Source organism: Vanellus vanellus, assembly GCF_965231255.1.
Source record: "Vanellus vanellus genome assembly, chromosome: 3".
Taxonomy (NCBI): domain Eukaryota; kingdom Metazoa; phylum Chordata; class Aves; order Charadriiformes; family Charadriidae; genus Vanellus; species Vanellus vanellus.
In genome coordinates, this window is record NC_138907.1 from 7,397,711 (window position 1) to 7,469,799 (window position 72,089).

Here is a 72,089-nt window from a genome sequence, read left to right on the forward strand (position 1 = left end):
AGAGAGGAGAAAAAAAGGCCTGGGTGGCTCTCTGCTGTGGTGGAGGCCTGTCAGGTCCGTTCATTTTAGAGATGAGCATGTCAAGAAAGAGACAGAAAAAAATCCTCAAGGCACCAGGAATGCACTAAGTATAATTGAAAATGCTCTAGACCACTTCTGTAAAGCAACAGTAGGGCCATCTGCATACCTCAAATTTTCAATATTAGCAAGGCATCTTTAAATCATCACATCATCTAGTTCCGTTTTTCTTAATTAACTGTTCTAAATAGTACAAAATACCTGCTCCCAGATCAACTTTTAGGGTCTGAAGATCATTTTCTAAGCCTGGTAAAAAATAACTGGTGTGCATTTCTAACAGGTTGACAAATAAGAACGAAAGAGAGCTGCAGACATCACAAAAAAGGTATTAGCTATCGTAGTACCCCATTTCCCAGATTAGTGCCCGGGGCACTTAATGTTACAGTAATAAGCAGGCTGATAGATGGTAGCATGTGACAGAAAAGCCTAGCAGCACTTCTTGTCCTGTGGAGGCCTCAGTAACTATGCTGCCTTTTTGCTTCTTGGAGTTTGGGGTCTCCTCCCAGTCCCAACTCACCTTACCCAGCCTCAGCTTTCTGCTCTCCTCATATTCCCCAAATGCTCCAAGGGAAAACACCCTGCCAAGAGAGGGAGATACAAGGAAAGACTCACTTCAGCCCCATTCAGGACAAGGGTCTCTGTGTGCTGGAGTGGACAGAGAAGGCATTACATGCAGTGGGGCACCCAGAACACAAAGGGACAAATGGGGAAAGAGCAGGAAAACAGAAACACAGATGAAGATGGAGATAGAGCTAGCTCCTGGCTACATAAGCATGCTCAGCTACAAGGATCCCAGTGCTTCCCTCTCCTTTGACTGGTTCATAGAGGCCAGAAGAAGTTACCCATCAGTGAGCCTATAAAACAGAACATCCCACAGGATATATGGCTTCTCTGTATTAACTGCTTCTCCAGCAGTACAATTATCCAGTCTTGATTTCAAATATTGCCCATGGTGGAGAATGTGACAATATATGGTTTTTAGCTGAACAGTCAAATCCAATAAATTTTTTATTGCGAATGCAACCATTTATCTGCAAAGTTATTAAACTGCTACTTAGATTGACGAGCAGCTCTGCTGCTGCCCTGCTGTGATTTTTCCCGCGGTTACTCCTATTCCTTTATGGAGTAACACTTGCTTTCCTCTTTAACATTCATATTTGTAACAGCTCTGTCCTTTCCCAGTCAGGATCCCATTATATTTCTGCTCCTTCCTTGCCCCCAGAAAGCCTTTTCTTGCCCTTAGGAGATTACGCACAAAGCTTTTAAAAGATTCCCTAGCCTGGCAGGTGAAGAGATAAGACACTGATCCAATGGCCAGGACATACTCTGTGATGCTGGAGATTAGACTTTCAAGCAAAGAATGTGGGACTCCAGAGCTGTTTACAGATTTCAGTTTCTTTAGCTTCTTTTTGTGGTCTAGCCTCTTTCTGTGGTGACATTTCCAAGAAATGCGTTGTACTGTCAGCTGTTCTCCAGACAAAGTGTTCTTCCATTCATGCCTGCAGCCAGTATCTATTTCTCAGAACAATCTACTTTCTGGATAAAGTCAGAGACCCTTCAAAGTTTAACCACGCTTTCCACTATTGTCAGACATGGTAGGGCAAACCCTGGATTTAGGAGTCACTTGTATCTTAACCAAGCAATGATCCACTGTACCAATAACGCTGCAGATGGGGACAAGAGAATAAGAAAGAGAAGAATATAACTAGGGGAAGCGGGGGGGGGGGGGGGGGAAGCCAGGCAGACTAAAATAAGAGAAAGGACAGGATGGACTTTTTGATTAATTCTCTTTCTTGGTGGTCTTTCCTTATCAGCATGCCAATGACAATTAACTAGACTTAAAAAGTAAACTTCAATACTCAAGTTTTTGGCAGTAGCATCTTAAAAGTGCCCTGAAGTGTTAGGTTATAAAACATTCTCACTCCTGGTATCCAGTCTGTGTCCCTTTAGAAGACAGACCCTCTGTTCAATATTTGCATTTTAAAATGCAAAGGGTATGCAGAGATGAACCCTTACTCCTAAATCTCATGAAGAGTTTTGAGTAGTTTAACTCCCATTTCTTTCACTGAGAAGAAAACCTATAGTGGTTGGTGGGCATGGGCCCTAAAGGACAGCTTTGCAAACCACTGCTGCAAGCTGAGAAAGAGAAGCAGGCAGCACGCCCCAAGCTCACACTCCAGTGTTTGCCTTTACCTTCAACTTTTCTGCTGGCTACTTCCTTCAAGTGCCAATCTTTCTGGCCCCAGATCTCTTAACAAGAAAGGCAGGCCAATGAGAAAGCAAAGCCACCTTAGCTGCTTAATAACCCTAAGTCTGACTGATTCTTGAGTCAAGCTCTCTGTGCTGCCAGCTGCAGGCAAAAATAGGGAGGGGAAAGACCTGGCTGCAGGGTATCCTCCTCTTCCTCCTCTGTCCTGCTGCCCTACACAGGGAGAACAAACCCTGGGGAGGGAAGCAGAGGGGTGGCGTTCACATGCAGGCCTACAACTTGCCATAACATCTAAGGGTAGCACAGAGACACCACAACACTGTTTTTTGCAGGCAATACATATTCTTTGTGTATTCAGCTATGCTACCTTTAAGGGTTGCAACATGTTAATGCACTGCTAGAGAAGGGAGAAATTAAGAACCAGGCAGAGTTTAGCCACTCTAAAGTCTTATAGATGCATATATAGACACCAAGACACCAGGATGGCAGTCTTTGTGAGAACTGCAGGGGCTGTTCCCCTGTAGTTAGTGTTTCAGAGACAAATAGCTGAGCAAAACATTACCGACTGCTATCTACTCACTGCGGTATTTGAGACATGCACTCGCTCTGCAGCACTTCCATTGAAAATAAAGGCAAACTAGTGTTTGCGATATCACAATGTAGAGCCCAGACTTTTTTCTTTTAGCTAGAAAGCCTGAAAAAGGCACTCTTTTTCAAGTGTGTTAGAAATAGGAGCCTATTTTAGAAGACACATGAAGTTATCAGTGCAAATTAATAGCGCCAGATGGGGGGTTAAATTACTGCCTCACAGCTGAAGACATGAGACAGAATGAAAGTGGTAGACTATAAAAAGGGCATCACCAGAAGTGATGAGATCCCACTGCGAGGTGGGATTTGTGAACACTGTGCTCGTGCTTGTAAGCAGTTGCTCAGATGAATGGTTTTATGGGCCAGAGCGAGGGAGAGAAAGGAAAAAAGTTACAGCCATTTTGAAGATCGTATCTCAATTTACTGCTTTGCTCAGGACAAGCTGTCCAGCAGCACAAACTACAATTAAATATCATAGAGCTCTGTCTCCTGGGACAGGAGAGCTTGCCAGGGCAGGGGAGCTCGCCAGAGCAGGGGAGCTCGCCAGAGCAGTCAAATAAATATGGCTGTTGAGCTGGGATGGCACTAACAGAGTTGGCTTCCAGAGCAACAGGGAGTTTGTCAGAAAAATTTCAGGTTTAAGGATGTTGTTACTGAAAAATGACAGTTCTTACACTAAGAAAGCAATTCTTTAATAGAGGCATTTCTCAAAACACTTCAGTTAGGTTTCACTTGGGTAGGAAAAATGTTTCTTCCTATCTCATCCTCACTTTCAGTGGGCAAAGAAAGAGAAAAAAACACTTTTGCTACTTACAAATAGGGCAATGAAAAAAATCACAGAGTTTTCAGAGTTGGAAGGGACCTCTAGAGATCATCTAGTCCAACTCCCCTGCTAAAGCAGGATTGCCTAGAGCACATTACTCAGGACTGCATCCAGGTGGGTCTTGAAAATCTCCAGAGAAGGGGACTCCATAACCTCCCTGGGCAGCCTGTGCCACTGCTCTGTCACCCTCACCGTAAAGAAGCTTCTCTGTGTATTTGAACGGAACTTCCTGTGTACTAACTTGTGCCCATTACCCCTCGTCCTGTCACTGGGAACCATTGAAAAGAGTCAGGCTCCATTCTCCTTCAACCCACCCTTTAGATACTTGTATGCCATAATAAGGTCTCCCCTCAGCCTTCTCTTCTCCAGGCTAAAGAGTCCCAGCTCTCTCAGCCTTTCAGGAATGAGGAAGGCTTATAGAAAAATGTTCAAATATCAAGTCCTCAGCAAAAATGAGATATTCCAAAAAAACAAGAACATTTTTGCAAGTCTTTTAGACCAGCACTTGGACATGGGATATCCTGATGCAGAAAGGCCTATGGGTATATACCAGAAACACTCGTGCAGACTATTAGCAACAAGGTGGCTGAGAACCTGCCAGAGGTAGCCCTTCTTCAGCTGATATACCATGCTGGTAATAAGACATCCTACAGAGCTGAAATAACCTGAACAATAGATACAAGAAAATGTAGTTGTTTCAGTGGCAGGATGCTTCCCATTTCAACTGAGTATTTGGTCCCAGATGCTTACCTGGGGTAAATCAGTACAGCACCACTGCAATCAGGAGAGCAAACCTGATCCGCACCATGTGGAGATCCTAACAACAACTGACTTAAAAACACACTTTAAGAGGAAGAAGAAGGTCTTTTTGGCGGTAATTAAGCACTTTTTAACTCTCTGGACACAATAACAAAGAAGCCTATTCAGAAAGCAAACATCTTAAGTGCAAACACTTTAATAATGTATAACTTCTGCAATACGCAGAAGACAAGCTGTGGAGCTGCTCCTCCTTTCCAAGGGAAATGCAGCGTGCAACTGGAGCGCACAGTGCAGGATGGCGGCTCGGGAAGCACTGAGCGCCATTCCTCACATGCCCTAAGAAAACAGGGGCTGCACTTGTGGTCTTCTGCACGCCACAAAGAACCAACAGCAGAATCCCTGCCTAAATCTCAAAGTCAATAATAATTTAATTCACTGATTGAGAAATTGGGCAGAACGTTACGTATATACAAACATACAGTGGTTTATACAAGGCAGGAACATAACCTATTCTATAAAACCCTTAATCAGTTGAGTGTAATAGGAATTTTGCTATGAATAGTCATATGGCTAAAGGAGAACTTGTCCAAGCCCTCTCTCCAGCATAGCAAAGCTGAACTGACTCATCTCTACTGAATCAGTTCTTTAAGTCCAAAGCAGGGAAAAGGCTGAGAAAAGTGTCTCATCAGCACCTCAGTAATCACAGAGCTGAGATACTCTCAAGGTATGACTCAGTTGAAGAAGCAAGAGAACAATTTGCAGCAGATCAATTATATAGTGAAATCCCCACCATTTTTCTGTGTTTGGGGAATGCTCATGACAAATTTTGCTTTTTCTTGACTTTCTCTTCATCTGAAATTATTTGATGAATCTTCTCTGAGAAAATAATTTCTAGATCCTAAGACTCTTCATCACACACATTTGAAGCTCCACCTGTGCTGCATTCCTTCCATTTTGTACAGAGGGCATTCTGCTCCCTTACTGAGAGTGCAAGGGCTACAGGCGTGGGTAGAGCAAAAAGCTGGTGTTTCAAATCCAGAATTTGCTCTCTATGAATATTCTTAATTAGACATTTCAAAAAGTGATGCTTTGGCAAGCATTAGTGATATGAATCTTAACAGAGGCATGTGAAATAATATTAATTTGAGGCACCAGGAGGATGCTATTAAAAATGCAGAATTGCAGCTGGATGTGCGTTGTTCACATTTCCTCAGCTGAGCTATCATGTTCACCTCTGCAGAAATAGCAACTCTCACTCGCAACAGTCACAAGAGATGCAGCCCCCAGAGAATCACATTGAGCAAAGAAGAATATCTAGGACAGTGATTTAGCTTGTCTGGATTATAACTTTCCTCATGGATGCTTTAATATTGTTAAAAGGCCTCCTAAAGGAAGATGACGGGCTATTCAGATCTGCCATGAGTAAAACAGAGGAATAAATGGCAATTGCGGGAAGGCTAATATAGTATGATACACTTACATGAAAAATTCTAAGCAAGATGCTGGGAATGCTGGAACAAGAACATTCAACCTGAATTTTAGAAAATCCCTTTCTCTGCTGCCATATGTTGTAATACGGGGAAAAGCCATGAAACTGGCTTTGAACCAGTGAGGTGGAAAAAGGTTTTGTTGCCCGGGTGACAGTCACATTTTCATGAACTCATGCCCAATGGTCACTCGGAGATGGGACATAGCAAACAAGCTGCATGAGATCAAAAAAGTATCCATCTCAAGCCAGGGGTGGATTACTTTGACCTGAGATAGGGACATTTGCTCCACTATTTAAAATTTCTTAACAGAACTGCCAGGACCTGTCTCTCTTCATAGAAAGAGAAGACACGTGCATGTGGACTTGTAAGGATCAGCAGTAATCTGGCATTCTTTGAGCAAATTATACACACTGCAGGACTGCAAAATACAGATGGACCAAAGGGAAATGTCCAGATGTAACTGCAGATGTCATAGGAAATTAAGCCATTCACTTGTGCTTGTGATTCAAAAAGTTCCATTTCTGGGTCAGACAGCAGCTTAGCTGGCCATTACTGCAAACATCTCTGACTTTTCTTGAAGTTTTCTGCCTAGAACTCAGAAAAAAAGCGAAGGACACATACCATTTTTATGGGAAGCACGTTGTAAAGCCACATGAAGAATTAACTTTGTAGGGGTTAACAATGAACTAAAGAAATAAGGTGTTAGAGGATGAGGTTCTCTAGTACTCAGTAAAAAAAGATAAATTGAAGAAAAGAGTTGCAACTACTTGTTGTCACTGTGAAAACCCATATTGCCAGTTTCACATATGTAAAAACATAAACATTTGTTCTAGTAGATACAAATATTATTGTTTGTGATTAATTAGATTTTTGAGTAAGCTATCTGTAAAGTTCATTCATCTATACTATCACTCTGTCCTGTTGATTTGTATCTTGGTATAGGTGTTAACTATGGGTCACTGAGAGACAAATTGTTTGCTTAATAAATCAGACCAGCAAAGAATATAGAACCTTTGCTTAATCAATGTTTTTGAAATTAATTTATTTGAAAATTCAACCACCTGACTCTGTATAAATGTCTCCATTACTGCTTAAACTACTTAATATTTCTCACACCAGGACATTTCAATTATATGGTAAAATCTGAAAGCTCAGAATGTGAAATATTGAGGGAAATTCAGTATTTTAAATAAGAACATTATCCATTTTCTACCTATTCCAATACAAAAGAGAACAGCACTTCCCTCCAGAAGTAACATAACCTGTTGCATTTATTTTAGCAGCTGGTACAAGCATGGGTACAGAATGTATGATAACGTAGTCAGATCCCTACGCAGTGAAAACAGACCTTTGATTTGCTAGCGGAAAGGAAGGAATCATTTTTCTCAAAGCTTTGAAAAGGATAAAAGTAATTTTTAGAAATAAATATTTGCACTTTTTTCATTTTCTGCAAATCTTCCATTTACTTAAGAAATGAAGAGTTTTAATCTTCTTGGAAAGCTTTTTGATCATTATTTGATTAGTTTTTAAAATCAGTATATTGCACAACTCTAACAAAATGATAGACTTTTTCCTGTTTCTTTCCTTAGTTCCATCTATCTATGTGTCTGGCATCAGTCTGGTTTAACTCGTGTCAAAAAGTCTATACTGATGAACAACATTTGTACTGTTGTTTAGTTCAAAACTGCCTAAAGCATTTAAACTGATTATAAACTTCAGAGCCAAGAAACACTATTCTACAATCAGAATTGGAGAGAGAAAGGGACAAAGTTTTGTTGCTCGTGCTTTGGAGATGTTAAAAAAGCTTTTCATAACTTTGGCGACCAAGATGTGGTGAAAGTGGGAAATGTTTACATCTCATTTTTGGATGAGATGAAGCAGATAAAGACTGATCGGGCTTCCCATGGCTGAGCCATTTCTGGATATGACGCATCAGATGTCTGGGATAATATGGAAGCTGTGGTTGGCAGCCTCTAATGCAGGTTCCTGTCTCTTCTGGAAAGAGCATTAAGCATAAAATGTGTGGCCTTGAAACTTATATTATGTGGAATAGCAAATTCTGTGCCATATTTCAGAAAGAAGCATCTTTTTAAAAAAAACAAGTATCTGGAGAAATAATATTTTAATACTGGTATCCTACTGAATTCTGTACTTCACTTGTATCACAGCCTACACTTGAAATTGATCCCTTATGGTGCCTTCTGGGCGCCTGCTCAAGTCTTAGGCATTCATGGAACAAAAGCACCCACCACAACAGCTGGAAACGCTTAACACTGTTCTCCTTTCCCTGGCTTTCCACACGCCCCGTGCCTCTTCTGCTTGTGGGCCTTGGGGTGTCTCAAAAGAAAACAAGCTAATAGGCACTGCTATTCCTGGATGGGGCCACCAAAGGTCTGAGACTATGTATCAGTCAGGGAAGATTGCCAAGACACTTGCTTGGAGGTGATTTTGGGGATGCCTGAAAGGCTTATATTTTGTGATCTCCTTCTGACTAGCTTTTGAATTGATCATGGTTAGAGATTGCCCTTACCCTGACAGTGGATAGCTACTGAGGGACCTCTGCGAGCAGCTGTTCACACCAGGAACTTCTGGGGATTTGCCCATAGACCGTTAGTGGGTGGCTTATACCGCTCCTTAGCGGTTACGGTCTCTATGTCTGGAAGAGCTAAGGCAGTAAATCCTAGTGATCAGACCTCTACTCCAAGGTAGGGGGAAGGGGAGAGTATACTTAATGACTCATTGCTTTTCCTCTTAAATGGAAGTGACATGACACTGGTTTTGGATTTTGTTCCCGACTTGGTAACTTCCTGGTCAGGGGCCTCTAAAAGCTCTGCTAGTAATTTCATGTGCTGACTCAGGTAGCAGGCTGTTTTGACAGACCATCTTCATGTCTTACCATTACTACATCTGCTAACCAAGGGCAAGTGTTAATCAGCAGTGGAACGAAAGAGCCTTCTCAGCAGCCCAAACGTGGCACATGCCTTACCTAGTTAAGCTTCGCTGGCTCAATGACATTAATTTGCTCCTGACCTAATGCTCCCCGTGCTGCAGTTCAATATGTTTATTAATTCTAGGAACGAGCCTTCACATGAATTTTGTTGTTGCACTGAGACACAACGAGGTGAAGATATGTGGCTTCTACTCTGTTCTCCATATCTGAGCCATAAAACTTAGTGTTTGCTGCACCTGTATTATTTGTGAGCTTGTATTAGTGCTGAGCTTAAAGCCTATTGAAACGTCCTGGAAACACAATAGCCTCATTATGCTCTGGGGTAGATTTTTAATTCTTGCTCCTGTTTTAAGTCAGAGGAGGTTTGAAGCAGCAAGGCTTGCCAAAGAACTAGGATTCCTATGTCACAAGAATTTTCACTAACCTGGCTCAGACACATAAAATAAGTTGGAGAAGTTTCCCAGTGGATGACCACTTCTGACATTAATCACCTTCTAACTGAGGACTGATGGGCAGGTCTATTGTTTTCCATCTCAGGTAATTTTATACATTCCTCAGACAAAGATGGCACAGGTTATTATGGAGACAGCTGACTGGACTGAGTGGACTCATATTGTGATGCACCATAGGAATTGCCACGTTTCAGTAGCACAGAATTTTCTTTTACCAAAGGGGAATATTACTTGATATTGATAAAGAGGGAAAATACATGCTTTCAAAGAACAATTATTAAATATGAATGAGTATTGATTTTTTTCATTATGAATAAACATCTATAGTTTTATGAGCTAAAATTTGCTATCACTGGGTTCATAAGGAAGACTTCATTGCTTCAGTAGAAGTGAGATGAACTCCTCTGAGAAAAACTATGCAGGAGTTTCTCATCTTAGCCTGACAGGGAGAAGGATCTTTATAGCGTTGTTTCATTAAAAAGAGAGTAACCTGTTCCAGGCTCTTGGGCCAAGTCCTCAGAAGATATATACTGATTTTAAATCCTTCCCTCAATGAATCCAGCTATGGTTTAGTTCACCCAGCCCAAGGCACTTCGCTGTTTTCCAGCAGCGAAGAAAGAGACATGCAGAGCCCTTCCTCACAAGCTGGCTTTGCTTTCTTAAATACAGAATTAATCTAAAATTAATTTTCCACATTTGCCAGTTTCAGCCACAGCTACGGTTGTTTCCGTATGCCAGGCCAAACTTTTAAATCATGGCCTGTATTTTTGGGTTGCCTGAAATTGAGGTTGAAGCTAAGTTTGCTTCACAGACTGCTGCCAACTGTCTACCGGGCATTGATGATGGTTCATGTTTGTCCAGGGTCTGTCTGAAGTTTCAGAGAGTGATTATCCTCAACGTCTAATGAAACCTGAGAAAATAATTAGTCTTTTTTGTGATTCTGCTATCCTGCATTACTTAACCTGGATTCTAGGCAGCCTCATGACAAGGAATGGAGAATGTAGGAAAAAGGGAAGAAAATAAATAATTTGTCAGCTTGTCATTGTGCCTCCCTTCACCCGGCATTTGAACAAAAGCAGGACAGAGCACAACGCCTCACTAACAGCTGCACGGCTTTGTCCGTCCGAGGGGAAGGGGGCTGCTGAGCCTGACCCCTCTCCTTGCCCCATGGATGCACGCTTGGGGCTTTCCCTGCCCAGCGAGGCTGTCTGGTTCCTGCAGGGCCGGATCCCGCAGCAGACCGCGCATGCTGCAGTAGCTGAGAGCAAATCCCCGAGACAGAGGACTTCATTGCATCAAATATTAAAATGGACACTGCATTATGCTCCCCCTGCTTTACTCCTGGCTGGAATTTAACACCCAGGACACCTCCATCTCACCCTCTTCACTGCAACCTTGGAAGCAGCACTTGCAGCAGTCACTCACTGCAGAGACTGCAGTGCCCTCTGGTTTGCAGGAACCAGGGGATGTACCTGAGGGCAGGGAGGTGACTCCTTGGGAAAGAAGGATTTGTGGGTCTGGCTGGGAGTGGTGGGAGAGGAGGAAAGGCATCCCACTGCTGATGGGGCTGCTTCAGAGCAGAAGAGCCCCTTGAGGACAGGCAGTTGCTGCAGAAAACATGAAGCCTCAGGACAGGTTTGCAGTACCTCCCTCTGAGGAGCAGGGTGCTCCTTTTTCTCTGGCAGCCACCCAGGTCCAAAGTGTGATAAATTCCCATAATGGATTCTTTTTCTTTAAAAATAGAACATGCTCCTCCCACAACCTCCTTAAATAAATCTCTTGCCACTATTCTCTTCAGCTCAAGGTCACCTGGAAGTGCAGCTTTTTCACTGGTGCGTGGGTATTTCACCACGTGAGGGAGGAGACCAGAGAGTCTGAGGGCTGTGACCACAGACGCGCTGCTGTTTTTGCCTATCGCGCACGCTGTATCTGGGCTAAGCCTGAGGCATTTCAGACAACAGTTTGGCTGTCAGTCACAGGGCTCCGTGTTTACAAGGGCTGAAATACAGTTACAAAGCTCTCTTAAGCCATTAACCAATTTAAGTGACATAAATATTCCTTTTTTCATCAACAATGGTTGTTTTGGTTTTTTTTTTTCATTTGCTTCAACAAGGGGCTTTTAGTCTACCAGATGGGTCCAGGCTATGTGTCCTTGAGATGTGCTCTTTAGATGCAATTTCAACTCTTAAGCGGGTAACTTCATTTAAATCTGTGGTTTTCAATTTACCCTTGGGTTAAGTGTGAAGGCAGCAGCTGCACCACAAGATCTCTTACACTGCATGGATTTTCTGCCCTTTGTGTCATTGGGGTTTCATGAAGGAAGCAGTCATCTCCCTCTTTTTATAAACTTATTGAGAAATAAGTGTCAGCACCGTGAAAGCAGTTCAGTTTGAAATATCTAAACTGAGCAGTGTTGCTTACAGAAAACAAATTCTGTATCAGACACAGAATTGTTCCCACATTATTCTTAGGTCAAGAATGAAGACTCACTGGTTCTTCATCCAGGAATTTAGATTACATAAAATACACAAGAAAACAGTTATTGCTTATATTTAAATTGGATTACATAAAAGTGAAGTTCGTGCCCCATTGTGCTGTCTTTACTTACAGGAGTAGTATCTATAAATATATAGTAAAGCATGTCAATATTTTTTATTTGAACTTATTTTACTTATGAATTATTTCATTAGCAAGTATTGTATTCAAAATATTCCCATTTCTAAAAATCCTCAAACATACATTTGCAGAAGCAAAGGGAGAGCTCTCCAAAAATAAAACCTGCTGAAAAAACACAGGGGTTTTGGCTGATATTGGAAGACCAGAGCATTTCCACCAAAACCTGAAAAGATGGCTTTCCACTGGTGGGTGTCAGAGGAGAGACACATTCACTGTTTCCTGAACAGCTTGAGCAAAACCCTTGGGTGCAACATCTGCTTGAGACACCTAGCCTTGAACACCGACTGTCTGGCCACTTAAAAGCGCAAAAGAACCTTGTGGGGTAGAGCTTCTCTATTTTACAACACCTGGTCTCACAGGCTCTACATTGTACCAACTCCTAACTCCCTGTTTGAGGACGTGACCAGAAGCCACCTACCACAGCTGAATGTGCCTTCTGGGAGGACGTCTGCTGCTGTCCCTCTCATGCAGGCATTTTGTCTCTGTCATAGACGGTGCTGGGCCAGATGTGCCCAGCGTTATGAGTTGTACACCTCCAGCTTGGTCTTATCACGGGCTTTGCCTTGTGGTCCTTGTCATGCTGCAGCTTCCGAGCTGCTGGGGATAGAGTCTGGGTGAGTCATCTCTGCCAGGCTCTGGAGGCAGCACTGCTGATAGTTGCCTGTCTTTGGGACAAGCTCTGCTCTCATTTAGAGGTCTGGAAATGGAGACTGTCTCAGCTGAAACCCAGAATTTCTCTGCATTTATGCTCAGGTGAATGAATGCAGACGTGCTTAAATAAATGAGAGTCCTATGAAGGGAGAGGTTGGAAGGCAAATCATATTTTTTCTGATGTAAAACAAGTACCATTTTAATGTTTAGAAGAATCAGATTGGCTGTCACTATTCATCTACTGCAAGGAATATTTTATTCCTTCATTTTGGCATGGCTCTTCATAAAGCCTCTGGTCTTAAAGGCACAAAGTCACCCCATGTAGCTCCCAGTGATGGCACAAAAAGGTTTAGGGATTTAAACAAAAAAAGAATTGGAGTTTTCATTGCCAGGCAGTGAGGCAAAATCGGTCAGCCTTCAACTGTGTAGCACATGCTCTGCTCCCCAGCTTGAAATCTGGAACTGTAGGATATTGACAGTGAAACTGTGGGAATATCCAAGCACGGTTCTGGGGAAATCCTCTATTTGTTGACTTCTGCGACTTATTCATGACCGGACTGTGATTGCTCTCAATATCAGCTAATTTTATTTTTTTTTCTGAGTTTATTCTTGCCATTGCTTTTGGTAGTATGTGAACTGCTCTTGTCCCAGCTCAATGCTGTGGTTCATTGTCCAGCAGCTGAGCGAGTAGGTTAATTTTTTTTTCAACACATACTGTAGCCAGAGAAATATCTTGGCTGTTCTGTGTGTACAACTTCACGTGCGCTCCTCAATCTATGTAACTCCAGGTGTGCTTTTGTGCCTTAGCTGAATATAACGCAGTCTGGTTTTCTGCCTTTGTTTTGTTTTTTTAAGTCCTGTTTTCTGCAGTAAAAACACTCCTGTGCTACAACAGTGACTGTCCCCTCTTGCCGTCAGCAGTAGTTGTACCTGCATACCTCAGAGATCTGTGCATTAAATATAAAGGGTATCAATGGGAATCCCCACACACCTCTATGCTGCAAAGTAGTTGGCACATGAGCTTCCTGGTAGCCAGGCTGCTGCAGCCAAGAATCAGTCAATTGTTGTTTAATTTATTTACATGATCAAATTTAATCTTGTGTGTTATCGTTCCGCAGAGCTCTGTAAATCTCCCATAACCCCATAGGACCCACCCAGCTCATGTCTTTCCTGAGCCTTTCCCCTACAGATTGTACCACAGCCTATTTCAATATATCCACCTCCCTCAACAAGAACATGAACTTCTGCAGGGAAAAGGGGGAGCTTTTGCGAAATCTTTGAAGTTCTGACCTTTCAGGGCCATCATCTGTGGGTTGATGAGATTCAACCAATAACAATGCAACCATAAGACCAGGGATGGGGCAACATTCCCACAAGGAACTGAAAAACTTTCTACTCCCAAACACAAATTGAGAGGAAAAGGTTAGAAACCACACCAGACCATCTTACGTGCCCTTGCAGCCCTTAATTCCTTCGCAAACATGTGCAAACTGAATAAAAAGAACTAGCTAAATAAAAATCCCCACACAGAGAGAAAGATTTTTATCCTCTGTTAGAACAGTTAGAGCGGAAAGGATTTTGCAGCCTCTCTGTTAATCTGCCGATCACGTGGTTGAAAGTGATGCCCTTGAGGCACTATCTAGCCTGTTGTTGAATTGATTGGTCAACAAAAAAAGAAAGGAGAAAAAAAAAGGAATAGAAGTTGTGCTCTTGTATTAGTACAGCTAAATCCTCGCCAGCAAGTCTGCGTAATCTTCACTTGGAGGAGCATGCTGGGTTTTTTTTCATCAGTCTGTGAAGGCAGAAATGGACTTCAGAGGAAAGATAGGTTTCTAAATCAGCCTCGAGAGCCTGTAATAAATAAAGAGGAGATCTCATACCGTGTACTAGGGAAAGCCAGTGTGCGTGTGTGCCCTTGGCCTCTTCGAATTTATACTACTGATTCCTGGAAAATGAGTAGCAGCCAGGAATTAGTTGTAGGTGTGAATCAGAAAGCAGCAGTGGCCTTTGAAAATGAGTGAATAAGTTTTGCATATCCGTGGGGTACTATTATGCATTCCTGTGGCTAATATAATTTGTTACTTAGCCTAGAAATGTCAGATGCTTTCAATATTTGACTTGTACAACTGTAAGTGCATTGTATGTATGCATTTTAAATAGTCATTCCCAATTTATTGGTTTTGGTATAAATATTCAGTGGCAATGAACAGTGGATATGACACTAGGATCTTCCCATTTAAACTCCCAGTCATGCCCAGTGAGGGGAGCAGCCAGATCCTCTCCCTTTTTTGACCGGCATCTGCAAAACTGCGAGTTTTTGAGAGTGGGTCTGGGCTGGTCAAGGGTCCAGCTTCACTTCAGGGAGATGAGCTGTTTAATGACAGCAAAATTTTTTATCCTCATAACTTTATAAAAGAGCTTTGAAATAATAAAATATAGATCTGTAAAAGATTTATTGGTTTAAAACTGGGTTCCCAGGCCTTTTTGCCATATAAACTGCATTAAAAAAAGACGCTGTGTCCTTACATTGTGCCAGCTGTATTTTACATACTGACATGTCTATCTGTGTACCCCCTGTATATAAACAGAGAATGAGAGTAGTTAAAAAACATGTGGGGTCCTTTCTTTTTGTAATGTGGCTGTAGTTTTTTCTTTTTCTTTCCTGAAGGGAAGTAAGCTTTTCAAAGCCCATGGGCTTTCTTCAGCTTTAACTCCTACTTCCACAGTTTAAGTTCCCAGTGCTGACTAAGGCACAAAGTATATTTGAGAAGGAGATAGGGCTAGGTTGCCTTGGATGTGCAGAAAGTGAGCCTTGGGCCAAGAGCGTGGCTGTTGGTTTGCAAAACAGAAGACATCCTTGGAAGTAACTCAGAGCGCCCTTGAAAAGGTCAATTTCCCTTTATTTTTTTTTTGCTTGTCCATTATTAAAGCTCCAATGGAGAAATATCCATTGGCAGTATTGGAGTACATGGCCTCCTGAACTCGTTTCAGACATACTTGGGATAGCAGTTCCTTGAGGTGATAGGCCTTTGACTCTTGTGCCTTTTCTATTTTACTTATGGTGTTGCATTTCCACATGACAGTGCCCTTGCCACAAATGCCTGCATGCACAGGGGAAAACCCTCAAGTTGGCAAACTCCCTTCCTTCTTGCTACCTGCTTCAAATGCTCTATGATATAATGAATAGAAGGATGCACAGACAGATTGATATATGGATAATGAAAATGTTTCTTTAAAGATAAGGCCCTGTCTCTAATTTGAAAAAGAAAAGCACGTGAGTAATCAGTGATAGCCAAGACTATGAAAGACAATGAGATCTTTTCTTTCACATCTTTGCTATCCCTCATATTTGAAAAAATCGCCCTTCTTTGGTTAAAAATCCCATTCTACAAATAACATCATCAGCCCAGTTTCATAATGCTTATATTTTGTCAGCTGCTGATTTGACTCTGGCGACTTAGTTAAAGAAGATTTCTGCTAAAAATACATCAGTCCTTTGGTTGAAACATGGCACACTTTTACCATCAGGTAGACTGAAAGGAAAAGATAAATATTATAAACATAATAAATTGCTTTGTTTAGGACAAGTACAATTCAATAGAGGAAAGTTGTCTATTTACATTCCTAATACCCTCATGATAGCAGTGTATAGAATTTTACTCGCCCATTAAAATGTTTATATGTAGCAATAATTGTATTAATTGTCTTTAATTCATTTCTGTTAAACATAAGTTCACAGCTGCATAAGCCAGAATCTACAGTACCAACTCTTGCTAGAAGAGTGTCCTTTGGCATCACCCACTTGCCTCTGCCCACACAAATGCACCAAAAGCAAGTGAAACTTAACCCACAAAAGCCACAGTGAAGCCACAGCTCTTTGGCCCAGCAGCCAAGCACGTATGTGCTCCACTGGCAAAGCCATATTGCACTTACAACGGTGCTGTGAGAGTAAAAAAACATAAATATGAGACCGAACATTGAGAAGGAGTGAGGGAGTGGAGCTTGTGCAGCACTCAGTTCAACAAATACACAGTAATCAAGTCCATCTCAGTGTAGGAAAAGTAAGTCTTTACTGGTGTCAGACAGCTCTGGGGCACGGGTAGGTGTGAGTCCTGGACTGCAAAGGAATCTCGCAAATACGAACGACGCAGAAAGAAATGAAATGTTGTGTGTCTGAATCTGCTGACAGCCTGTAATAAACACCATCAGGGGAACACCTTATTCCTCTCCATGGCTTTGAAATCAAAGCTATGACAGCATTGATGCTGATAGCGTTAACTATGTCACTGCCAACCTTTTTAACTAAAATATTGAGTTATTGTTCTTTCACCACAACATCTTTTTCCATATTTTCCTCTCTACCAAAATCATCAGCTGTTCCATACTAAGCTTGCAAAAGCACTAGTTACACTCACAGCTTGTCTCATCCAGTCCTAAAGGCATCAGGATTAGTAAAGAAGGGATAGCATCAAATTAACCATTTTTTAACACAGAAATTAAGAATTCCATGGTTGTTTTAATAACCCAGTTATTCACTGTTCCATTCAATTAATTAAAAAAAAAACCTTTTAAATTAAATAAAAGCCACAAAATTTCCCCCTGACTTGCAGACTTCCACATAATACAGGAGAAATTAGCTCTACTTTGTGACAGAGGCCAACGCAAATGTGCTGTCTTTTCTTCCTGTTACTTGTGGGTTTCCTTTCTATCATCCATTTAGCCTAAAAGAAAATCATCTTTCTCCAGTTCATGGGCTTCCTTTTTATCATCCATTTAGCCTTCTTCAGTTGTCTGTCTGCTGTCTTGGATAATTTTGAATTTTCTGCCATTGATTTGATCTGCATACAATATAAGTGTGTGTAACTCTTCTGAGACAGTGGCATTTGGCAATGACTACAAAGGCAGAGAAGACTTAAGAAGTATTGAGGCAACGAGGAGTGAGGCCTTTTGAACAACCACTCATGTTTAATACTCTCTTGCAGAAACTCAATTCACTTTCTCTGTTGCCACTGGGTCTGCTCCTCTCAATTTCTGGAGATACAGAGACCCTCCACCCAGGAATGCAAACCCACAACAACCCATTGGTTGCCACCACACTGATGTATAAGACATCACCACTGGCAGGACTAAGAGCAAAAGAATGAGCAGACAGGGCTGTTCACTGTAATTTTCTCATGCTGCATTACCTGTTATGTAGCTGAAGCGCTCCTGACTCACAGACACTAACTGCAGCACCAGGGGGTAGTTAATAGGCACAGACACAGTTCATCTTCTGTATTACAGTGACTTTATAAGGTTGAATCTGATTGATCCAGCCTCTGTGGGAGAGATGTGAGTGAACAGGCTGTTGCTCACTGCCCACTGACTTCCCAGGCTACGAACGACCCCTTTCCTGGAACCCACTGAAGGCAGGTGTCTCATACCACCTGCAAAACCTCTGCACTTCACAGTCATTGTCTGTGAGCAACTCTTAAACAGTGAAGAACAGGAGAAATAACACTGGTGCAGACAGGTGCTGAACGCCTTTAGTGCTACAAGCCAAAGGTAGGTGCAGGTCCCGCTTGGCTTCCCAGGAAATCTGTGCCTGCCTTTGACCCACACTGGTTTCCCCATCACTGCCCAGGTTTTACTCCTGCCCTCACACCAAAAGATCATTTTGGTTTGGGATACTCAGCAGAGGTGACGTTTAATTTAAATTGGGAGGTGTGAAGGTGGAGGGCTGGTCCAGAAGCATTGGGTACTCTTGAGAAAACTGGGCGGAGGGAACAGTTTCTTTCTACAAATCTAGGAACAGCAAATGCAACAGGCCTCATGCAGCCTAGTGGGAACTCCTTTTGTGCTCCCCAGGAAAATCTGCCATGCAGTTTGCTTATTCCTTGCTGTCTCCTCCATGCCTCAATAAATGTCTTGCAAGAATTCAATTTTATATTTATATTCCATCTATCTATTCATCTATTCATCTAAGAGAAACAGACGGGGGCAGGTAGGGCCCCATGAACATCCTGCACAAAAGCATTTAAGATGCCAAGCACTCCTGTTCTATGTTTGCACACAGACCCCCCTCTGCTGTTCCCCCTCCACATACTGCCAGCGTCTACCAGTTCGTTGCTGGGTGGTAGCTCCATCTGCAAGCCTGACCCGACTAATGGCAGTGGGGAAACTTCCTCCAACTTGAAATGGGGCGTGACTTTCACCCCTAGCTTCTAAAATTGGCCTTTAATCAGTTTTAGTAGCTTAGGAGCAGCGTAAAGAAACCCAGGCTGGAATATAATCAAAGAGAAGAGAGGCTGACTGCCTGTCATTGCTGCAGTGATGGTGAGTGAGTATTTTGAAGAAGACTTGAACGAATTCAGGGTGTGAGTTTCACTGAAAATCGTGACACAGTCAGAAATCTCATCCTCCAGCTGAGCAGATGCCTTTTGTTTTTCTCCCAGACTCTGGCCACAGAATGTAAATAGCTTTATCATGAGTCAAGACATTTTCTTTAATCCTCTCTACTAATACCTGGATTTCTTGTCCTGAGCCACCAAGATCCCGCTATGCAAATGGCAAGTGAGGTTGTAGGATATTTTTGAGTAGGTATCTCCTGGAGGGATGGGGAAGCACTAAGCCCTTTGAGCAAAGCCTATATCCTCATTTAAAATACCCTGTGAAATCCCAGCCACCCTTTTTGCAGAGAAGACTAATTCAAACTGGAACCAGCATAACCAACAGCTGCTAGGATGATCTAGGCAACAGTCTGTCTACCCAGAAAGGACTAACAGAATCTGGTCTTTCATGTCATAAGAAATGCTGAAGAAGGTTGTGACTGCTGTTTATATACCTCAGAGAGAGAAGGAGATGAGGTGTCTGTGCCATTAACATACCCCACGGAAACACAGAGGCAGCTGTTTGGCTTAATCAGTAACACCAACATAACAAAGGTGTTCCTTTGGAAATTAGAATTTTGCAGAAAATTTCGTGAATAAATTACATCCAGGCAATAGGCTGTGCTGCAGGATTGAAATAAAAAGCAGACGTTCCTCAAGATTTTATTTCAGAGCTATTTAAAATTTAAATCTAAATAACAAATTTGAGTAATTTTTCATCGTTACATTTTATGCAATAGCATAAAATCTTTAAATGGGATTTTTCATTACAAAATTAGCTGATTTGTTCTCCAAGTACTTTCAGACCAATTAAAATACAATAAGAGCAAAAGCAGGAAACGCTTCTGTTATAGACAACATCAATTGTGCTGAGCTCTGGGTGAAACAGAAATGACAGAAGTCGAAACCCAGAAGAGTTAGAGCTTGTGAGGCCCATTGCTGAGAGCCCACGATCTATAAAAGCTATGCTCCCAACTCCCTTAAATAATTTCTCACCAGCTGTTGTTTGTCACACCAACTGTGGGCAGCACACACACACCTTTCTTGGCTTTCTGTTAGGATTTGCCTTCGAACATTACATCCTCAGTTTTAGGGGCAACCTGCTGGTGTCAGCACCACACACAGGTATTGGTATTTAAGCATCCTTTTGCAGCAGGTTCTCACTTTTGATGTCATTTCATTCCCTACTGGTGGTAGGAGGCAGTTTCTGGTCTAGACTGAGCTTTGGGGTTAATGCCAGTGCATTTCTTATAACCCAGCTGCAAAAAGCCCATCTCGGGAAGGCTGGTGAAGGTGGTGAAAGACATGGCCAACCAACTGGGCAGCTGAGCTCTAGATATCTCCCCACTGGGCAGTGATAGCTGTTGGGGAGGTCTAGCAGAGAAAAGGAGGATCCTATGCAGTCCTAGGACTGCCTTCTGCCTGGCACCGTTGTGGCTGAACACCCCTTGCACAGCACCCATGGAGCTGACTGAATGGCTGCAAGGCAACACTGGGGAGCAAGGATGACCCTCTTCATCTCTGGCAGAACTTCGCCTCCCCCTTTGACAGCATGAGTTTCTCCTTCTACCAACGACCAGATTAAAAATGAAAGGAGAATAGCTGCAAACCCACATCCAGCTTCAAATGGCTCAACATCCATCCTGAGATGCTTCACCCAAAGTGTCTCTTTGAGTTTTCTGCGGCTCTACTAACGCCACACCACTGCAGTAACGCTTTCTCAATTCTACAGGAAAGAAGCATAAAGTGCAGTATTGACCAACCCGGACTTTTTTAGTAGAATACGCCAATGCAGTCATTCTCTGGCTACAAATATCCACAGGAAGAATAGATGTGTCCTTTAATAACAGGGAGAGTGCTTAAAAAAGAACACTTTATTGCAGTGTTGCCTTCACCACAGTAAATTGCAGCATTTTCATTTTCCTGTATTTATTGCATTGAAGTGTTTATATCACTGTGAAGCAAATATTTGCTTTCAAAGGTCACTCATTGTATCTGTCTTCCTCTGGGGATATATGTAGGTCTCCCTTAGACTTCAGTATAACTCCATAAGGATATATAATGTTCTCGCTATGAGATTCTTTATTGCATCTGAACACTACTAAAATAGAAGATGCAGAATTCAAAGTATAATAGGCAATGCATTTCCATTAGCCAGTCTCTCTTTATATTTTTCTTTAACCCTTAGTCTCTTTTTGTGCTAGTGTATGAGCACTGGCAAAATGTATAAGACTGCGTTACAGGGAATTTGGTGTAAGTCACTCAAGTCCCTGAAGTGACTTGCGTTGTCTAGAAGACACGGAGCACAGCTTGGTGCATAAAGTACACAGTTTTTTCTAACAACGTTTGGACTTTTATCTCTTTTTAAGAGAGCATCATGTATGTTTGTGTGTGAACCCAGAGGATTCCCATTTCCTTTACTGAAATGGAAAAATTGTGAAATTTTGAGCTTGCATTTTTTAATACAATTATTGCAAGTATAAACACAAATTGACTGAGTGTGCACAAGTGGCTGTAACTTCTGTAGCAACTTCTTTTTTTAATCAAGGTTTCAGATCTAAAGAGATTAACATATTACACCACAATTATGGTTTTTTGATGTGTCATCTCAGCAGTGACTGTAGACAAAATAAAATGCAGTTTATGTTGAAAGTACAGAGTACATTTTGGAAAGGTTATTTCTAGTCATATTTGGGGTTCCTATGGCAATTACAGGATTTTGATATGTGGTTCAAATCAGCTTGAATGATAATAGAATGCAAAATATCAGCTGTTTTCAAAAATAAAAATTCCACAAGGAGTTTGTTCCCCATAGTCCTCAATAGCATCTATGGTCTGTTCCCATTTTACTAAAACAGCTGCAGGTTTCAAAGAGGCCAAAGACAGACTGGTACTTCATGCTTTTGAACGTCCATCTGGTAATCAGTGAGAGCAAATCCGTTATGGTTTACCTTTTCTTGGTCATTCCTGTAATCATTCCATTTCAATGTTTTAATACATCAAGAGGACTATATATAGGTGTTCCTATATAAGAGACACCATAGAGGGAAAACTGTTCATTTGTACTCTAGAGAAATAATTCCCTTTAAAACATATAAATCTGCTCTCTACAGGGTTTTATTGATAAGATGGTGTGTTGGAAATCATGACGCTGGAGTTGAATTTCAGCCTAAATGGGGCTTTTCAAGGAAAATACTATCTCTAATCTGTCCCACTCCACATTTTGAACGGCAAAATCTGCAAAAAATTTAACCCATTCCCAGTCACCTGCAAAACACAGGTAGTTTATCATCCTGTGTGCAAATGAGTAACTTTTATTGATTCTTGAGCACGGTTTTCTATTAAATAAAGTTGAATCAGCACTGCTGCGGGGCACTTTTGTTTATGACTAAAACTTGATGTAAAATGACTTGTCTGGAAGAATGCTTTTTCCTATTTCTCAACCCATTCTAAGTGCTTTACAAATACCAAACAATCTCAATAAACCTGTCAAGTTTGATCACTTGCTACAAAACATCTCTCTGGTTACAACCTCTGACATTTTTTTTAGGTTGATGCAAAAAGTATGCATCTGTCACTAATATGCCAACTGATGGTTCTAACTAACCGAGGAGGATAACTCTAAAGAAAAATCACAAAGTTTCTCCACTTTGCTTCTTTTTTGCACCACCCAACACCACTGCTGGCTCATGATCAAAAATTAATAAGAAAAAAAAATATCAAAAGTCAGGATGGAATACACTTGAGAACTGAATTTTCTGTGCAATTTTTATTATCTGCAGTGACTGACAAACAGACTGTTATTGATCGTTATTGTCAGTAGGAGCACTCATCTTACCTGCACTTGCTTACAGGTCTGTAATCATTCAGCTTACTCTGGATATGCTTAGATACTGAACCAAATCCCCCGTTAGCATCCCATCCTCTCACTGATGCATCACCTCCCACTTTACAGCTAGTAAGATGCTACCAAATAGACATAATGCAGAACAGTTTCCTGCCCCTCACAGCTAGATGTACATACCAATTAGATCAGTCCCAAAATCATGTCTAAATTGTCCTGATTTTTGCTAAAGCTCAGCGCTGTTATTCTGCCAGCACAAGTGTAGTGAGGGATCCAGGCAGAGAAGAATATTTTAACTCAATATTCTAAAACTAGGTCCACAGACTTAATCTTGGTATTCTGTCACAGAGGCTGTGCCAGAAATATTTAAATGCTGAGTTTTGCCTCGATCTGGGAAAATAACACAATTTGTGAAGCAGTGACCAGTGCTAGTGCCAGCCTGTGCCAAGTGGGACAGAAGTTCAGAGAGCAGTTCTTTACCGAAATAACTTTTTTTACCCCAGCTGAGCATGCTCCATTTGCTGATCAGGAGCAGCGTCTTCCTGGAGCTGTGTAATGTGCCACGAAAGGCAACGCCACTGCAGCAGCAGGGTAGGAAGGTTGGGGTGGCCTTGAGAGTGTCCCCACACTTTCACATGCCCTTCAGGAGGCGACCAATTTCTGGTTCATCTTTTCCCCCTAATCCTCAGTGTGCCATTTTTTGTAAAGCTTATTTACAGCTGTTTGTGAGCATCCTTGAAGTGCCTTATATCAGTCTGAATATTAGCCATGAAATTAAGCTCTGTGTTTGCATCAGCCAGGGCAGCAATGAGTTGCTTAAGCTTGGTCCTTCACACCGTTGTGACCACACAGCTGGTAGAACCAGGTGGGCTTCTTTCTGGCATACATTTGGGCTCCTAAACGTTGTGTGACCCATCACAAAACGTCAGCCTCCCTCTGACAAGGATGTGGCCGATATGCTCAGTGATGAAAGTAAGACGCTGTACCAGTAGCTGCAGGGCAGACTCTTCAAGATGGATTTCTTCCTGCTGTGGCTTCAGAGAGGAAAAGCAACCACGAGCGAGGGCACAGCTAATGTGAAAGCATGAAGGTCACATATTCCCTCTTAGATAAGAAAAGCAGCAAATCCGTTGTTGAAGCTACACAGAAAATGCAAGGAGCTGTCTGTTTTCCTTATACATTTCTAAGCAAACAGGGTGTGATCCAGGAAATCTCCCTGCCCCTCAGCTCTACCTGTTCAGCTCATACTCCTCTTGTCCTGACAGTGAGCACTGTCAAAGCGAGGAACAGATTAATCTCCAATAGATAATAACTTCCATTTAAACAGAGTTATTGTTAAAATTTTAGAGCCAAGCTCTGCCCTGACTTAATCTTGTTTCATAAAGGCTGCGCGTATTGCAAAGACAGGACAGAAAATAGCCCCTGGGATTTTGCCTTCTTAGAGCAGCTTTGCTGAAGTGGGCTGGTTTTGTCCTCTTTTCTGTAATTGAGCATGATGGCATGTGCTTTATGGTTGTTTATTTGCAGTCCCCCACAACCTCCCCACCTCCTCTGCACCTGGGATTAGGTTTTCCTGCAATGAACAAATCTAACATTCAGTGAGCAGTAATTTACAATGTGCCGTGCTTGAATCAAGCAAAGAAATAAGCCAGTGTTGTTGTTATAAAGACCTGACAGATGGTAGGAGGACCCGCCTTTCTTAATCAAGTCATGCTCAGTAATCAGAGCTAGCTCAAATTTATAACAAAAAAGAAAACCTACCCAAATGAGGATTAATGGGCTACATCCTGATCTCTGGTTAGGATGAGCTCAGTGGCGTTGTTCTGTATTGAGAAGGATAACCAAGTTCAGAATCTGACCCACTTTGGGGAGAAGTTGAAAATACCAGTTAGGTCCTTTAGTCACTTCCCCTGACACGAAGGATTCTCCCAGGTAGACAACTTCACCCAATCTACCTGTAAATATTATTCCGGAGTCTGAACTAGAGCATGGTGGACAAGTCATTAGCTGATAAAAATCTGCAAAGTTTCATTGTCTTTAATTTCATTGCAGATGTGTTACCTGAGTGTCTGGCCCTCCAAGCGATGCAGCTGAAATACAGGACATGAGGGGCATAGACTTGACCTTGACCTCCTTCATGTTAAGATTTGTAATTTTAGAGAAGAATGAATGGGTTTCTGGTAGCAAATGACACCTCCTGAATCTCCAGCTTGGAAATGGATAGCATTTAAAAGGTTAAGAAAAAAGGAAGGATTTTCCTCAAAGAACATGACAAGGATACCCTGTTCTTTGAAAGTGATTAATAATACAGGAATAAAGCACCACCTTGAAAAATCCTGTATGCTCTCTACTGTATAGGAATTGCCATCCAGAACAAAAGAGTTTGGGTGAGGGCACTCATGTAGTAAAAGCACTTTTGTGGAACTGACATTTAAGCACAATTCTGTGAGTCAGGGAGCATAACCACACTGTTTCTTTCCCTTTCCGCTGTCTTCCAGGCTCACAAGCAGCTGAGCACAAATCCTTGATCTGCAGCTTCCACAAACACACCCACAGCTAAAATGGCGGAAGACGCTGATATGCGCAATGAGTTGGAAGAAATGCAGCGGCGTGCCGACCAGCTTGCTGATGAAGTGAGACCCATAGCTAAACTGGAAACTTGGGGTTGGGGTTGGCATGAGAGATGCATGCAGAAATAGGAGCTGATCTGGCAAAGGATTTCTAGGGCAGATTCTGTTTTCTGTCAGCTTTACAGGGAAAGAAGAATTGGAAAATAAATGAGCTGGGGTAAAATTTAATGTCATGTTTAGTCTAGATTAAGGCATTTATTGATCGTGAGTTTGGTTTAGGTATTAGAGTCTGCATCAATTTGGCTGGCCTCAGAACAAAAACCCAGCAATTTAATATTTTCTGAGGATTCCTTCAATTTGCCAAACCTATCAAATGTTAAAAGTCACCAATTAGGTCTCTGAAAAGTCTTAGCTGAAGACCACAGACTTTATTTTTAAAGTGGAACACCAGCTGTTCCAAGCACTACTGCTGCAACCTGTGAGCGCGGGGAGCACAAGCCTTAGAGGCTGCAGCTGCCTGGAGATGCGGTGGGAACTGCTGCATTAGGCAGCTGTAACAGAGCCGAAGACGAAGAGATCACCAGTACCCTGCTGATGGCCTGATTTTGAGGGAAAGCAAAGAGCATAGGAAAAACATACTGACAGCATGAGCCTGCACATTAGTGTTGGAAACTGTATCTTGCCAAATCTAAGTGGTTTTTCCTCTTTTTTTTTTTTTTTCCCCAGTCCCTTGAGAGCACCCGTCGAATGCTGCAGCTTGTTGAAGAGGTAAGGACTAGCATTTTACCTGCACTTCTGTTGTGAGCAAAAGCGATGGAGAGCCTGACACTGGAAGTGTGGTTTTTTTTAAACTCACATTGCTAGAGCACAGCCATGGCATTATGCATCGCTCCATCCCTCCTTATCCTTGCCTCTTGCGAGGGCCAATCAAGACACTGTGCCCCAGTTGCCAAGTGTCGCACTGCAGACCAGCTGCTGAGGCACTGTTTTGCCCATACCTGAGTATCCATTGGGACAGGCTACTCGAGATAAACCAAGGAAACAGCCTTTGAAGGTGACCTGGATCCAGGGACAAGTGGCTGTGTTTGCGGCAGAGCTCCCGGAGCCTCGTGCTGGCACTGCTCTGACTTCCTTGCCATAACACTGCAAGTGGGGAAGGTGAGAAAGGCCCTCAGTCTGTTTGCCTTGTTGTCTCTAAATACCTCCCTCTCCGTAAACACTTACAGCTATTTATAGATTAATGGTCACCACAGCATTTAAATGCCACTTCTTTATGTATCTCTGAAACTTCTATTAGGGATTTCAAGGCTTGTGAGATAACCTAGATTGACAGCTGTGGGAGAGGAAGTTCTCTGATTTTCTACAGTGCTAAGAAAGGAGACCCAGGCTCAGTCCTCACAAGCTAATACAAATTATACCTGCCCGGAAGGGTCACTCCCAGAAGGGAAAAAACAATTCAGTCAGGCTTCATTTCATCCTCTTCATAACAAAGGGATTTAAAAGTTGGAAATTCCCAAACTCAGTTTAGAATGTTCAGCCATCAGGTGGTGGAAAACTTTGTTCCAACCTGACAGGACATATTATTTTCAGACACCATGTGAGCCTTGGCTCGGGAGCTGGTGACATTTTTAATCAGGGTCATCAGCACTGACAGTCCCAGTACTCCTGACAACCAGAGGAGTCTCCAGCAGAGACAACGGGAAGAAAATTACATCAGGTCCCACATTCAGGAACAAGCACAAGCCCAGCCGTAGGCTTCACGGCCTTGAAATCAATCACAACTGTGGATATCAATGGAGTCCGGTGGAGACAAAATTAAATTTCCGTGTACAGATAGACAGACAGATGGGTCATTGAGCATAGTCAGCATCGCTTCTCCTCCACAAACACTTCAGATCTGGGCCCCTTGCAGCCAAAACATGCACTTGTCTCACGAGCAATCTGTCCCTTTTTGCTGCTCAATTCCCTGGACATGCCATTTCAAACCATCACTTTATGTCAGCTCTATGCTGGATGCAGCTCCTGCTGAAATCAATTCAACGACATGGAAGAGAGTCTCACATGGGTACCTCCACAAACACAAGGCAGGAGAGCCTGCTGCCCCAAAATGCCTGTGATCTAAATAGGCAAGGCAGATGATGAGTGGGAAGAAAGAGGCGCAGGAAAGGGAAGTGATTTGCTCAGGGCCAAGCCATCAGTAAATATCAGCCCTGTCTCTCCTGAGCCATATTTGTGTGACCTATGCACTGCTTTAGTCTTCCTAACATATTGAACCAGCATATTGTGAATGCCACTGGAATTTCAGTATTAAATCACGGCAAATGGCAAAGTGGGAGGAGAACTGGGACTGCTGAATTTACCAATGAATTTATGTAGGACTCTAGCGCTTCTTGGAAGAGCCCAGCATCTCTCCGGACCTGGCTTTTATCTGGCTTTTATTTGGCTTTTATTCAGATGCTACAGTATCTTCCTGTCCAAATAGAGAAGTTTCTAAACCCAGCACTGAGTAGTCAAGGGAATTCTTCCACAATGAGCTGAATATTATTTTCACTAATGTGACTACAAAAGACCTTTAATGTTCTTCTGTGGTCTAAACAGTTGGTTGATTACTCCGACCCCATTTTCTAGGTACTTTTAAAATAATGCAGCGTTTAGGGAGTGAGAGATTTTATACTGAAAAGACGAATGGTGAGTGTCTTTGAAATTGAACTCGTGCTGCTCTGATTTAATAGACAAAAAAATCCAATTAGACTCCCTTGCTCAGCAGAACCTGTCCAGTGAGTAGAGACAGAAAATATTCTTTCTCAGTGAAAGAATGCTTTTACTCTATTCTTGTGATACAGTGAATCTGTTATTCCTTACTCAGGAAAAAGATGCCTCCATGTTTAAGCATTATTACTAAATATGTATGTATGGATTCCTGTCAGGGATAGCTCCACTCTGTTAGATACTAGGAAAATACAGAATAAATAGACTGACTTGGCTCCACTCTAGAGAGAGATGAGTGCTGTCCACCCAGGGAAGCCCTGTAGCAGTACAAGGCATCCTTAATGCTTAAATGTAGATCATAGCCTAGGGGTCAAAACCAACGTCCCCAAAGGACTGTGCCCTCCTTGCCCAAGAAGACTAAGCTGAATTTGGAGACTAAGCCCTGGTGCTGTTCCCAGTGAATGTCGGCAAGGAAAACCAGATCTGTTACTGCTTCTTATTTTTATAACCCAGCTTTGCAAGCAGCTGATTGTTTCAGTGCTAGCACAACAGGGGAAGCAAGAAGAAGTGGTGAGCGTCTGTTGCAAAGCCTCCACTGCTTTGACCCAAGGCAGCTACATACTGGAATGGCAGATTACAAAAATCAGTTTGCTGTGTGGTGCCCAGCATAGCCATGCAACACAGTTACATCTAAAACTGACCAATGCTCATTTGAGCTACTCAGTGGTATGAATACCTAGATTTTATGATGACGCTGTACAATATTTGGGCCAAAACATAAAATAGAAATGAACTGAGGCAGAAGAAGTGGGACTAAATACAGTTTGCAGCTGACCTTCTTATTTTCTTGTTCAAGCTTTCTACCTCTGAGCCAACTTTATGAAATGCAGAGTAACTCATGCAAGGGGAAAAGCCGTGAGTCTACTACCATCTTCCAGTGGAACCACCATGGCCTTTAAAGAAAATCGATCCTTGTAGGGTAGGAAAAAAAGATGGCTTCTAGCTATGAGACAGCAAGGGGAAAAATATCAACAAGATCAGTACTGCAGAAAGCCCAGCAAGAAAGCACTTTGCAACATGTACAGATAAAAGGTCTGGTTTGTACATTTAAATCCAGACAGGACTATCTTCTCTCATATGCTAGGGGGTTAGAGTCAAGTTTACTAACATATCAAAGCTGAAATGGTAAGCTATAAATGTTTGATAACCTCATGATGCTGCTCTACACAGGACACTGAACACACAGTATGCCATTTTACTAATTTCCTTCTTTCATGATTAGGAAGGGAGTTTCCCATGACATTGTTATTATAGTCAAGTGTTCCTTAGTCTGAAGAATAAAAGAAAAAAAATATTCTATTAATTTAGACTTTGGTCCAAAGCTTGTCAAAGCCAATTTGAAAAATCCCTTTGACATCATTAGCTAGTGGAACTGTTCTACTCAGGAAAGTGTTTTAATCTGTGTAATTCCACAGAAATACATATCTGGCACAGAGGAAGGTGATTCATAATTCTGGTCCTGGTTTTTCCTGTGCAGGATTAGACCCCTTTGTCTATGTGAACTAGGAGTGAGGGTTATCACACTAGATGAAAACCAGGCACACAGGATTCAAGTCAGGGTTCACAGATTCGCATCAGCTGAGCATCTGAACCACAGCGTGAATTAACAGGCTGAGAAGTAACATGGCTCTTTAATCAGACATGGAAAGACATTACACTGTTAACAGTGTGACCATGAACTTGGAGCAGGAGCTGAGGAAATGCATTACTATGGATGACTAAGAAATGTTTCTTTGACCACATTTTTGTCTTTAGGGTGTTGACACTTCTCTTTAGTGTCTCTGGGGACTGTTAGCAATGTCAGCCTGTCCTGGTACATAATTGTCTGTATTAATTTATTCAAAACAGACTCCATAATTCATATTGATTAAAGAAAAAATCTTCATTGAAGTGGAAGTTTATGTGTTCTTCACATAACTGAGAGTGTATATCTGTTTTTCAGGGTATCTCGTGAAATACAGAGAAAGTGAATTCTAGAATTTGGATTCTCTATCCGATATCCCTTATACTGTTAAGAAAATCACCCCTCAGGCTAAATCAAAGTTGGAGTAGCTGCCTTTTGTAGCAGGCATGGATAGGACATAACACATTGTGTTCCTGGAGGGACTGATGGGCCCTTTGAGAAGTCATTCCAATTCTCTTCTTAGTTTTATTCCCTCCTTGGGAAATTAGGTGAAATAAAAACAATAATAAGAAATGATACAGCAATGCATTTCCCCTCCAAAGTGCTGAGCAAATTTCAGTGAATGTTTTGGTGCACAGCAGTCTCCATGGAAATCAAAGTCTAGGAGGACACACCAATAGACCTGCTGATTCCTAGAGTCAGGGTTGAGTATTTTTGAGGGCTGCGTGGGAGAGATTATACATTTTACCGTCTGCGGTATACCTGCTTTATGGATAAACCTAGGAACTTCAGAGCTGTCAGTTTAATGCCTCAACAAAAGCAATTTATGCTGTGCCATTTTCTTCTAAAGGACAAGAGTGTGAGATGTTTGCTGTACCATGGCAAAATCCAGTAATCCAAATTCTCCTCTCAAGTGCAACGAGAAGACAAGGAGAGTCAGAAGAAAGTCTAGAGAGAGAAAGCTGTTACAGATTTGATAGCTGGATTAAAATGGCACATGCTCCATGAACTCTGTAGGGTTCTGTGAAAGACGCATTTTTCTTCTCTCTGGCCTGAACTACCCTAAGCATCCCATTTTTTGAGAATCCTTATTTTGCCACAAACTAAACAGAGTACAAGGACTGGCAGGTCTTAAGAAATTCCTCCATTGCACGGGAAGAAAGGCAGGCTCTAATCCTGGGGGAAGTGTACCATTAGCACACATAAGATCAACCTCACTAGTTCTGCCCATTCGTGGCTTCCCATGTAGGATCTTATTGATGTTGGCGAGAACCCTTCCAGAGCCCTCAAGACCACCCAAATCAAAGCATGGTCACCAGTCACTCCCCTGTTGTGACCACGGCTCTTCTGGGAGCCTGTTATCAAAGTTTTATGATCAGATGTAAAACATATTCTTCTGTGCTAGCACTTCACAAACACAGCTTTTGTCACCTCCTGTTACACACTGTCTAAGCAACCCATTTGAGTGTGTCAGCTGACACCTGCTCCCATGGAGACCAAAGGGAGTCTCTGTGATACTTTTAGTGCGGAAAATGACAACATTGTCTGTGTTTGGGTCACAAAGACACTTGTATGGCACATTTCTTCCTCTATATTCCTTTAAGTGAAAAAATTTCCAGAGATGCCTCAGTCTGTTGTCATGGAGGGTCAGTTACTGAGTGTTTCTCTCCTGCTCAGGCATCGGGATGATGAGTACATTTTTAGAATAGTTCTGTCTTAGGGATGTTTGGGTTTGAGCTATCTAAAAGATCCATCACCATGGAAATGTGGAAGTTTTAGGAAAGTCTGGATCTGCTTTAAATGTACTACTGTGATTAATTTTTTAAATTGGCTTTACACAATTAACTTTTTGTGAAAAAAAAATTAAAATTAGGGCTCAATAGAAACTTGGAACTGGAGGAGATTGTCACTTGATGTCTGAATCACCTCTCATCTTTGTCAGTGAGCATCCTTTTATTAGCTTCAGTATGCTTTGGATTAGACCTCAGATGTAGGCAAGTATATTCAATGCACACCCTTTAGTATTTTCACATTAGTGTTAATGGTGTGGCAGGCTGCTCTTAAGAGATACAGTATTGCCTGATAAAACTAAACGGCACTGATGGTCAGCTAAGTAAAAGAAAATTGCACCTCTTTTACTCTGTGCAAGGATTTAATATGAAATGCAAACCATAAGGTCTAATTGCTGAGTTCGTCTCTCAGCATAGGTCTTATTCAGGGCACTGGACATCTTAGCTGCATAAAGACAGTTTACTCAGATGTTAAACGTTGCAGGAAAATAAGATCAGAGGGTTAAGGAGCAGCAAACATATCTCAGCCTGACAATGTTTTAGTCACTGAAAGCCAACAACTGTCATACCACCAATTGTGGGTTCTCCAAGTCCAATACTTAGAAGGGCTCCACATCAGACTGCACCATATTTACTCTAACACAAGATGACCAAGGATCTAAAGCAGTCTCCTTGTGTTTGAATGAGGTGTGTTTTTTTTATAGTACATGTAAATCTTTTGGGGTAAGACATCCTTGGGTACCAAGAGCATAGAAAGACCACAATAAAAAGCTATTGCACATCCAGTGCTTAGCAAATCTGACACCCACCCCAAAAAAACTGTAAGTTCATTAAAGGCGGTTTCCTTACTCTAAATAGGAAAATCTAAGATGACCCTTAGACCCTAAGTTTCTAAAGGTTACAAAAACAAAAGCTGGCTGGGATTCAAGTAAATGCAGCATGAGCTTGAAGGGAGGAAGAGCAGCAGCGGGTACCTGGTAGATAGCTGACCCAAGGGCAGTAGGGTGCAGCAGACAGCAGGGAGAGGCAGGAGGCTTTTTCTCTCCACTTGGCAACTCACACAAGGATATTTAAAAAAAAAAAAAAAAGAAAAGAAAAGAAAAAAAAAGGGAAAAGGGAGAACAAACCAGGCTGCACACATTTGATGTTTTTCCCAGTTTCTACAGTGTAGACATTTAAGACAAGAATGGGAGTGCAGAGAGAGGCAGATGAGAGCGCAACAAGAGGCATCTCACATCCCTCTTGAACTGAGCAAGATCCTCTTTACGCAAAGCAGAGAAGCATGAGCTGTACCAGTCAGACAGCCCTTGAATGCAGCAGAGAGTCAGGCTTGTAGCTGAGCCAATGCGGGCAGGCCAGTGTGTGCTGGCCTCCTGGGAGCACCTTGTGAACACTGATCAGGCAGCTGATGGGCAGAGGGAATTTCACTGCTCCCAGAAAAAGAGATGAGCACTATCAGCGAGCAGAGCAGTTCGGAGGAAGGATAATATGAAGTCCTTAATTTGCCTCAAGGATGGGGAGAATGGCCTGAAAAGCAAGAGGGGCGCTCAGGACTCCAGATTTCTGTTCCTCACATTCCTGTGCAACTGTGGGCATCTCCCCTGCCCTCTGCAAAGTCGACACCACCAACTTTATCTGCTTCACAGGGGTATGGATGGCTTTATGTTAACTGAAGCAGCTAAACTACTGCTGCATATGTCCAGGTAACTCCCCTGGCAAGCTGTCAGGCCACAGAGGACTTGACTTCATCTGTTATTGAAATGCAACAGTCAGGCGATTGTTCAGGCCATTAATTATTCACAGACGTTATCACTGCTCCAAGCAGAATGGAGCTGGTTTCTCCTTCGTAATTAAAAAGGAGCTAATCTGATCTGTGATATAGTTTAGTATCACAGCACCCAGAAATCTGAGACACCTGATCACATCGCAGAGTGATGATAATGCATGCAAAAACTATATTTGTGAAAGGTGCCCTGCTGCTGATTTAGGCAGGTGGGAGCTCCGAGTTGCTCAGCTTTTGCTCAAGCCCTGTGTCCAGCAAAGGCGATGATAACACTCCCATTAACCTCTCTAGGAGCAGGAGTAGGATCAGCACATAGGTGTTTTAAAAATCTTGCCTTCAAGCTCGATCCAAAGTTCACCAATGCTAAAGGTTAATTTTGGCTGAACTAAAACTTGGCTCAAACCCATATCTATTAGATCTCCAAGCCAAAAAATATGGCTTAATCCTATTAAATATTAGCCTGCTTTAAAATGGATTTCCTAAGTAGCTAAGCTTTCTGACTTCTGTGTTGCAAGGGCTGTGTACAAACCACTATGCCTCCTTCCAAAATATGTTTGTGTCATACCTATTTTCTTTGGGAATTTCTCCTGTGGGATGACCATACACCTGCAATGTCAACACCCCCTTCTTCCCTTCTCCTGCTTCAGAGATGAACCCTCTCTTTAGAAATTACTCTTATGTAAAATTATTATTTTAATCTCAAGGTCCAGGTCTTTGTGTTTTCTGCATAGTTCAGTATCCCAGTGAATCCTGAAGGATTGATGGTACAGTCGGGAGTACCCGGTTCCTTATACAGCACCCAGGCACATAAGGTCTTTGGACTGTGCCACCAGCCCCTTATGACCTTGTCATTCCTTCCACTGTTTTTCTTTTGTCTTCCTATGCCCTATATCTAGGGCTGAGCGTTCCCTCACTGATCTCTCTCTCTCTCTCTTTCTTCTCCCCCTCTCTCTCCTTACCTTGCTACCACTATTGGGATGTAGAGTAAAGATGCTGGTATCAGGACTTTGGTTATGTTGGATGAGCAAGGAGGTAAGTTCAGATTGCTTCAGTTAAGGAAATATAACCATTCTCAAAGTACTGTACTAACTGTGTGCAATCCTGAAAATGAGGGCTGTAAAATATGTGTGGTTGTGCACGAGAACCCCTAAACCTCTTTGCCTTTAGCTTCATTGTCTGACAAAGGAACATGCAATAACTGTGTAAGAGTCTGTACTTCTTTTTATCTGTTTCCCATTAATATCAAAGACAGCTGCAGGCTGAACTCACCCAAATCATAATTTTTTTCAGCAGGCTTTGGGTCAAGATCCAGCTACATGATGAGAAGATTTGCCTTCATAAGTCTAAAATCCAATATTATTTACACAGGTGCTACGCAATTTTGTCACTTGTTTTAGCCACAAGTGAAAGGCATGCAATAAATGCATCGCAAAAGAAGGTAAAACAAGTTTATTTGTATAAAATTCAGTTTCTTTTTGTATAGAAATGTCAGTGAGGATAACAGGAATTTAACATTAAAAGCTACAACGCTATCAGCTCATTGCAATTGACCATATAGGAGCTTTCAAGCTTAAACGAGTCCCTGTCTGTGGATGACAGTGACAAAGACAGTGCTAGATATATTCAATACATTCCAGGAAATTACATTTTTGCCCTTCATAATATTACAAAGAAGTAGGTAGCTTCCCCAGCCCCCCCAACAAAACTAATAAGTCTTCATTTACTGCAGACCCACAGCACCAGCAAAATGGTGTCTCCAAAGAGAAGTGAAGTCAGCAGAGCATAGATTTCTGCTACTGTATATCAAACCAGCCCCCCAAAAGCCCAAGTTATTATTTACTATGTGGCATGATATAAACCTTTATTAGGAAATATTTTCTACAGAGGTAATGCTGTATTACTCATCAAGCCCAGACAACGATTATAAGCAACAGTACACCATTGTTGGGAAATGGACTGCAGAAGCTGACAGGCCTTTTTCATCTGTAATGTCCCTGCCTCTCTGGCACTAAAATGAATGAAAAGCAATAACAAGACCCAAACAGAAAGTATTTTCTCCTATTTGCTTCTTTATGTATGTCTCGTTGCTTCCTCCCCAACCTCCCCCTTCAGGGAAAAGAATTTAACCTAACCAAATTTTGTCACATCTATTTGTCTTGACAAGAAAAATATTACAGACAATATTTTGTTGTCTTCCAAAAAAAACTTTTCTGAATAACATCAGTAAGAGAACGGCACTGAATACAGAAAACCAGAAATTATTTACGTTGAAACAGATATGGCACCTGTCTAAATAATGTGTTTTGTTTCAGAAGTGAGTTATACAGGTAAAATAAATTACAAATATTGTCAAAGTAAGTCCATAAATACCCAGATCTCTCTTGTAATGTAATTCACAGGCAGATCAGCAGAAACTTCAGTGGTTCCTATAACTTCCCTTGTATTTAGTCTTGGGAAAGTATGTTTCTGTTCTCTAACTGTTATTTTTCCACAGATTGCTGGGGTGGGGGGTGTATTTTGGTTTTAACCCTGAAATTTTTTTTTTCTTTTTTTTTCTTTTTTTTTTTTTTTTTTTACTTTGGAGTTCTACTATTGCTAAAGCCCCGTATGCAAAAATTGTCCGACCAACTCTCTGGTCATGCTAGGAGGGGCAGTCTGTTAGCCAAGGAGCTGAGACTGGACCCACTGACCTCTCTGGAGTCCAGGGAACTCAGTATTAAACTCTTATTGACAGTGAAACCTCAAATGAGTATTGTATGGCCAGAGATGCAGTTAATCAATAATTACAGGAAAGAATCACACAATGTAAAAGCCTCTTTAAATTGGTAATGGTCATGCCTTAAGTGGTTCAGTAAATTTAGCTTATGACTATATGGGTTTCTCAAGGAAAACAGCCTAACAATGCTAAAATCCTGGGAATCTTGTAACCACTGTACTATGCTAAATGTTTAATTAAGTTTTGTCCACTTTAGCCATATACAGCTGTAATAATTCCTGATTTTTTTAAATTTTTTTTTTACTTTTAGTGATAAAGGACTTATTATATTATTGGGCAAAATACATTAATGATGACTTTGAACCCTCTGTAATTAGTGCAATGTGCACAACCCACGGATGTCTCAGCAGATTATCAGATTAAGGAAATAATTTGCTAACACTGCCATGTGATCTCTTTTCAGCTGACTGCACAAGTCACTTAAGATTATTAGGTGTTAAATAGACAAAAAACATGACATTGATCTTTCCAGTGGGCGGCAAGCAGAATATCTAATCTCTGCATTTGCTTGAAGCTCTATTTCTAGGTTTCCTTACAAAATTGCTTGCTTTGAAGTTAAACAGACCTCACAAGGAAAACTTCTTTGAGCTGATCTCAATCTAAATAACTCAACGCAGAACTAATTTTCTGACATTGATATGCAGAAGTCTTTGGGATCATAAAAGGAAATAAGTCAATGTAGTTTTACAATATTAGGTATCTATACAATAAAGGCAGTCTGGCTAGCTCCTGTTGCCTAAATGTTTAGGACAGCTGGCTGCACAGCAGACCACAGAGGCTGTTATGACCCTGCAGAGACATGGAGTTTCACAAGAGCTTTCATTACTCCTGTTTCACAGAGAATGGGACTGCCATAAGAACCGGAGACCTCCTCCAGTGCCCTTTGAAGTCACTGGGAATCTGAGTGGGCTTTTGGAGTAGTTCCTCTGCAATACCAAGAGTTATCATTTTTTGAGCCAGATATTGTCACCCAATCCAGTTCAACACAGTTCTTCCCTGGGGAGCCCACAGGAAGAAGCTAAGAAGTCAGATTCTCCCTGTTGAGATTTTTCCATCAGAGAGAAACTCTTGCCCAGACCTTATGTGCATCCATAATGCTTACATTTTTTTAAACATAGCCTTGAGTCAAGCTCCCTTAATTATTTAAATATAAATACGTATATAACACTTTAAACTAAAATGTTTACATTTTACACTAAAAATGCAATTCTGCAAAAGATTATTGAGCAGTGGCAATTTCTCTGCTTCATTAAATAGGTCTTTGAAACATGCTAACTTAGAAAAATGTTCATATTTGGATGCATGTTGGTTAAAAGCGGACCTTAGAAATGAAACTGATAGTACAAAGTGGGGATATGAAGATAAACCTGATTGCTGACATAGGAAGGGTCCCAGAGTGGTAGATCTCCTCCTCCAAAGGAAACTCCCATCACCTGAGAGTATCAGCAGGCAGAGAGATTTGGACCCTAAAGGATGTTTTTTTGTATGATGATGCCCTCATGCAATTTAACACAAAAGAATTTTGTTCTTGTATTCAAAATGGGGTGGAGAGGAGAAAATGTTCCAATAACAACAGTAGCAGCATAGCCATTTTTCATCCAAGACAAGATAGAGGAATAGCCACAACTTTGATAAACCACAAAGAAAATGTCAATGCAACATAAATTTTCTCCCTGCGACGCACCAACAGCAAATGCACAATCAGCAATGCAAGAGAATGTGGAGAGTAACTTGATCTACCCAGCAGATCTGCACTCTGGATCAAGTTGAAGTATAGAGATAAAACTTTGGAATAACTGTGTGACCCTACAAGCAAAAGGGTTGACACCAAGTGATGGTGCCCATGCTAGCTGACCTCTGCAGTTTTTGCATGAGTTGCAAGTTTTTCAGTTTTGTAGGAGTTACGGCTGACGTGTTTCTATGGCACTGGAGAAACAACTGCAGTAAATACAGATAATTACGATTCCTTTGCATCAGAGAGCAAAATTATGTCCCCTTGCACAGGCCCCTTCCCCAGCTTATCTCCTATTAAACAGCTACCATGAAAATTGACAGGCAGTGAGATGCCAAAAGCAGAGCTGCTAAAGGCACTCCAACAACACCTATGACCTGAGCTGATCAGATTCAGAAATGGTTTGCTAATTAGGAAAAAAAAAAAAAAAAAAAAAAAAAAGGTAACTATCAACTATTCCAGATTCTACAGGTAAAATGGTATTAATCATGTCAAAAGTGTAGTGCAGAACAAAAGACAAATGAACCCCACTCACTTCAGCGGGGGTCACTATAAGGGTGGGGTGGTTTTTCCACTATGAGGGTGGTGAAGCACTGGAACAGGTTGCCCAGAGAAGTTGTGGAAGCCCCATCCCTGGAAGTGTTCAAGGCCAGGTTGGATGGGGCTTTGAGCAACCTCGTCAACCTGGTCTAGTGGGAGGTGTCCCTGCCCATGGCAGGGGGTTGGAACTAGATGATATTTAAGGTCACTTCCAACCTAAACCATTCTATGGTTCTATGATTCTAAAAGCAGGTTGTGCCTTGTCTACTGTTATTTTTAGCACAGCTACAGGTGGGCTCACAAGTACTCCCTGCCAGCTTTCTTCCATTCGTACCTGTGCTCAGCAGTGCTTCTCAAAGCAGAGCTAGGTCAAGACTCATAATTTCTGAAAAGGCTGTCCTAGAAATGAACTTCGCTCCAATACGATTCTCCTTTATGGAAAATGAGATCACTAAGTATCATTGGAAATAGTTAATCTGCTGACGCTCTTTCAAATTCAGCCCTCTTGTATGCAATTATGATTACAATGTATTCTTAGATGTCTTTTTTTTTTTCTTCCCATCTCATTAGAATTGTCCTTGGTGGAAATTGCTTCATTGCACAATACTCCAGGCAAAGGAGCAAGTTCCCTTCCCCACAGGCATTTAACTGACATTCAAGCACAGGCCCAGATCCTGGGCACTAGTCAAGGAACACTTGTTATAAACTATAGATGGGGATGCAAAGGTGGAGCAACACCACACTTGCCCTGTATCCAACACCATATTAGGATGCTTTTGCAGCTGTGTTTGCTCAAGAGACCACAGGAGCAGCTGAGGGATGCCCTTGCTACTGCTTTCCTCTCCCGGCCACTTCCCCAGATCTAAGGATGGGGATTTGACAGGCTGCTATGGAAGACTCCAGCAAAGACCCACTGGCAAAGGGCCACAATGCTACAGTAAAACTAACAGGACTTCCTTACGGTCCCTTGGTTGGCTATGGTTTTAATACAGAAGTAATTCATAAGTATAACGATAAAGGTAAAAAAATATCCTTGTTTGTATCCTAAGATATGCCATTAGTTTGCTGTAAGATCTGGAGGAAGACATACGGCCACTATGTTTGAACCAAAGTCACATTCTCAGACATAAAAAGGTGTCAATATGCAAAAAGGGCTAATAACTAGCAGAGCTTCCCAGAAAAAAAAAAAAAAAAACCTCAGTGAAATGTACCTTTGATGTGTATTTTGCTTCCAGACAACACCAATTCTCTTATATATCATATATGATATAGAAACATATACATAGCTGTAGTATATTCAAAGAATACTGCAAGAAACTATGAAAAGATGGTTAAACTCTGACCTTGAAGTGCTTCTCTAAATGGGAGATAAAGGACATGATCTTTTGTAGGTGTGAATTTGTGTAGCTTCATGGCAGTATATGCTAGCAGACTGTCTTCCCTAAAACCTTTAATACAATACTCAAAGTTGGAATAGGGAAGGTCTATGAAAACAGACATTAAATTAACCTTTTGATAGCCATCTGATTTCTTACCAGCAGTGATTCACCCTGCGATAGATTTTATTATCGGTTATACCAAAACAAATCCAGAGTGACCTCATTAAGTTAATGCCTCTATAATATTTATGCTTCAATAACTGCGGTTAGACTCATGAATCTATTTCCTTGTCTGTGGGACCAGATCTTTGACAGGTATAAATTGGTGTTGCTCTATGAAGGCAGCATAACTACACCAATTTAAACCAGTTAACAATCCAGCCCATGGCATTAACAACTAGCAAATGGTTTAAGGAGCAGCATCTAGCTGTCTAGACTTCTGGGCTACAGATATGACATAGGCTTTTTTACACTGATGATGTTTCCTTTAATGGAAGATAAATTAGTTGTGGGTCCCTTTTCTATTCAGAAACAATATAGGCATCACACACAAATCCTGAAGCAGGATAAATTAAGTAAGGTTCCTGGAGAGAGCTATAATTTAAATGAAAGTCTTTGAGTCATGTCAAATATACTCATCAATTAGCACTCATCTATTCAGGCAGAATAGGAAACAGGGAAAGAAAGTTCAGAAGGCCCTACTAATACCTGGCTTCAAAGAATGTGCATCTGAGCAAGGAAACACTCTTAGACAGAAAGCCATCCATGGTACCAGATCTAGGACTAATCCCTGCAGTCTTACCTGGCATTTTCTACTGGCCTGCCAAGGTTAGCGAAATATAGGCAGTGAAATCAGTGGAAGAAAGGTCAGTACCTCTTGTCCCATCCACTGTCAAAATACACATGCAGAAATAGCCTTCTTTTAACTGAGAGCCCTGAAAACCAGCCAGGCTCTACAAACACAGCTTTCACAAGCAGGGAGCGGGAATCTGTGACAGGAATTTAGCAATTCCCATCACACTGCATGAACCAGCACAAAAGCCAGCTCACAATCCCACGGCTGCTTCCCACAGCAACATTCAGTATTGCCCAACTATGCAGGAGCAGGCAGGACTCTGAGTTAGTAAGGAGCAGAAGCACTCACCTTCTACCACATACTCATGTTTCTGATGAGACTGACAATCCATGGCTACAAACATCAACTAAAGCTGCTGCTAAAGCCTCCCAACCAAAATGTAAAATTACAATGTGCATTAAAACAATCTAACCCTGTATTCCTGGTTCTTGGCTCAGCACTTCACCTGGCAGAACTTGTGCGGCGTATCTCTCAGGTTTCCTTATTAGTTTCCCATTCCTTTGCTCGCAATATATGTGCCCCTTTTAGAAGACACTGCCAAGTAACTCCAATCCTCTAAGTGCATCCTGGGATTTGGGATCAATAACTCCTGTGGTATCAGGAGACAGGAACATCCAGCTGAGGAGAACGAGAACTGACAGCTGAAAAGCAGATGCAGCTGGCAACACTAAGATGGCATCTCTCCTTCTCAAAGCCCAGTCCCATGCAAGAATTAAACAAAGAGCACAAGTTCAATATTTGAATTATTTCAGTTTGAGTAATTTAGGGCAGGACTTTCAAGACCCTCTAGGGATGAGATGCCCAATTCCCATTAAATTTAATTAAAATAAATAATTTTAATGGGAATTGGGTATCCAAATCCCCCAGAAAGCTTTGAAAATCTAAACCCCAATTGTTATTAGAAACCCAAGTAAGAAATTAGGCCTATTGTTTTGCACTGACGTCAATATAAATGATTTTTTTTTTCTAAAATGCCTTTTTTTTTTTCTTCTTGATAGGGTTTAGTTAACATCAGAGATGACATTAAATTTCTCCTATAATCAGTGTTCTCTTAGATTTCCTCCTCTCCGGTCCAATTCTGGGTTTATATTTTTTTTTCTATTCAATATGAGCGACAGGAATGTATTTGTGCTTTACTGGGATTGCTTTACTTTGGCTCTTTAGGTATAGTTACAATTTTTACTGGATTGAAATGCTGCTCCAAGTAACTTTCTCATCCTGTGTAATACTTATTTGGATTATCCATTATGGAACAAATGGTGAGGCTTTCCGCCCATGTCCAATGGCATTGCTATTGTAGACTGTACATCAGCAAAGGATCCATTCCTACAGTTTTATATTGTGGCATTCTATTCCTCAAGGCCACTTTTCTCAGCTTTTATAGTGAAGAAATTTACACATTAAATTATTCTGAACTACCAAGTCACTAAGAAAAGCCTACATCATCAGCAGCCTTGGGTAGAAATAAACTAAATTCTGTTCAATGCCAGTGGAGAGGCAGTGCCTGTATACAGCTGGTTACTGGCCTTGGTGCTTTGATAACTTGCCTTGGAGCAAATCAGAAGTGACCTCACTGAAAAACATGAGTCTTCACCCAATGCTTGTTTCTGTAAGATCCTTTGGGGACAGAGACATTGAGCACCATAGCCAATGGTCCTCTTCCACTGAGCATCAGGCTCCTGCGCCGGTTGTAATTCCTCTGTGTTCACTGAGGTTACTCCTGATTTGTAGCATCCACACTAGAAAGGAAGCCAGCCCTGAGGCCATACTCAGGTTAGAAATTAATATCCAGTGCCAATCAAAGTGGCAGGTCTCAGTTTCCTTAGCCTCTGGAAAAAGGAGTACTTGGAAACCGCTCTTAACAGCTCACTCCATCTCTGGTACCGTTACTACCAGCTCTCCCACTCAGTTACCCGCTAGTCAAAGCAATTACACTACCCAAAATCACCTAATTCCAAGGGATTTGTAAGCGTAAGTAACAGAAGTACGGAAGGACACCTTTTCTCTTGTATTACCATACATAAATGCAAAATAATAACACTTTATCTTTCTTTCTCTTGGATGTCATTGGTGTCTTAGTAAGTGGATGTATTGTATGATGTTTCTGGACCTTAAACTTTATAATCCTTCCTTACTACATCATTACCTCCTGTTTAAATTAATACATTTCAAACATCCTCCTCCTTTGTTTTACTCTTCCCATGTTAGTAAAAGACATCTTCAGCATCAAGTGCGGCATACATCCTTTCAACAATGCATCAGCTCAGATTAATGCATTGTAATGTCATTATTAATTCAGTTCTACATGGTCATTTTTCATGTTCTGTTGAAGACAAAAGCAAACAAACAAAAATACAATTCATTCCACACTGTCATCCCTTTGTCCTGACCAGAACAACTCGATCGTGTTGAAGAAGGCATGAACCATATCAACCAAGACATGAAGGAGGCCGAGAAAAATTTAAAAGATTTAGGGAAATGCTGTGGCCTTTTCATATGTCCTTGTAACAAGTAGGTACTGGGTACCGGCTCTGCTATGTGGTGTCCAGTTTTTTGTCACAGTGAATGTCTGAAGTTTTTGTCTTTTTTTTCTTTGTCCTTTTCCATCTGCTTCATTCTGTGGGGATAAAATACTTGTGTTTAATCAGAACAACTGGAACGCATCGAAGAGGGAATGGACCAAATCAATAAGGACATGAAAGAAGCAGAAAAGAATTTGACGGACCTAGGAAAATTCTGTGGTCTTTGTGTCTGTCCATGTAACAAGTAGGTGCTGCCTGCCTCATCTCTTTGAGCACTTAAGGCTGATCCCAAAGGCCTTGTGAAGCTCATCCTTGCTAGGCACATGGACAGGATGAGCATGTGGCATGCAGAAAGAACGATTCTGGTTCAAATGCATTCATCTCATAGCATAGACAACTGACTGGGAATTACTGTAGATGCACTAAAATCAGGCATACTGCAGTGAAAGCTTCACTGTCGACACCTTTTAATGGTAAAAGTTTCAACATTTTACACAGAGTGTACCGACTGGTTCCATTTTCCAGCAAACAAAAATACTGGGGCTACCCTATTCCTGGAGACCCTAAATTTTGACACATATTTTCACAAACAAGCTTAATAAACAAAACACAAAAGCTGAAAAAATGCAGAAAAGGTCATAATAAACATTACTCAAAATTATGGATGAAAATCACACAACATTGTTCAACAGAAATAGTCCTCAATGAAATCTTGAAAGAGGTATGATATTTCACAATTGGAACCCAACTTGAAATGGTTTTCATCCTGCCATAGGCAACAAATTTGAGAAAACTTGAACATGTCATGCCAAATTTCTCTCATTTGGGTAGCACGTACACTAAGCAGAAATGTTGAAATGCATCGAATTTGCTTGCATGCCATCACACTTGAACGAAACTGTCCTCCAAGTAATGCAAAGCTTGTTTTAAATGCCAAATGAAAATGTGATGTGCGGTTATGCGGGTGTAGGAAATCAGGGACAAAGCGGACTGACCAGAAGTCATTGAGGAATGGCAAATCCAGCATGCAGTGAGTAGGCATGCAGCCAGGTTACAGTGAAAACATTCATAAATGGTTGGCCAGAGGTTGCGCAGGAAACAAAGCAGAGTGCAGTGGTTCTGTGGCATAATACTCCCTTTCTGTGTGGCACAGATACATTATTCACAGGCAGGGCCTGATCCTACCACGATTATCAAGATCAAATGAGAGAGAGCTGTCCTGGAGTTCAGTGGGTATTTTGCCAGAAATCAGAACGATAGGACTGGGTTTCTGCTTTATCAATCGCCATTTATTTTGAAGTTAATTCCCTTGGGACATAATGCAGATACCACCTCAGCTTTAAAAAAATCAATTTTGCTCCTGTGTACCAAGCCATGAATACTTTGGTGGGCTAAACATTTTGCCCAGAATATGTGTACTATTGCCTTGGTGTGCAGAATAGGAGAGAGGCACAGAGGACTGGAAAGAGCTACGCACACACAGAGCCTTATTCAGTGGGACTGCCTGCAATTGGTATCAGCTCTGATACAGGCTTTAGCCCTGCTGTCCCGCACCAGAGGACCCAGAGCAGAAGAGCTGTAGGCACAAGAGTATGCAGCAGAAACTTTACATCTCCCACACTCTGAAATCTGTTGCAACTTAACAGTTGAACCTGGCTTGCTCCTCCCGGAGAAACCTGGCATAACACCTACATCAAAAGTTCACCCTTGAAGTACAAAAAATTCCAAGGTATTTTGCAGGAATTGTCATTTTTTAGAGCAGCTTTAATATCTGTACTATAGGAAAGGCTGCTCAAAACTGACAGCCAGGTTTTAAAAAAACTGACAGCCAGCCCTGTGGCATGGATGGGCTTAGCACCTGGCACGTGGCCTTAAAACATTTACCACTTCGCTGTGATTGCAGTATCACGAAATCAATAGATGCAGGAACAGAACAATACTGCATGCTTTCAGTGTGGGGGATGCTCATTTTTAAAGGTGTCTCTTCCCTGCTTTGAGGCAGTATTTCTGACCTTTGCAGTCTGCAGCCAGATTTGATAAACTAGCATTGCTAATTAGTCAATTTGTTCAGAAACCGAGTATGGATGAACAATGCTTTTAGAGACTTTTCCTTGAATCACTATGCCAGGAATCAATTGGTATGAATAGGATGATATTCTGCGAAGTGGAGTGTAGGAGGGAGAGAAATCCATAGAGTTCTGGGCATCAGTATCACCACCATCCCCTAATGCTCTGCTGGCTGGTGGTAAATTAATGGTATATATTTCAAAAGATGAATCGTTTCACACATAATTATACTCTCCTACTTGTAAATACAACTCTGTGAGCCTTACCAAAATGTATGGCTTTATTCTACAGTCTTAGGAGACACAAAATGCCCATGGCATGAAACTTTGACCAGACTGCATTCAAAAGGACCATCGCTATTGACTGTGAGCAGACCCAGACTCAAGACATTGACTTTAACGGGAAGACCACAAGAAAACTGAGATCAAGCTCTGGGTGTATAAAATCACCCACCTCAAACACAGAGACTGTCTCACTCTCAAAGTTGCACAGGTCTAAAGAACAGGCAAATACCTCTAAACCTATGTGCAGCAAGAGAACTACTTTCACTCATTTCTAGAAATGCCAAAGCTGATGTATAGTTTTAGAGGACTGAGAACAAATAAGCCAACTATCTTCTTTTTAAGTCTTCACAAATTTTAATGGGAAATGTGCAACAAAGTATATGAGTAGGAAAGATCCTCTTTTCATCTATATTTCAATTCTATATTGGAGCATGCAACACATCTTCATGCTCAACAGATGCTGAGCTGCTTCAGGGGCCATGGAGAGGACGTAACACCAGAGATGGGTTTGTTGTGTCCTTTCCCAAATCCCGCAGGAGCACGTTCAGTTTCTTCCCCAAAACCCAAGCCACAGGGCTGTTTATATGACTGACTGTAGCTGACCAAAGAACAGGGAAACCACAGAGATTTGTAGTTCCCAACAGTTTTGTTGGAAATTGCTCCGTCTCCAGAATAAAATCAAGAACTTACACCTACTGACCCCAAACACTCACACTCTCCTGTTAAAGTCTTCAATCTCACCTTACAACCCCAACAACAGCAACCCGAAATATGCTGCACATGCTAACCCGCCACTGAAGGTATGCCTGGATTTTAATTTTCTATCCACGGCAGCTCAGTCAAAAATGGCTCTCTGAAAGCTAATGTAACTGTCACAAACAACATATATAACAAGTTGGTAGGCTATTTTAAAGTCCTGTGGTTTAAAGCTCCTGAAGGAAGTGATGATCCATTTTTGCCTGTGTCTTGCTTATTGTGAAGCCTGTTACTGCTGATGCATTAAGAGTATGATGAACTATTGGGGCAACTGTGCTTAGTGAGAATGCTTCACTACTTATTCATGCCTGTAGCTGGTGCATGAAGAAAATGTAGAAGAATTTCCCTTTCTGATGCTAGATTGCTTGTACCTTTTCTTTTCTCCTGCACTCATTTCACTTCTGCCTATTTTACTTTTTGTCTCTGTGGACAAAGGTTTGTACATCAACTGTCGATGTATAATTACTATTTTCAAGTACCGATATATTATTTGAAAATCTAATGAACCCTATGAATTTTATGATAAAATCATCCCCAAATCACCTTGGGAAAGGTTAGTGGCTTTAAATGCCTATTGTGCCACATACACATTAAAAAACTTCAACAGAAGCCCAATCTTCTGCCTGGTAAAATGTTAAAATCTAGCCAAATCTGTTTTTCTCTAAGAGGGTGTGTTGCTGTGATGTGATGTACACACTATACTTGGCAGTTTTGTTTTTTATGTCTGTCTGCCAGTATGTTCTCTGTGTTTGATGTCAAAACGTATGTGTCACTGAAATGAAACAATGTTTTCTACTTATCTGTATTTCTTCTCTTTTTTTTTTTCTCTTTTCTTACTTTTTTTTTTCTTTCTGGAAACTAAGTCAACATCCAAAAACCTGTGTGCAGTGTTGTAGACTTGACAGTTGCAATTCACCCTATTGGAAACAAAACCTCTGACCATCACAGTTGTTGTGGCAGCAAAGTTAAAAAACAAAAACAGCCCCGCTCCTTTTATTCAGGGTTATGATATATCGGTATACAATGAATGACTATCTATCTGAAAACTCATTTGCTTGATTCAGCTTTTAGCTCGGAGAAGTAAAGAGTTTTGCATTTGTTGTTGTCCACTTGATGCTTTGTTACTCATCATCTTTTTTGCATAGGCTTAAATCAAGTGATGCTTACAAAAAAGCCTGGGGCAATAATCAGGATGGTGTTGTAGCCAGCCAGCCTGCACGTGTCGTAGATGAACGGGAGCAGATGGCCATCAGTGGTGGCTTTATCCGCAGGTGAGCCTTTTATCCACTGTTTTCTCTCTATTCTCCTCATCACTGATATATTTAGATTTCTTCCATATGGTCATGAGTTCTGTGATGCTCATTAACTCCTTGAGCAGTGCTGGGTAATGCAGTGGAGCCAATGTTTTCCAGTGAGTTGTGGGTGCTTAGGTTTAGGTTGACAGTGGCCAAAGGGGCTACAGGACAGGGGCTAAAGACCTGCATCCACTGGCTTCCCCTGGCCCTGTAGGTGCTTGTCTGAGCTAATGCAAAGGATGGTTACATTGCTGGAAATCCTGGAAGTCAGGGTCTTAGCCCTGAGAACTAGAAGATGCTTGAAAACGTGGCCCTATACCTTCCTCCTTGAAACTGCACAGATTTGGGCAATAATAAAATAGAAATAATATCTATTTATTTACTTACAGCAGCAATGTGAGGTCGCAGACTGTCATGGCCAGTCAGCACTGTCCTCTGCACTCCAGCTCCCTGGTGTGAACAACATACTTTTCCTGGGGGGCTTATTATGGGTATCATTAATGACAGTTGTCGAACGCCTCAGAAATGAAATGTCAGATAAATACTAGTTTATTATTATTATGTCTTAAGATATGTAGTGCTCATTATCCATCCTTACCAGAAGATGTACCAAAGGATCCGGTACCCCTTCCTTTCTTTTAAAAATGAAAAGAGCCTCAGGCTTTCTGCCAAAGCACAGAGCCAAGTGCAGAACTTGAAGCACACTTTTAACTAGAGGTACACCGCTTCCCTGCTTGTGTCTATCCAGAAAAGCTCATTGAACGGGGAATGATGCCCCATTCCTCAGCTGCTGTAAAGCCACAACCATGGAGAAACATTGATGCTTTAGTGGCGACCCCCGTGCACTCAGATGAAAGCCAGTTTGAAACACACAGCTACACAAATGGCAACCAAACTGCAAACTTTCAGCAATACGTAGGGATCCAGCAATAAGTACATACTGATTACAGTGCTTATAGAGCATGTATTTAGATGACAATGCTATCAGCTGAATGGATAACGGCATACCAGTGGGCAAAGCTTTGATCTCTGAAGATTAAGGACACTGAATTAATAAGCAATTATCTTTCCAAAAACTATTATCCACTTATTTTTTTGGCTGCTGTGATAAAGGGAAATCAGTGTGATAGAAACAATGCTGTCGTGCAATCTGGAGCGTGGGATGGAGTTGCCATTTAAGTTTGCTGGGTCTGCCATTCACTTTTTTTTTTTTTTATTTCTGGATGGCAGCCCCATCAAAACGAAGGCTGGGGCATGATAGCAGAATAGCAGTGAAGGAAGTTATGCTACACCATAATTGTTCTGCAAATAGCCTGTAGCACCCTTTTGGCACCTACATGAACACAAATTGCACCAGAGGCTCAAATCAGTGATTTTCTAAGTGGGACCCGTGGACCTTGCTTTTCCCTGTGTCAGTCACCACATGCCTCTCAAGTCACTGGAGCACTGAACTGGGCCTTGGCTCAAGCACAAGATTTTTCTTCTAAAAATCAAGTAACTGAAAAAGATGGTGCTAAGAGGAGAGACAAAGGATCTTTACTAAAGCCAGTAAATCTGAGAGAAGCTGCTTCTGTCATTTACCAGAAATACATTTAATTAAATAGGATGTTAGGTCAGGATTTTCACAGCTGAAGCAGCTCTTCCCCAGTATTTCCATGAGCCCCAAAGTGTAGGCGGACTGGACAGTATCCATTAGCCATGTGTAGTTCAGGAAGGGGAGCTGGTATAGCTTCAACTCTACCTCTCTGCGACATTTCCCACTTACTCTAACCACACACAGGTCCAAATGGAGCACCCTCCCTTTCTTCATTTGAGAAGGACCATCACTAGCAGAGAGGTGCAGTATGAGGTACAGACAAGCTCAGACAGCAACATTTCTAGGACCAGTGGGCACGAGCAGCACAAATGGAGCAGTGATGAACCCAGGCAATTAATCCCAACATTTAAAAAATAAGCATGTAAAGGTTTTCAGGCTAGCTACTTATTAATCCCTTTTCTTCAAAGCTAAGCACAGCAGCAAGCTCCTCAGGTGACAAGCGAAGGAGGATGCAGGGGAGGTTTCGGGTGAATCAGAGTTTCAGGGAGAATCTCCTCTGTCTCTGCTTCAAAGATTTGTTTTTTTCCCCCCCAGGGTAACAAATGATGCCCGGGAAAATGAAATGGATGAGAACCTCGAGCAGGTCAGCGGCATCATTGGCAACTTACGTCACATGGCCCTGGACATGGGCAACGAGATTGACACACAGAACCGCCAGATTGACAGGATCATGGAGAAGGTGAGAGCTGACATTTCTAAGAGGACCCCAAAAGGGGCTGTGTTTTCCCTTCTGCAAGCACAGGCTGCACGTGTAGCAGTTTTTCTTCAGCTCGGAGAAGCACAAGAGACAGAAATAGCTGCTAGAGCTCCTCTCTCTTCTCCCAGCAAATCATTGGGCCACAGAAGAGCTTGCTGCTGTGGATCTTCAGTAACCTTCAGTGCAGGTCGGGTTAAACCCACACTGTTGGGTTTGCAAGACAACAGCTGGTGAGGGGACCCTTTAGCACAAGTCAAGGCTTCTGCAAGGCTTCCTTCAGCTTTGGGAACGGACAAATTCCCTGAGCTGTGCAGAACTATAGGGCTTGAGTCTGAATGCCCAAGCACTTCCTGGCAAGTTTTAAGCTTCCCTGGACTTTCCTTCCCTTGGAAATTCCATGAGCAATTTAGAATTGGATCACCTGTTTGGAGGACCAATCCCCAAGAGAAGCTGGGGATTTATTAAGCAAGACTTTGCTGTATGGTAACAGCGCAGCCAGTCTTGTCGTGCTGCCTCCTTATAACCACATTAGGACAGAAATCTACCAGTGCTCTCGGGATGTGTGTGTGAGTGTCTATATATTAACAACTGAGGCTCAGCATTACTATTGCGAAATCACCATCTAAAAAGGCAGAGAGCACTGTTCCAGTGCTAGACCTGCATTGCAGATTTCTGAAGCAGATAGCAGCACCCTCCAAACCCAGCTGGGAACTCACTGCCATCCTCAGATCCCAAGATCTGCAAGCCATCTGCATTTGTACTGGCAGAACTCCAGGCGCAGGCACAGCCAGGCTGAAGTCACATAAGATGCTAGATCTTCATCTGGTGTAAAATCAATACAGCGCTTGACTTCAGCTGAGATTTACACAACCTGAGGATCTAACCCAAGGACTTATATATGTGCTGCTTAGAGTTAATGCTGACCTTAAGTGGTAGAGCTTGTACTCTTGAGCCTTTTTACACGTGCAAGGCTTCTCACATGACCAGGATGCCCGTGCCTGTTTTCCATATCAATTAACTACAGCAGAGTGAAAAAATTGAAGAAAATACTGCACTGAGGGATTCACTCAGATAGCCTTCCTTATTGGAGTTTGATTTTGGAGAGAACTGGGTGAAGTATACATTGTCTTAAAGGTGGGAAGTTCATCTGTGACAGAGAGACAGTCACATAGCACAGTAGAGCACATGGTTTTGCGTCACTCAAGAGTTTTGTTTTATAAAGCTGCATTTGTTTGTTTGACTGTATTGGAAAATGCACAGTACTTTTGCGATGTCATTCTGCAGCTTTGATATTTCTGGGAAAAACAGGAGCATGGCAGGGAAGAATTTACTGCTGTTATTCACATGAAGAGCACTAGAAAGCAGCACATCTATTTACATTGTGAGAAGGGACTGAAAGGTTACACAGCCTACATCATAACTACCTTTAAAAAAGAAGTCGTTTTCTCGGAGCAAGTATGAGGACATGCACTATTACATGTTACCAGCTACCCTACTCCTGACACAACACAGTGGCAGGAGATATGCCCTGTGGATGGAAATCGGCTGCGTCCTATCTGTGCCTGCAGGATGCTGTCATGAACTGCAAGAAGCCTAGCAAGTCACTGTTCTCCTATCAGTTCAGGCTTGCAAACATCTGGGTTTTGAAAACATTGACCAGGCCCTTTGTGCACGCAGATCACATGGGCCAAATCTCCAGGCCATGCATGCTGAGAGCAGTTGGCTGAGGGACTGGCCTTCCACGTCTACGCGGTCTTCTTACAGAGTTAGGCATTTCATACAGCAGTAGAAAAACAACATTGCAAGCTAATGGGATTCATTAAATCCAGCCTCACAGGCAGGCCTTGTCAGGCAGAGCCCTTGCCTAAAGAACAGTGACACATTTCTGAAAGATAGACTTGCAGTGTACGCAGAGGAGTCATCATGAAAGCAACACAAAGACAAGACAGTCTTTCATATTAGTGAAAATCTGCCAAATTTCTCAGAGTAAGGGCATACAATAATGCGATACTAGAAAAAGAAACACAATATATTAGGAAAACCCTCTATAAAAGACAGAAACAATGGTTGGCCAGACTATACTGAAACCACAAATGCATACACATCCATTTTGCAATGAAATGTGACAGTAGACCGTCATCCCTAGCTTGATGGCAGGCATACAACATTGCTGGACTTGTTTTCTTTTCCTGACCAGCTGGAGCACTGTGCTTTTGATCAATTATGATCATTAGAAAGACCCTTGGCTGGCACACTTTGCAAAAGCTGGGGTGCATCACAAAGCTCAAACGCTCCTAAAGCATGTATGTTAAACTGGATGCACGCATCCAAACCAAAGCAACCTCATAAGGCAGAGATGTAATCTGATCTACCCACAGTAATCAGGAGAGCAATGAATAAAAGGCTTTATCCTTCCCTCAGATCAGGGAGAAAGGGACAAAAACTAAAATGATGATGTGATGAGTAGGTCAAATGGCCCAGACATCATCACCAGAGGTCCCTGGCCCCGAGATGAGACATAAATAGGAGGCTGGGAGGAAAGTAAGAAGAGCTCAAAGCATTCTGTCTTGACCTAGGTGGGAAGGTCTGTACAAAGTCTCCCACTGACTTCAAAGCAACACCATCCACCAGAGTTAGACCTTTGTATTCCTATATAGGAACGTTATGTTTCATCAATATTCAATCAATATTCATGTATTTCATGACAAATATAACTGCTTCCAAAACCATTAACTTAATTTTTAGGTAGTCTTTTGGCAAAAGCACACAAAACTGTACTGTGGTAGACAAGGTCAAACTGATGGCTAACATAAAGGAGCGTGGCTTATAATGAGTAGTTATGCTGATTTACGCTTGTTGAGGATCTGGCACATGCTACTGTACTAAAAATACATGTGTACATAGCATTTGCCAAAACAATTATGGAGAAAAGCCCAAGATATTTAAGAATGATTTATTGCACATCAGTATAACCATTTTTAAAGGATTTTTAAATGTATGTGGGAAAGTTGCTTCACCATTCTGTCTTTGGAAATTAGAGATTTAAAATAAATCTGTACAATTTGGCTACACCCCAGAGATGTGGGAACAATCACCAAAGCTAACAAAAAGCAGCCATCAAACCACAGGGAAGACTTTGCTATTTGAGTTCATGATTTTAAAGCAGTAACACAATTTTCACCTTTCCCACAGGTCTGATTTAAAAAAAAAATAAGACATTTGCTATCTAGTCCCTCTGCTAGCATAAGTCGGCATAGCAACATGGGCTTGAATGGAGCTTTGCCAATTTTTGTCAGCTAAAACAATGTCTTTAGTCTCTAAAACTAACTTCTGCAGAGCTACAGAAAGCCGTGATCAAAGTGTTTTCTCACTCAAAAAGAACTCCTAAACCTCCCAAGTAGTGCCATTTTATTAACAGCATTTTATAATCATGGCAAGTATTACCCCATGGAAGACAGTGAAGTTAATGGTTCAGCCTTCGCTGGACTAAATTCCAGTTTGATTGCTTCAAATAATGGTAGAATCCCTGCCTTAATTCCTGTTTATGCTGTCACCCAATGAGAGAGGTTACTCTCTCTTGCAACTACACTGGTGAATTTTGTCGGGAGAAAGGAGTAATGGCATGACTCCTACCTATTCCCTTCCTTTCACATGTAGAGCAAAGAGATCCAGACTGATGTATTTTCAAAGAAATTTACCTTTGCCAGCATTCCCTATATCACATGATCTAGCTTCCCTGCTCTAGCGATTCTCTATATTGACCAAAATTTTAGTTTTGACTGCATGCCTGGTCATCTAAATTAGAACAGAGTCCAGGTCCACTGAATCTTAGAGAGCACTGAAGCATTTCACCAGTGAAATCCACTTGCACATCATCAGTTCTCATCCTGTCATCCATTACCATCAATACCACTAGCACTATCAATAGCACCAGCTACAGATCTGGCACAGCATTTACAAGAGTTCACTGAAGCTGAATACAAACATAAAAGCTCGACTCAAAGGCCATCTGAAGTGTCACAAAACCAGCAAATCTGTAATTTCCTTTCGGGTGGCTAATACCCCTATAAAAAAAAACAGCTCTCCAGTATTTTCAAGCTTCTTATTTTTACTGACCTAGACAAAACTAGAGAAGTGTCCACTAAGCATTGTAGATGTTCTCTTTCTGCCTTGTATTCATCTGTTTCTTTCCTTTGTGTTTCCCTAGGCTGATTCCAACAAAACCAGGATTGATGAAGCCAACCAGCGTGCAACAAAGATGCTGGGCAGTGGTTAAATGCAGTGAAGTGCGTTTCCTTTTAACACTGTCCAACAGGGCAGTACCTTCATGCTTTTATCATGGTATTTACCTACTAGGTTTGCACACATGCACATATCAGCCCCATTGTAAATGTTGTCCTGTGTAGTTTGTCAGCTTTCCAAAAAATGATACTTGTAATTATTTTTTTCTAGATATCTTTCTTTCCAAAGGTTGTACATAGTGCTGATTTGATGGCTATAGCTCACTATGATGTTTTTGGGGGTTTTTCCTTTCCTTGTTTCTGTTTTGGATTCCTTTCCTTTTTTCCCCTCCTCATTTTTTTTTTTTTAACGATGTTTGCTGAATGACAACACTGTTGGAATGCTAAACGTGCTGTTAACCTTTAAATATACAGTATTGTTCTTGTAAAACTGTGACATTCCACAGAGCTACTGCCATGCTCCTGTCTTTGGGTATCATGATGTTTAAGCACTTAAACCTGCTGTCTTCAGTTCTTCATTGCCATTATCTGTTGTTATGATTTCATGATTAGACAATGTGGAATTATATTACTATAACAAGCATTGCACTAAAAAGTGATGTGATTTATGCATTTATGCATGAGGAATAAATAGACTTTTAGACTCCTACTTAAACGAGACTTTTCCCATGGCAGTAGCACACCAACAATGACAACAAAAGCATGCTCAGTATTCGGACTCTTTTGGGACTATGTTATACCAGCAAGTTTGCAGTCGTGCCACTTTTTTCTTGTTGATATATATATAGTTATTAATCATAATCATTTTTTTTTAATTATGAAAAAAGAGGGATTTGGCACTCACCATTTAGCCATTGCCAGCAAAATAAAAGCTTGGCTGAAAATATGTCAAAGACAAAAAGAAATAAGTGTAATATATTGGGTTTGTCTGCTGCTTTTGAAGACTATCTTTTGGAGGAAACGACTACCATATGAAATGGTGCAAAGAAATGTAATTTTTATAAGGCTCTCTCTTACTAGTCGCTATCCCCATGTGGTTTGTTATCGGTACAGTTCTCTGTTGCTTACCTAGAGCTATGCACACCAAATCGCTGAGATGTTTAGTAGCTGACTTAATTAAAAAATAACAAAAAAAAAACCTAAATGAATGAACTCTAGATAAACTGTGAGATAAATATCATTTACAGCATGTAATAAGAAATTCCTTATGTCTCCTGTCAGTTTGTGAAGTGATTGACATTTTGTAGCTAGTTTAAAAATTATTAAAAATTATAGATCTCAGAATCCATGCTTGCTTTATCCATTTGTTGCCCTACGTGTCAGTGACAACTAGTTATTTGCCACTTACCTGGGAAAAGGAGACATGCAAAGTCTAAAGACTCTTTACAAACAGGCTCTGTATTACACATGGGAAATTAAAGATTTCTGTTTGCAATACTGTATAAAAGTAACTACTCTAAAAGTAGCATTTTACACTCAGCACATTCCAAGTGAATATTATTTTAAATAACCCGGCTTGGATTGCCAAACACTGAGTCAAAATATATTCTCTTGCTCAAGGGAAAGAAAAAATAAAGTAAATGTTATGATACAGAACAATACAGTTTCTTTGTCAATAAAATCCATTCCTGTAGCAGATCTAGCCACGTGCTAACACACCTCTTTTCAGGGAACACTTCGAACTACAGAGTTTGTACAGTCTGCTAAGAATAATGTTCTCAAACGGCTAACAACAACTAGTGTTTACTGCCAATGAAAAGTGTTATCATATTTTCCCAGAGGGGTTTTCCCCTATATGGACAAATTATAATTAACTCTGCATGAGTGACAGTTCACTCATGTGTTTCACTTGGCCCTAAGTCAAAATACACATAAAAAGAACATAAATGCTTGCATAATTAAAATCGCATGATAATATAGACAAGCTATGTTTTCTTTAGCAGCTTTTTATTTTTAGTATCCATTAAAAATTCATTTATGCAAATATTTTCACCCATTACTTCAAACCAAAGAGTAAACTTCAACCAAACATTTTTAATCTGCTGACCATTTCCAATACTGTTCATTCAGGGATTCTAGTATTTGTGACAGCACTATCATCCTGCAATGTCAAAGCCCATTACTGAAGGAGGGCAATAAGCGGTACTGGAAAACGCATCAGTATGGGAACATACAAATACAAGGATACTTGAGAAGGGGAAGAAATATGCAAGAAAGCAATGAAGATATTAATGGAGGTATTTTTCTCATCTATTTGACAAGAATGCACCCTATATGAAGAAGATCATACTTCCAAAAGTCATTAAAGCTGATCAAAAATATAATCCGTTGCTGTGAAGGAAATCACTATGTTTTGACATCTGTTTTTGTCTTGAACAAAGATCAAAAATGAAACTATTGGAATGTTTTGCCAAATTGAGAGTTTAAAGGATAGAAATATTAAAATGTTTCATTGCATTTGTCTTTGTATCCTCCTCCACTGTATGCAGGGTCTCTTAGGAGCTGGCTGAAAATAACTTTAGGTTTAATATATTGCATTTCTCTGACATTTTCAAAAATTGACTTTTCTAGGATTAATTAATCTCAAAATAATTCAAAGAAAGCCTCGATCTCATGCAGTTTGTTATTAGAACAATCTACTTCTGTTAAGTTTTGCACACACCAAATCCCTGATGTAGCAGCTTACTCTATAGAAAAAAAAACCCAAACCCAGTTTTAAACAGAACATTGCCTCAAATGTGGCATTTCCCTTTTCCCCCTCCTTCCCCCTGTGGTCAGCCCCTGTTTCCCACGACAGACTACAAGCTTTCCCTGAGGCTGAACAAGCACAGTGCACAGTACCCACTTCAGGGGCAAGGCTCACTAGAAGGAAGGACAAGGCAAGGAGCTGGAATTACAACTCCCATAAGGGAAAATGGTCACACTGACTGTGGAAACAAAAAACACCTAGATTTTTCTGAAGGCAAAACCTTCTTTTCCTGGTAAGAAATTTCCATTTGACCACATTATATTTTCCAATCTGTAATTTCTTTTGTCATTATACCAGTGCCATCTGGAAATCCAGGTTTGAGAGAAGGAAAAAAAGAAAAAGAAAAAAAAAAAGAGTGCTTGAAGACAAAAAGCTTTGTGAAATATCACTTATTTCTAGGCTTCCATTGCAATTTCACCAACAGTTTTTGTGCAACATAGCAAAATCCTCATGTTGGTGTTGGTTTGAGGTGGTCATAGGGAAAAGGCTTTTTCATGGTCTCAAAGTGCCAAAGCTGAATGAACTACTCAGCTGGATTAGCTAAAATTTTGTTTGAAAACTGAAGTCCAAGTAAAAGACAAACTTCTGTTGAGCTCTACCAATCCACAATTAATGACTTCTTTCATATCATGCATTCTCCTCCTTTCCTAGTCTAGGCTGGAAATGGAAATATCAAAATAATAAAAAAGAAGGATATTTGAATGTTATTCCTCAACAGAACAAAATTAATTAGTGTAATATCTCATGCAAAAAAAATCACCTGCATTAAATACCTGGCCTGGTTTCAGCAGTGAGAAACTAAGACAAAACCAGAAAAAGCTAAGTAAAATCAAGGCAGCTTATCAGAAACAAACCTTAAAACTTTTACGATGGTGATGATTCCCAGCATTAGCATAAACACACAGCTTCTAAACCCAAAAGCAACTGTTACAGCTTTCCAGATTGACACAAATGCAAGAAAAGAAACTATGGATCATACACAGCACCTTGTGATTTGATGGAGCACATCTTATGAAAAGCAGATGGACTTGATGTAAAGGTACAGAGTAAAAAACTTATTAATATTCCTTGAAGATTTGGTGGTATTACTGTATACAACAGGAAAGTGATAACTCTAAAAAACAGTAACAAGAACTATATTTCTTAAAAGAAATGTAAATTTTATTCACTTATATGGGTTAAATATGATGCATCCTTCATTTCTGAAGAAAAACAAATACATCAGAGTTTGCATGGCAAACCATAAAGCACTCCCTTAGAGAGATGCCTGTGACATATGACACACTTATTACAGATATGCTTTAAATCCTCTAGAAATGTGGATTACAATTATTCTCCAAATATAATACTGTGCCACAGTAACTGGAAAGCTTCCTGGCAGAAAAGGACCTGGGGGTGGCTGTTGACTGCCGGCTGCGTGCCCAGGTGGCCAAGGCGGCCAACAGCATCCTGGCTTGTATTAGAAATAGTGTGGCCAGCAGGACTAGAGGAGTGATTGTCCCCCTTTACTCTGCACTGGTGAGGCCCCACCTCGAGTACTGTGTTCAGTTTTGGGCACCTCTCTACAGGAGGGACACTGAGATTCTGGAGCACATCCAGAGAAGGACAACAAAGCTCGTGAGGGGTGTAGAGCACCAGTCTTATAAGGAGCAGCTGAGGGAACTGGGGTTGTTTAGCCTAGAGAAAAGGAGGCTGAGGGGAGACTTTGTCGCTCTCTACAACTATCTGAAAGGAGGTTGTAGCCAGGTGGGGGTCTGTCTCTTCTCCCCAGTAACAGGCAATAGGACAAGAGGAAATGGCCTCAAGTTACTCCAGGGTATGTTCAGATCAGATATTAGGAAAAAATTTCTTGACTGAAAAGTATATCAAACATTGGAACAGGCTGCCCAGGGAAGTGTTTGAGTCACCATCCCTACAGGTATTTAAAAGGTGTAGATGTGGTTCTGTGGGACATGGTTTAGTGGTTGACTTGGCTGTGCTAGGTTAACGGTTGGACTTGATGATCTCAGAGGTCTCTTCCAACAATAACAATTCTATGATTACCTCCACAGGCTTTGGATTTAGACCTGAATCTGGAGAGGTGACTCCAGACCTGAGGGATCTAGAAGCAAACAAATCAACTCCCGCACCTTCCCCCCCCTTCCTTCTTCTGTGTGCACATATGCACATATAAATCTCCTATTTTAAAGGCATTGAAAAGGGAAGAGATGAATACTTAGTAATAAGGAAAATTATGTGTGTCAGTGACAGCTTAAGTATATGCACTGCTGCTGTGTGCGCCTGTGGGCGTAGGTGCGCAGGATGTGACTGCTGTCTTCTGAGCCATTTTGTTGCCTTTCTAGAGGGAGATCGGGACAGTTTGTTTGGAAGTTAGTAGAACATAAACAGAGTATTTTTAAACCTGCAAATAGCTACAAGAAATGCAGACACAAGAGATAAACCCTGCTGAGAAGTTAGGGCGTTGGGCTGGTTCGGTGGGGGTGAGGGGGGCATGTTTTGGCTGACTTATTTTGCAAAGCACTTGCCAAATAGTGTTGGATCCTCTCTGTAACAGTATTCAGAGATATTATGTTTGTGTTGTAAAACACCAAGGAGTTTTAGTCTGTTTAGTTTTGAATGTTATTTTGTAATTAAAACAAACAAACCAACAAACCCCACAAAACAAGAAAATACCCCAAACCCCCCAAATGAAAAGAAATTATGTGGGACCATGCCGATTCCCACACATTCAGGATCTATTCCAAGATCACTGTTGCCCATGCAAAAACTGCACATAACGGGGTAAGTAATTTGGTGAAGCAACAGGAAGCAGATGGAGGGGGTACTTATTTGCCTGATAGACCTCATGGATGCTTGCTGAAAGTGAAAAGTAGCATCCGCAGTATCAGGGTTCAGTTGCTGCCTTGGTCAAAAACAGTGCTGTGGGGATCTTTCATTGGCAATTCCCAGCTTTGAATTGTCTTTTCTCCCCACCTACCAGACCAGTGGCTCCTACATCACCCTGTGCCTCTGTCCCCTTCTCCCCTGGCTTCTCTCAGCTCTCCTCTCTTCCCTCCTGCATCCCCAAGAAGTACCACCTACCCACTTGCTTGTTCTCTTCCTGTTTTTCTTGTGCTGAATTAGTCCGCCTTCAGTCCTGTCCCTCATTTCACTCGCTTCACATCCCTCCATCTGCATGCTTTTCACCCCTGGGCTTTCAGTCAGGCTCTTTCCTCCACGACTTCAGCAGGACAGGAGAAGAAACAGCCTCCTGCTTTCTACTCCCCAGCTGAGCAGCATGTCAGTGTCACCCGGAGGGACACCTGCCAGAAAGTCTTGCTCAGCCCTGAAAGTTCCAGAAGGCAGCACGCGTGTTGCCAGGGGAATTTTTTGGATAGTCTATCCAAAAGGATCTAAAAGAAGTCTCCCTAGGTTGGTGGAAACAAAGACATTTGGACAGCTGAGGACAGGCAGGCAAGCACTGGGTAGGTATTTCACAGGAAGGCAAGAACTGAAAGACCCTCCAGCCTGCTAAATTTTGTCTCTGGTCGACAGCACTAGTGGATAGTAGTGCTTCAGGACAGCTGGAGGATCTTTTGTAGGACAGGCAAAACTACTCTCCTTCCTTCTTCCCCAAACTTCATTCATTAAAAAGATCAAGGTTTGTTTTTTTTTTTTACTGAAGCTTTCAAAACCTGTGCTTTTAAAAAGCAGGTAGAAGAAGTAGATTTCCCTCACCCCACCTAGGATAGATATCCAGTACTGAGTTATTTCATCCAAAATCCATAACGGCTCAAGCTGACATGAGAAAGTTAAAATGAAATACTGTATCGGAAATGGTTTAGTAAACTTCGCTATAGGCAGTCCTAAGTTAATTTGCTAAGTGTTAACTTAAATACAGGCAGCTGTAAGTTCCACTTACAGCACAGTAGGTTTTCTATTTAAATTCTGATCAAAAGTTCATGAAAAGGAACAAAATGGTTCTTTTCCACATTTGTGGGTGGTTTAGACCTCCAAAACATGAATACGCATAAATGCCACTGCACTAAGGTTATTCTGGGGTATCAAACCCAACATTATGCAAATGTGAGCAAAATATCTTTTTAAAACAGACACCTATTTTGTCTTTTCTGCACAGTACTCCCAGACATTACTATCTCAACAACAAACCCAGCTGATGACAGTATTTTACTAACTACTTTTGATGCTCTGAGGGACCCCTAAAAGCCTACGTGGCTCTAGAGTCAGTCTATAAACTCCATGAAAACATGCTGAAAAGTTAATTTTGAAGAAACAGCAGCTACAATTCTGACATTCAGCCTTAAGCCCTTATCTTAAAACATACTTTCAGTGTCCACTGCACATTTCTGTTTCTTGGATTAAACTAGAATGAGGGGAAACTAACCAGAAACATAAAATTTAATGAACTGCTGCTTCTTTTGGGCGATCCTTGCAGCATCACCCTCAGAAGTCAACCCATATTCACTGGCTCTTGCTGGGCCTTGAGATGAAAAAGTGAGAAAGCCTATTTACCCTCAGACTAAAGTATAATTCGGTTTTAAACCCCTAAGCACGCACCAGAAGCGGTGGAAGGTCAGACAGCTGGAGAAGGGGACAGGGCTGAGGCCAGAGGAGGGTGCAGGGGACAAGAAATCCAAGCTGAAAACAGACACAATAAAACACACACTGTGAAGAAGAGCTGCTGCGGTGGATGTGAGGACACAGTGGGAACTCAAGCCAAAGCCCTGCAATAGTGTTCTGCTCTGCAGTGACCTGATTTAAAGACACAGAAAGCAAACAGACAGTGAGGGCTTGATAGTAGAGACCACTGTATACATGGGTAGTTACTCAAGTGAGCAAAGATTGAATAACTGTGTCCAGTTCTGGGCTCCCCAGCTCAAGAAGGACAGGAAACTGCTGGACAGGGTGCAGCATAGGGCTACCAAGATGATTAGGGGACTGGAACACCTCTCTTATGAAGAAAGACTGAGGGAATTGGGTCTCTTTAGTCTGGAAAAAAAGACAGTTGAGGGGGGACCTGATCAATGCTTATAAATACTTAAAGGGTGGGTGCCAGGAGGATGGGGCCAGGCTCTTTTCGGTGGTGCCCAGTGACAGGACAAGAGGTAACTGGAACAGGCTGCCCAGAGATGTGGTGGAGTCTCCATCTCTGGAGACATTCAAAACCCACCTGGACGCATTCCTGTGCAACCTGCTCTAAGGTGGCCCTGCTCTGGCAAGGGGGTTGGACTAGATCTCCAGAGGTCCCTTCCAACCCTATGATTCTATGATTCTAAGATCAGGGGCTCAGTTGATACTAAGTTGAAAACCTGTAGACTGCATTTTACTGCATTATGAAATTACTCTAGAATATTTCTGATTATGTTCAATAGTAAAAGTTAAACCAAGAAAAGCAGTCTGGGGGAGGGAGAACGCTCTGCCCAAAGTATCACGGTAACTTATTAAAAATATTTGCTTATCATACCCTTTAAAATATTTGTTTAAAGCAAATCAGGAGAACTTAACCTTAATCCAACATAAGTCAGTAGCAATGTATTGCAGGAAAGAGTCTGACTTGTTACACATGAGGTCCCAGCCACATGTTCTCCCTGCCTGTCAAATCCTGTGCACCACCAGCACCTGTGTCTCAGCAGCACGTCAAGGCTCTTTGTGAGGTCAGCATCTCTTTAGCACAGGCATGCACAGCCCATCGCTGCCCCAATGAGCTTACAAGTTAAGCAGACAAAACAGGCAAAGGTATAATTATGGAAAAGGAACTGTACACAGGCGGTTTGCTCAAAAGCCTATATCCATATGTCAGAGGCAGAAGCTGAACTGGCATAGGGCTATCTTCTTTTCTTTCAGTCACCTCTACCGATATAGGTTCATCTTCATCATCTTAGTTGGGTCTAGCTGTCAAATGTGTTGACAGTGCAGTCGTCAGAGTGAATGCAGGGTTTTTTTTTTTTCATGGCTATCTAGAGACTGCAATGATGCGAGTCATCCTACGCTAATCAAAGTCCACCTGCTATTCATGGTCCAACACATAAAGAGTATTTCTGCAGTTTTAAAAGTGAGAATGGCTGCTGAGAATTCAGCTCATTATTAAAGGAGTAATATATATATATATAAAAAATATCATTGCTATGTACCATCTTTGATTTTCACCCATTACTTAACCGCAAAACAACTAAGCAAATTATTAGTCCTTTAGAGTTCCAGTCCAACAAAATAGTAAGGAAAACCTGAGAAATGAGTGAGGTTGCAGCCACCACAGGAATCTTTAAGCTGTACTTTACATCTGGTCAGTACTGCCTGGAAATGCTCAGTTAGATAGGTCTTGCCTAAGATGAACTCCTGAAGCTCTGAATACCACGAGGGATAGGAAACACTTCAACATGATTTCGGAACTGTTTCTACAAATCCCTTGAAATACAGAAAACCTTTTGAGTGTAGAGAAAGTCTAAGATGAGGGTGACAGGACTAGTGATTTTATGGTTTTTATGAAATCATGACACAGCGCTAAGCAGAACATTTGTTCTCCTTTATTTCCCAAGTCGTCTGATAGTGACTGCTAGCCAAATATTCAATCCTGAGCCAGCATGGCAAACCAGCTAGTTTCAATATTAAGTCTGAAATTGGATTACTCAATCTTATTTTACTTAAAGGGAAACTAACTAGGACACATGACTTCAGTCAATTAAGTGACACAGGCAACTGTAAAATTAATCTGAAAATCAAAGAAGGTGCAGATCCATACCAGCTCTGTAACAGGCATCTCCTCAAACAAAAATACCCTGAACAACTGTCATTTTATGTATCGTACAACATAGTGATAGAATCAGCTTTTTATGAAGTTAGTGATTCACAAAGCACCCAAAATCAACATATCATGGAAGTTACAAGAATTAAATATGATGGAAATGTACAAGTAAATCGTTGCATGATACACAAGGACACTGACTTGCTGCCAGTGAGTCACACAAACATAGAAAATGTTAATAACTGCAGCAAGGGGACAAAAAAAAGGCAGAAACAAGCTGAGTTAGGGACAGCTCTGTAAACAAGCCCTGTCAATCCTTTCATTGAGGAGCGGCTGGCAGAACTTCAGTCCGAATTGAACACTTAAGAGACAACACAAAAACCCCAAACTTCTTGGGTCTGGTATTATCTTTGATTTTGGCCCATCTTACAGAATATCTCTTACAGAATATCCTTGCAGATGTTTTTTCCCCCCTATGGGTAGTACTTTTATAACATCTCTTTCTAATTACTTGAATGACCAGACACATTAAGTCTGCTTTTACACTAAAGAAATGAAGCCTTTTGAGCATTTTTTTCTTGTAAAAAGCATTTCCCCACAAAGAATTTTCATTGTTCTGTTAAAAATAACACAAAACCAAACCCCAACACTCTGTTTAGGCAAGCCTAAAACAAAGTCCAGTGATTTCAAAACTTAAAAGTACCACCACTGGTTCTTGTTCTTTTGCCTGAGCTGAATTTCAGTGCAGACAGGTAAGGCAGTGTTGGTGCAATCATAAGTAATAGGAAGTACTGTGGGAAAGGAAGATTATCCCTGGGGGATAATGGGGGTGGGAGCATGGTGGTAGTGTGAGAAATGAGAAAAAAAACCCTAAACAACCAACCAAACAAAAAGACACCAAACAAACAAAAAAACACCCTAAACAAAACAAACAAACAAACAACCCCCCAAACCAGAAAGGGCACAAAAGACCTGGACAGCAATTTCCACGGAACAAAATGGCAGCATTTCTGGATCAAATACTGCTGTGGGTTTTTTCTGTCCCTGTAAATTTTATCTTGGTTTCCAGGTGAACTACACCTTTTTTTTTATTATTCAAAGTTTTGGTAGGAAAAGAATAATTTTTTTCAAAGCGTCCCTACATTTTTCAACCATCTCTGTCTCTTTCAAGAAACAACTAACACCTGCAAAGGCATATACTGCAGCATCTGATTTTCTCAGCTGAGAGTAACTGTGGCAAAAAGGTTATTTTGTAGCTTAGAGTAAAGAAAATACGCTGTCAAGACAAACTACAGCTGTTTAAATCACTCCTGTGTAGCAATGGTTTCCCACAGGGAGAAGATCCAGCAGTGTATTTTTGCATCTGCAAATGCCTTTGCTGCTCTTCTGCCCAGCACAGCATGGAGAAAACTGAGAAGATGAAGTCATGCTTCCACAGCTTGTGGTTTGGGTTGTTCATTGCTGTTTTTTGAACAAACACTTCAGAGGAGGAGGGAACATTTCTATCCCCCAGTCTCAAGCAGCCCCACTAAAGTCAGCATGGCTTTAAGAGCAGTACTCAGTGTTAAACAGAGAACATACTCTCCAGCTCTCAATGGGTTTCTGATGTTGACCCCCACATGCTACAGTATATCACAACCATATGCTAACAGCAACACTAAGAAAACGCTTGTGAATATTCCATCTAGTTTTGCTCCAAGGGACTTAGGTACCCAGATAGGGGACACCTTTGGGAGATCCCTGTGGCTCTGGGAGAAATGCTATTCAATAATGCACCAAGTGTGACCTGGAGTTGCTCATGACAGCAGATAGTGTAGGGTAGTGATTGCTTCTGCACATCCATATCCATGGCACAGCTTTATACCAGGCTGTATTCTCTTAACTCTGGAGACATAAAATTGTGCCAGCATCTCCATCAGAGGAGCCTCAGGTCAAAAATCAGACCTAAACATCTACATATGCCAAAAAAAAAAAAAAAAAAAAAAAAAAGAAAAAAAAAAAAAAAGAGAGAGAAATTAGAAGTAACAAGCTCTGTTTTTCTTTTCAGTCAGAGCCAAGATGTATAGAGCCTATACCAGAAAAGAAGTGCTATACAAATACATAGGTAGGAAAGAAAAAAAATCAGTCAGAAATAAGGACTTAAGGGAAAAATAAAAAAAGAAAACAGCTTTAAGTCTGTCATTTTCAACAAAGAGGTGCTAAGATCCATAGTAGTGGAAGAAGGGGCTCTGAAGGAGCACTCCAAAATTCAACAGTTTCTGTGGGAGTACAGCCTGAGGTCTTAGCTCTTGCTAGCTCCACTTGAGTAGCATATGTTCAGGTGTTCACTGCCATCCAGAAGAGCTCCTTTTCCCCAAACGCCAGGAGGCATCTCCTGACAGCACAGGTATTAAAAAAAAAAAAAACAAAAACAAAACAAAACAAAAAAACAACCAAAACCCAAAACAACAAAACAAAACCACACACCAAAAAAACCCACACAAACAAAAAAACCCACAACTAAAAAACCCCACACCAAATCAAAAAATCCCTCAACCTTCACACACACGCTCTTGCAATTTGCAAAATTTACTGACTCCCCACTCACCCTCAGGGAAACAAACAGGATCTCTGGATAGGCACTGGATTTGGCCAGGCAGGGGTGCAAGGACACACGGCGCACCACAGTCTGCCTTCCCTCAGAGATGCGCTCATCAGGATTTGTTTTAGAAGTCACTGATGCAGACTAGGGGCCCTGCCTGTCTGGGCATATCAGTTCTTTGCCTTCAGTGCTGGCTCTCCCAGGCACCACGCACGTCTACTTGTGTCACTGTAGCCTCTGCAGACAGAGGGCTGAGGAGCAAGTCCAGCAGCACACCCCACAGCTTTCTGCCGCAGCCTTGCAGCAAGGGCTGCAGCCATCAGGCATGAATGGAGACTGGTGGCTCTGCACACCCTGGCTTGACCTCCTCCGTGCTCTGTGCACCACATGCCGCCCAGTGGCCTGCTAGCCATTAAGGGCTGAGCTGAAAATGCTGAAGCAAGATTTGTTAATGCAGCTCTTCAGGGAAGTGCTGGATTAGCCCGGATTAGCGTCTGACATTGTGGTTGCACATAATGAATTATGTAAAATGGTCCTGTTGGTGTAAAGCAGATGTACTACCACATGACTTCAGCTGCAGGCGCAGCTAGGGATGAAACAGAGTGGGTTCAGTTAGGGGGAGGATAGAAAAACAAATTGAACAAAAAAAAGGATTTCATATGCTTCCCAACATGCACTGTATCATATTGCTTATTCCAATTATATCTGAAAACAAAAATACAGAGATTTCAGCACGGGAAACAACACAGAGTTCATGACTTAATATTAGAGGAAAACATTTCCCTTTGCCTCTCTGCTCACAGTTACGTGACTCAGGAAACACCATATAAGCCTCCAGGAACAGCAATCAGCTATAGCCACTCTTGAAGAGATACTGAAGATACAGTCTAATTTTCCATTTAAATAAAAATGCTTTCACCTAATAAGATTAGTCTATGCATTTTGATAACATGCTTTCCTTCAGAGTTAGGTTTTCTGTCATCTTAAATGATCCCAACTGCCAATTAAACAACCAGCACGGACATTCATCAGCCAGCAAGAATAAATATGGGAAAATTAACCACCGGGAAGAAGGAAAGACAGGACAGCTAATGTTTTAAAAATAAACATAAATGAGATTAATTTAGATTGAAGTGTTCAACATCCCCTTTAGATATTATACATGGAAATGTTAATATCTGGAGAATATGAACCTACAGTCCAGTGATATCTGACATTGCTTACCGTTGGCAAACTTCACACGAGCAAGTGCTAACTGATGTAAAATTATATGGGGAATAATTTGTCTACAGTGCCTAGAAAAAAATGGTAAAGACAGCTAGATACTCTGTACAGTTGGCAAAGGTAAAATAATGTGATTTGAGTCTTCATTCAGAGAAGAGCCCTTCCCTTCCACTAACAGCTTTGCTAGACAGATAAATCACAGAGAGCTCCCCAGTTACTGACCACTACCAAGATTTCTGTTCCTGAGCAGCCTTATAAGGAATCTTGCCAAACCACAGCCACCAGTTCCTCTAAATCTTATAATTTAGGTCTGCCACTGCCTGGGTTTAAAGCTGAGACACAGAACTGAAAATACATTAATATCACTCGTGTACAATGTGTTGTCAAAGGAGAGAAGGTAGACACCCATCTTCATCCTCTGTGATGTTGCTGCACCATCCAGCAGCAGAGAAAGTGAAAACCTGCTGTGTGTTTGCCAGACACAAGTAGCAGGGCTTTATGGAAATGCACTGAAATGGTTTTAGCCCTTCTGGAGAGAGATTCCTCCCTGTGAAAAGGATGCACACCCTCCCCTAGGAAATTCACTTACTGATCACACCAGAATCAAATCTCTTCCTGCTCTTTCAGCACTTAGATTCAGGAACTAGATGAGATACGCGGACTGGGACTTCACTGCCAACCGCATGCACACGTCATTCTTCTATTCCTTCACATAACACAATTTACTACTAATGCTAGTCGTTTAGATGAGTTTGTGGATGAAGAACAGCCAAAATACGAGGAATACAGAAATAAAAAGGTGTCATGCTTGCTTTGTTCAGTCTGCACTTTATGCCAAATGGAAGATATCAGTGGAAAATCCAAAAGAGGCTCTAGAGATTTCATCCCCATCCCATCTCAGATGATGATTTAGACTTGATCACAAATACTTTGCAGTATGTTTATACACATTACCTGACACAGTACTATGATAGAAGTGTAATGCGGTAGAAATGAGCTAATGGCTAACTAGCATGGGGAACAACGCCAGCACCAATATGGCAGTTGTTAACCAGCCAGAAGGCTGGTTAAACAGCAATAATCCAATAATCCTATATTGCTATCTCACATCTGTGATAGTTTGGGCACATCTGAAGCACTAAAAAAAAAAAAAAAAAAAGAAATCAAATGGAAAAGAGAATGCTCAACAGTCTGAGCAAGACAAAATCTTCGTATCTGTCTGTTAAAATAGTTACAATAAACTACTATTTTTTTCTACTCCTTCAAAAACCATAGGTGTTGGATTTGTTTTTTGCCCTTTAAATTGACTGTTTTCAAAAGAGTATATTTTATATTTTCAAAGTAAGAGTCATCCCCTGTACGGGTATGGAAGAAAAAAAAAAGTATTATTAATGCTGCTCAATTCAGAATCTAGATATTCATCTGAAAAAAAAAATAGCACTTTGATTGAGAAAAGATTTATGAAAAAGCAAATCAAATAGCACGGAAGTTGCCTAGAAATGTATGCTGCAGCATTTTATATTGCAGCATTCTGAGCTGCCTGAGCTCTGTACATTTGGGTGATTTTCATTGAAATTCTGTGCACTATGTTGTAGGCAGGGAAGACTGCCAACGATTTTATTTTTAAGATGCAGCAGCTACATGACCCATTTATGCCTTCAACAACTAGCAACTTCTCCCTTAAAAGAAAAAAAAAAAAAAAGTATAAGAACCAGTGAAGATTTCAGTACTGTCCTGTGTTTTGCTTTCTACCCTTGCCACACAGATGATGTGGAAAAGCAGCAAGGATTGACAGTGGACAGCTATTGAGATCTGGCCTTTTTCCTTCTTCATTCTACATTTTTAATCTCCACATGTCCAGAAGAAAGAGTGAAAGACTATGAGAGAATCTACTTTCTTAACTGCCAAATAAATCAGCATGTGCCTATTATTTGATGAGGCCATCCCCCCCCCCCCCCCCCCCCCAAAAAAAAATCTTGTCTGACAGCATCAGGATAACAATGGCATTTGCCATCCCCTCCAAACCTGCAGGGTCCTCTTCTACCCCTGTACCTCCCAGTTATTACTTTGGCTGCATGTCAGTCAGCTGGTCCCTCTCACGGCAGAGATGGCAGAGGTCTCAGGAGCCCATTATTTACATAACACTACAGTGGAGAACAGGCTGTTCCTTTGTCTTCCTATGGTTCACGCTTCTGGGAAGAATTGCACTCACTGTCCACAGGAAAGATGAATGGTGTTTTGTCCAATTCCTCAAGCTGGGATGGGCATGGCAAAATCAGAAAGTGCGAGGAGTGGGATTGGGAAAAAAAAAATTACACACACACCCCCCCAGCAGCTACAGAGCTAACAGACATGACCGACTGCTACAGGAAAGCTGTCTCACTGCGCACATCAGTGGGGAAAGCAAATGTGCTCCTTATGCATCTCTGGAACAAAATTCATCACGACTACCCACTGAAGTCCGCTAGCTAATACACAAAATCTAACCCACATTTTTAAAACCAGTAGGAGTCATGTGAAACCTTTAAACCCCCTCCAATGCCCGCCTGTGTCGTCCCCGTCCGTCCCGTCCCGTCCCCCCCGCTTTTATAATAATGTAGGTCAAAATACTGGTTTTACAGTTACAGTTTCTCACCTGCTTGGAGACTCAGATTCATATTTTCAAGCTTCTCTGTACTGCAATCAGTACACATGGAACTTTTTTTTATGATTTTTTTTTTAAGCTGAAAACTGGGACTCCAAATGCTTGTAACTGCAGGAAGAAGCCAAGCTTATGAAAGTTTTTGCAGGAAGTGCAAGTATGCCTACTTCCACTGCTTCAGGACAAAAACCTCAAGAGTTAAATTTTGTGTATCTGGCAAGTTAAATCACTACATCTGATTATTTAATGCTGCAGTAGAGGAGTACTCCAGTCTTTCTAGACAATAATAGTGGACACTTGCACCACGATTTACAAGGAATTAACCAGATACACAGTAAAACTGCTGCTGCCAAAGAGTAGAACTGCTTGTGGCTGTTTATGCACGTTCTAAAACCCCAGAGGACACTCAAGATCAGTAAATGGGCACAAATGTCAGAATATTTTAGCAGAAATTAAGGTTACAGATTATCCCAAAACTAGGGATTTAGGACAGGTTTCTTGCTGTATGGTGCCTGCATTTGCCCTCTGTTGCATATACAATATCCTGACTATAATTCTGTTAGCTGCACAAGTACCCGTGTAAAGGAACAGCTAGGTCTTATTTATGATCCAAATATGTCAAAAATAATATCACATTTTTGAGCAGATTAATGAAAGAGTACTTATTTGATTTTCCACTACACTTCTGTAGAGATGATTTGGACTTAACTTGAGACTAATGCTTCATGATGGCCGCTTCTCTTGACTAGAGCTACAAGCAAAAAAAAGGTTTATATACATACATATACATGTGCATATATGAAAGCATATTAAAACATAAAAATTATGAAGGCCATTGCAGTGAATGGCTTTCCTAGGAATGCATTTGGCTGATGTTGTGAAAACTGACAGGACAAGATGAAACAAGGCTAAAGTAAAACAGTCCAACAGAAACAGAGGGAACCCTCCTAACTGAAAAGTATCTGAATTAATTCACTTGTTACTTCTTGATTCAAATCTTTACCATTAGCTCCTATCATTTAAGCAACCAGGCTTTTTTTTTTTCACCTCAGTACAGCAACTATGATTATTTTTGTTTGACTCCAAAAGGGAACGTTCTTAAATAATTTATTTCTTAAAGAATAGTAAAATCTCTCATCCAAACTCACAAATTTCCCAGTTTCCTGATACAGATCTCAGAGTCAGTGTTCATCCTCCATCCTAACTTTCAGGGCAGTCATGTTCAGAGGCCTTCTGGTGGTCCACACTCTACAGTCGCAGTTGTAAAAAGTCGCTTACTGCCTCAAAGGTTGCTATGTGTAAAACGAAAACCGCCTGCATGGTATTTCCCTTTCTATCAGATTTTTGCAGCAACTTTTTACTGCTTTTGCCACTACAATGGTTAAGAGGCAGCCTTCCCAGCAGCAACAATATATATGCACAATGGGTGTCCAAGAATCCAGATAGACTGAACAGCACTTGAAGCAGTTCCCTAAAAAGATCAAGGGACATAAAGATCAGTACAACAGGGCTTGGACTAATAATAGTCAATGCACTACTGGGATGAAGTGAATCAGATCTTCAGAGAGCTCTAACAAAATTTTCAGGCTTTCTGTACTGCTGAATGTCTTTCACAAAGTCAGAATAATGCAAGGAGGAAAAGGAGGACACTGACTTTGGATTCAAGATACAAGCTACCAAAGTCCAGACAAAACACCTTAGTCACTTTAGAGAAGAAACTGTAGCATTTAAAAACGTGTCTAAATTCACAGGGTCACTGACAAAGAAGAGCACTTTGGGAAATTTTACTTTAAAAGCTTAGTTTAATCTGGATAGAAAGCAGAAGCAACATAAGAAACCAGGTGTAAGAAATAAAGACTGAGGAATACTTAACAGGCATTTCTACAACAAATCAATGGGCCAGAAATCCTGATTATTTATTCTGTGATTGCCCATGAGTTTTTGTGTTCTTGGGGACACAAGCCAAGGAATTTGGGGATCTTTGTG

The 72,089-nt window shown here is 41.3% G+C and overlaps 1 protein-coding gene across 2 annotated transcripts; it reads left to right on the forward strand.

The window, feature by feature from the left end:
- Positions 1-25,449: 25,449 nt before the first annotated feature.
- SNAP25 (synaptosome associated protein 25) lies at positions 25,450-54,201 on the forward strand (the record flags this gene model as incomplete). Of its 2 annotated transcripts, none has more annotated exons than XM_082481233.1 (7): positions 25,450-25,521; positions 26,185-26,226; positions 34,408-34,456; positions 43,101-43,218; positions 47,482-47,607; positions 49,763-49,907; positions 54,133-54,201. In XM_082481233.1, 7 exons carry the CDS (start codon positions 25,450-25,452, stop codon positions 54,199-54,201), a joined length of 621 nt encoding a protein of 206 aa, XP_082337359.1. The 2 variants fall into 2 exon arrangements, with proteins under 2 accessions (XP_082337359.1, XP_082337358.1); XM_082481232.1 differs by lacking the exon at positions 43,101-43,218 and adding an exon at positions 43,356-43,473.
- Positions 54,202-72,089: the final 17,888 nt, after the last annotated feature.